Source organism: Apodemus sylvaticus, chromosome 21 (genome assembly GCF_947179515.1).
Source record: "Apodemus sylvaticus chromosome 21, mApoSyl1.1, whole genome shotgun sequence".
In the NCBI taxonomy this organism is placed as follows: domain Eukaryota; kingdom Metazoa; phylum Chordata; class Mammalia; order Rodentia; family Muridae; genus Apodemus; species Apodemus sylvaticus.
In genome coordinates, this window is record NC_067492.1 from 38,008,716 (window position 1) to 38,079,685 (window position 70,970).

General features: G+C 46.9%; 2 protein-coding genes across 3 annotated transcripts; one reads left to right on the plus strand and one right to left on the minus strand.

Annotated features, from left to right (window-relative positions):
• Positions 1 to 30,438: 30,438 nt before the first annotated feature.
• On the minus strand, positions 30,439 to 33,149 carry Irx5 (iroquois homeobox 5). Of its 2 annotated transcripts, none has more exons than XM_052167133.1 (3): positions 32,904 to 33,149; positions 31,393 to 31,798; positions 30,439 to 31,238 (listed from the first exon to the last, which is right to left on the minus strand). In XM_052167133.1, the coding sequence occupies exons 1-3, from the start codon at positions 33,147 to 33,149 to the stop codon at positions 30,439 to 30,441; spliced, it is 1,452 nt and encodes a 483-aa protein (XP_052023093.1). The 2 variants fall into 2 exon arrangements, with proteins under 2 accessions (XP_052023093.1, XP_052023092.1); XM_052167132.1 differs by having other exon boundaries at positions 30,439 to 31,241.
• A 2,056-nt stretch (positions 33,150 to 35,205) lies between these two features.
• Positions 35,206 to 47,083, plus strand: LOC127671576 (uncharacterized). The gene is made up of 5 exons (XM_052166428.1): positions 35,206 to 35,244; positions 35,336 to 35,637; positions 40,369 to 40,432; positions 45,325 to 45,448; positions 46,672 to 47,083. The coding sequence occupies exons 1-5, from the start codon at positions 35,206 to 35,208 to the stop codon at positions 46,929 to 46,931; spliced, it is 789 nt and encodes a 262-aa protein (XP_052022388.1). The 3' UTR covers positions 46,932 to 47,083.
• The last annotated feature ends 23,887 nt before the right edge of the window (positions 47,084 to 70,970 follow it).

Genomic DNA, 70,970 nt, shown 5'->3' on the forward strand with positions numbered 1-70,970 from the left:
CTCAAGGGACAGATTCTTGTACTATAGCTCTGATGGCCTAAAATTTGGTATCCTCCTATCTCAGGCCCTTGAGTGCTGGGATTTTGTGTGTATCACTACACCAAGCTAGGGGTGACAATTGGCAGCACCCCTTTCATGCTCCAAACCACCCAAGGGTGGATGATTAACTGCATGGACGTCCAGTTGCAGACCAAGTAGAGAACACTGTCTTTATTGCCTCTCTCTCTCTCTCTCTCTCTCTCTCTCTCTCTCTCTCTCTCTCTCTCTCTCTCTCTCTCTTTCTCTCTCTCTGATAGAACACATTTTTTCATTCTCCCATTACACTTTGAGGTGAGTCCCACCCTTTTGAGGGGATCTAGGGTGCAGGGTATTGAACCTGGGGCTTTGTACATAGTAAGTTGCTGAGTCACACTGCAGACAGGCATTTAGAATTTCAGCCTTCTAGCAACAGGCAGCCAGAGTAGCCAGCAGCCAGCATATGATGCTGGATCTCTAGCATCCAGGATACTGCTATGCGCACACAGTGTTTGATGGTATCTCCATCTCGTTTAAAGACCTGTCTGACTTGTCTGTGGGAAGTCAATTGGAGAAGGCGGGGGTAGACATCAGTCAGGGGCCCTGCAGAGGGTTCTTCATGAGGGCGAGTTTGGGTGACTTTGACAAGAGGGAAGGACTTAGTGACAACACTGGAGGGGGAAAAGTAGAAGCCAGACACTCAATTGTGGTAGAACCCTAAATGTTCTGGCTGACATTGCCAACCCACTGTCTTTGTCTCTGAAATGAAGAGCTCTGTCTCAAATGGCAGTGCAGAAGTTGTAGCATACTATGCTGGGAATGCACTGTTTCCTGACAGTTGAGATTCATGTGGAATAAACACAATATTAGCTTGGTTGAAACTATCTTCTAAGCAATGACCGCCATCACTTGTTTTCCTTCCAACTCGGTTCCAGAGGCCTTACTTGTCTACCTAGATGCAAAAGCTGTGCATCTGGGCCAAATGAGACTCAGGACTGAGAATTTTTTTCTGAGGTTTAAGACAAACTCCATGCGTCCAGTGGAGTGGCTGGTTTAGCTTAGAGTCCAAGAGAAAATAGTATATAACGCCCCTGTTGGTTGCCTCAGTGAGACTCTGAGCTCACCCTGGAAGTCCTGGGTAGAGAAAGCAGCTTCTAACAGCAATTCTGTGATCAAGCACTAAGCTGAGACAACCCTCACCTCTCTCTTCCAGAGTCTGTACTCAGACAGCCTTTCCCTTATTGAGATAGGAAAAATATTTATGTATGCTGCATTGAGCCCCAGATCCAAGTCCTTCTACACATCATCTTACTGAACATTCTCAGTTATAGGAGGGTGCTCTGTTTACTCTTTGAGAGATGGGAAACCTCTGGGGAAGGTAAGCAATGTGTTCAAGGTCTACCAGTTGGACACAAAGGATAATCTCAGTTTAGCCAACCCCTAAGCAGCAGAGAGAACTGCTTGCTACCAAACTCTTCCCCACCTCCAGCCCTGAAACACAGAACCTGAAAAGGATGGAATGAAATGTCCAGAGCACTGTGCACCATCCCACCAAGCTCCTGTGTCTAAACCACCATAGAGCCCTCCAGTCAACAGTGGCTGGAGGCAGGCAGAAGCAGCCTTCAAATTTGATATCATCCTGGTAGAAGAGCAAATCTGAGGAGGTTACCTGCTTCTGGTCTCTGTGAGCACCTCATCCCAGAAATAGCCACGGCTGAGTGACAGGCAAAGGACCTTCTTGGTCAGAAATGGCTTCCCATCCCCTCAGAATCAAACCTCAAATCCTTTCCATGTCTTTTTACATGAAGCTTTGGAAGAACCAGTTCTGCTGCACACACGGGCTCTGTCTCCTGTCATTATCCTGTGCCTTGGATTTATATGTTCTAACCTCCTCTTTGTGGATCCTTCCCTCGGCAGGCACTTGTTGACCTTCAATCTGGAACATTCTAGAACATTCTTCCTGCACAACTATAACAGGTAAATGTAAATTTAGATGTCATTCTCACAAGGCTCTCCCAGAACAGCCAATAAGGAGTATCCCCTTGCCCTTTATCCTATGTATCTACTTTTCTTTCTTTTTTTAAAAAAAGATTTACTTATTTATTATATGTAAGTACACTGTAGCTGTCTTCAGACACTCCACAAGAGGGAGTCAGATCTTGTTACAGATGGTTGTGAGCCACCATGTGGTTGTTGGGACTTGAACTCAGGACCTTCGGAAGAACAGTCAGTGCTCTTAGCCACTGAGCCATCTCTCCAGCCCAGTATCTACTTTTTCTATAACCCTTACAGACACCTAAAACCATAACATGTATTTACCTGCTTCTTTTTGCCATGAGAATAGGACAGTCTTGGTGAGTTTCACTGATGACTCTGTCCAGCACCAACCACCCTGTATAGCTGATAAATACTCCCTGGATGGACAGATGTCATCAGATAGCAGTTCCTAAACCACAGACTGCCTAGCCTGGAATGATCCTCCAAAGGGAGGCCAAACCTCTAACCTATTACTGGAATAAATTCAAGTCCCGAGGCCAGAATAGATGCATTCTGGGCTGGAGAGCTGGATCATAGTTCTGGCTTAGACTCCGATTTTAAAATAAAATGCTAAACAATTAGAAGACCCATCAACTCAACGGGAGTGGAAAAAAAGAAACACTAGCTTGTCCATCTATCATCATGGGGAGTGAGCAGCCTTAGTCAACTGGTTAGCACTCAAGGAACGATAACAATGAAGAGAAGCCCACTTGCTCTTTGCCAGTCACCAGAGCGGCCACAGCATCTGCTCAGTCCTACTTCCATCCTTGGGAAGTAGTAGCCTAAGAAACAGCAGGAGAGGAGTCAACTGGCAACTGACGCAGATTTGCAGACAAGGCAAAGTGTTCCGCCACCCTCAGAATACCCTATTAAAATCCAAATCCATTGCTACTGTGTAAAAGCAGATATGCTATGAAAATCCAGACCCTTTGCTCTCCCTAAACCAAGAGAAGGCGGGGCCATGCTGAACTCAGGTACCTGCCCCTGCTGGGCCACAATGGTGGGCACTGAGCAGGTCGGCCTGAGCCTGCGTCTACTTGGGTCAGTATCCGGGGAAAGGAATCTCACACTGGTGCACTCAGCTGAGGAAGCCAAACTAATTTTGCTACAAGAACTGATAATGAAATGAGAAGGTGAGGCAGGCCAGGGCTGCAGGGACCCAAGGAAGAAGAGTGCTACCGAGTGCTTAGCTGTGACCGAGGCCGCAGGCAGAGGCAGGTTACAGCCTGCCTCACCTGGGATTGACAGGAGGTCCAGGGCAGACACAAATTCTTCCAGACCTACCACTCACAATAACCAGAGCCAGAATGATACTGGTTTCTCTAGTCTTTCTGCCCCCAGCTTCTCACCGGGAGCTCTCATTGGCTGGACCCACGCGACAGTCAGTCAATAAAGGATTATGGGAAGTGTAGTTCACCTTTACTTCTCAAAGGGAAGGTCAAAAACTGAAATGGGTGTGGCCACAGGTTCTGTGTACTCAGTGGTCTTATGGGACCCATCTTGCTATCTGAGCCAATAGACAGACACACGTGTGACTCACACTGATGACAGAAAACTAGAAGCTCAGCAAGGAAGACCATGTGTATGTGGTTATTTTCAAAGGACCTCCAAGGAGCAGAACACCCAGACCCAGAGAACCCCACAGAGGTGACACGCAAGTAGATATACTGATGGCCCACAGGCATCTGCTTCTGGCTGGAGCCCTGCTTCCCTTTCTACCCTTTATTCTCTGGGTTTTGTCCCTGTGACCCCCCACTCTGTACCCTGACAACCTGAAGTGACCCTTAGGAGACTTGTGTCCAGCGCCTGGCCTGACAGGCTTGCTGTGGTAGAGGTGTGTAACCCAAGACTGGGGATGTGAAAGAGCAGACAAATGTACCTTGAATGGTCCACGGTGTGTCATATATGGTAACACGTGTATAAGCACATGAAAGGACTATTGCTCCTCGTCCAGGTACAGAAGAGGAAGCCTGAATCAGAAAGGTTATTTGGCTAGACATAGGGTAATGGCAAATATAGTCTGCTCCAGGTTCCTTGGGTTTTGCTGCCTCTCTGCTGGCCAAGGGTCTTCTCTAGACTTCCAGAGCACCCAACAAAGGAAGGAGGTACAATGATTCTAGTGTGAAGGAGGGTAGCTGTAGAAACATGGGCCTTTGGGACCCTGAACAACACAGGATGCTGAATGTTTGCTGGTGCTACCTGGACACTGAGAACTTGGGAGAAGATGCTTTCCCTTCCTCCCAGCCCCACCCTTTACCCTGGGTTGAAGTTGTGTGGTAGGGGTTTTCATTAGGGCACACTCCATGGTGCCCGATCTCAGATGTTGATTGTGTAGAAAGTGGGTACCTTGCTATGGGATCAGTGCTGATCCCACTGTCAGCTTTGGGATACAGACAGGGTCAGCTTTGCGGGCCCTGCCCATCTCAGCATGCCTCTGCCCAGCTGGTGACTGAGCGGTTCTATGAGGAGCAAATGGAATAAGACTGGCTTCTTAAAAATAGTACTTAGGAAAATAATTAAATAATTGTCTTTTTGAGCTCTGGCTAAATAAGATGATTCTAGGCCCTCTGCTCTCTAGGATGGGGCCAGCAGAGGTTTGGGGAGGGAAACAGGGCCAGGCATGTGCTCGCTTGCTCTCTCTCCCTCCCTCCGTCCCTCCCTCCTCTTCCCTCTTCTTCACCCTTCCCCTCCCCTTCTCCCCCACAACCTCTATCTTAGTGTGTGACCATCCAACTCAGGTAAAGACTTAAGAGAGACAACAGTAAAACCCAGCATGCAATACAAGGAGGACATGGGAGAAGTAGCAACAGGTTACAATCTAACTTACACGTGCATACATACATGTACACATACATGCACCCGCACATACAAGAGAGCAAACATCACAAAATTGTGATGATGAAGAGCCAAGGACTCTCAGAATGTCAGGCAAAGCCTTAGCCTTACACCTGTATCCTCTATGTGCCCTGGATTCAGCCTGGCCACACCCTATCAGCTGTGGGTGGGAGTGAGGCAAGGGAGGGTTTGTGAGAACCAGACAGAAAGATGTATGCCCCCTCTCAAGAAAGAGCAGCTTCCCTTCGTGGCTGAGGAGCTTGCTTCGAAGCTCTCAGGACGAACCCCCAGAAGAGATGTTCTGCAGACTTTCTTTGCCTTCTGTATTTGAGAGCTAGCGCACTGTGGGAGCCTTCACTGTGTGATGCTCACCCTGCTTGGGTGTGGCCTCCTTCCTCTAGCCCTCTCTCTTTGCCTCTTTCCTAGTTCTCTCCTTCCTTGAAAAAAGACCTGCTGTACATGTACTTCCATTATAGTGTGGGGGGCTGGGGGGTGTAGGACAGGAGATAACCATATTCTTCCATGCATAAGAGTCCATTTTCGTTTATTTTTTGAGGCAGTCTGTTATTGACTTGCAAACTGCCAAGGAGTCTAGACTGGTTGACAGTAAACCCCAGGGATCTACCCATCTCTACGTCCCCAGATGAATTACAGGTGTAAACTACCATGCCTTGGTCTTTTCTTCCTTCCTTCCTTCCTTCCTTCCTTCCTTCCTTCCTTCCTTCATCCATTCATTCCTTCCTGCCTTCCTTCCTTCCTTCCTTCCTTCCTTCCTTCCTTCCTTCATTCCTTTCATATGGATTCTGGGGGATTGAATTCAAATCCTTGATTTTGAAAAATCAACACTTCACTGAGTTATCTCCTTAGCCACCTATTCTAACTTCTGTAAAGATGTCAGTGAAGAAGGCAAATGAGTCTCTGCCCTGGTGGGACCCCATTCTACAGAAAACTGCAGATGGCAAACGACAATCTCACAGCCACACTTTAAACAACAGTAAGGATGGGAAGAAGAGGATGCTCTAAGGCCATCCAGGGCACAGGGGCATTGGTTACCAGGCTGAACACCTGGGGGGCCAGCACCATGAAGGAGACATCCTGTGAGCAAGCAGATACGGGATGTGGAGAGGAGGGGCAGGGCAGAGCGTGTGTAGGCAGACAAGGCAGGACAGATTACTCAGGCTGAGATGAGAGCTCCCCCGAGGGCCAGTGTGAGATCCCTATGTGACCATAGATAGATATAAAGACCAGGCCAAGAGCCCTGGAGGAGGCAGAAGTGAGGGATCAGAAAGAGCAAGCGAGAATGGACAACGTAACAGAAATAGTAGAGTGGGACTGGAGACTGTGGCATCCTGAATATACTTTGAAGACAGAGCTGTCAGGACTGGCTTAAGAATTGGACACAGTGTCATTGTCCTTGGATGCCCACAAGTGCACCCTGAAGGCATTGTATGCGACTATCGACATAAATAAACCAGGGAGCCTCTGCTCCTAGCCGGTGACCTCCACCTGGACAGGAAGGCTGGAGGCAGGCTCCTGGCCGTCTCTCCAGGCAGAGGGGAGTGCACCCTCACAGAGCACTTACCCTGGCTGCCCCTGCAGGGCACTCTGCTAAGAAGTGTGATCAACTCCCTTTTTGCACAGGGCAAAAGAAAAATATGCCAGGATTTCCATTGATCCGTCCTGAATCAATGCTTTTAAAAATCTTACGCACATTTGGCTTAAGAGCCAAAGCATGCATTTTATGTTTTGACATCGTGTCATCGATCGGAGGCGTGTGTCTGTATGCCCCACCTGCCCGAGCCCCCCCACCCACCCGGGCAGCTGGCCTGGTCGCACCATGTCCTTAATGGCCTTGCCCCCACCTGCCCCTTCCAAGCCTGCCCTGGCCCCCAGCACGGCCCTTTCTCGGGTTTTTGAAAGGATCGATAAGGTGTAGAGGCCTCCTGCAGCTGCCTGTCACTCACACACCACCATGCCATAAATTATGCATCTGACTCTCTCTCCTTCCGTCTCTAATTTCTATTGCGTTTGTTGATGGCTCGAAGATGGTTGGCTTTTCTTGGCCTCAGAGGCAGGGAGCTGCCATTGGGCCACAGAAAAGGGTGGATCTGGGGCCGGTAGGCTTGGGATGGGGCCAAAGACACCAACTGTGAATGTCCAAGAGAGATATCTAGGAGCAATGGGCTGGGGCTGAGGGCACTAAGCTGTGGCCTGTGATCTCAGTGGCTTCTCCTTGGGGTAAGTGTTCATCAGAACCCACCCTCAGCTTAGGTGCTAAAAAAGGAGACGCAAAGCAACAACGAGATTGTCTCCTGCTAGGTCTCCTCTGAGGCCCCAAGGTTATCAGGCACTTGGCTGAGATTTGCTGTGGGTGACAAGGACAGTCTTGGCTTGCCACGTAGTTAGGTTACCTCGGTCCGGAGTCCACAGAATACCTCCTGTGAGTGAGGTTTTCAAATGACAGGAACTCTGGAGCCTATAAGAAAGCAAAATATAGCTGAGGCCTACAAGGCAGACAGTGCCTGTGTGTCCCTTGTGCACTGTGTGACAAGACAAGCAGTTTCCTTCCCATAAATGTATCTAAGTGGCTGATCTGTGTATCCCAGTGTGGTCATCTCAGGGATACTCCTGACAATCTTACTGGGTCAGACAAGCTCAGTCCCTACTTACAGACGACCCCACTGAAGTCAGAGACCTGAGAATAGTTGTACCAGGTTGAGAAGCTGGAGGTGAGGAGTAGCTGGAGGTGAGGATGCTGGGCCCAGGCCTCTCAAGGTGCTCCTTCTGTTCTCAGACGCTCTGAAAAAATCTGTCCCCGGGTCTTGACACCCTTCTCAGTTGTCACTTTTCCTTCTGCCAAACTTCTCAGGATCCTCCCCGCCCCCTGTCTAGTCAGACCTCTCCACTGTACTGGCCTCCTGTCACCCTGTCTCCACACGCAGTGGTACCTCCTCTCTGTGGGCATCAAACTGGTAGTCAGTGGTTGGTTTGTTTTCCCTGCAAAAGGCACTGAAATAAAGAAATATCTGGACCAGTGACCCCAAGTATTGTCTCTGCCTTGCACTGTGACCTCAGTCTACTCCTCTGTGAAATGTTTTAGGTGATACACATTTTACTTCCTGAGGGAGACGGGAGAGGACATGGGGAAAAATGGAGGCATTTTCAAGATGGAAGCAGATGATGAGGCCTGGGATAGAATATGTGACTTGGTAGTAGAATTCTGGTAAGTACCAGAATTCGTGAGTTTCTTGGTTCGATACCCACTACCACCATATAAAGTAGAATAGACAATGTCCCAGGAAGTTCTTTGAAATTCTATATGTCCATGAAACCAGCTGGAGAAACTGTTCAAGCTACTGTCTTAAAAGTCCTATTGATGGCTGAGGGAAGGGCTCGGAGGAGAACGTGCTCACTGTACAAGCAGGGCAAGCCAAGTCCAGCTCCCAGCACCCATGGTGCGGGTACCTGTAATTCCAGTGCTGGAAGGATAGGAACAGGCTTACTGCAAGCCAGACTAGCCGATCTTTGAGCTCTGGATTCATCGAGAGATCTTGTCTCAGGGCAAAAGGTGGAGAGGGCAGGCGAGATAGCTCAGCAGTGACGGTGCTTGCCACCAAACCCATGACCTGGGTTTGATCTCTGAAACCCTCGTGGAGGATGGAGAGAACTGACTTCTGCAAGGTTTCCTTAGATGACCGTTCGCACAGAGTAGCTGGGGGTGTGTATACACACACACACACACACACACACACACACAAATCAATCAATCAATCAATCAATCAATCAATCAATTAAAGGTGTTGGAGTGGATTGTGATATACGAAGACACCTAGGATCAACCTCTGGCTTCTTTGTGTACAATAAACAAACAAACAAACAGATAAATTGCAGTGCTTAGTTTTGTTATAAACTAGACACAAACTAGAGGTATCTAGAAAACGGAAACTTCAATTGAGAAAATACCCCCATTAGACTGACCTGTAGGCAAGTTTGTGGGGCATTTTCTTGATGTGGAAGGGGCGAGACCACTATGGGCAGTGCCACCCCTGGACATGTGATCCTGGGTTGTATAAAGCCAGCTGAGCAAGCCATGGGGAGTGTCTTAGTTACTTGTCTATTTCTGTGCTAAGACGCCATGATCAAATTAACTTACAAAAGAAAGTGCTTAATTTGGGCTTATGGCTCCCAAAATTTGCGGTCCATTTTGTGAGTAAAGACCACAGTGACAGCTGGGAAATCACATCTGGATTGGCAAGTAGGAAGCAGAGAGCATGCTGGGAATATTGAGAGTCTATTGAAACTCAAAGACCACCCCAAGTGACACACCTCCTCCAACAAGCTCCACCCTCCCAATGCTCCCCTAAACAGTTCCACCAGCTGAGAACCAACTATGTAATTATCGGAGCCTTTAGGGGCCAATCTCATCCAAATCACCGCATGGAGCGAGCCAGTATGTAGCATTCATTCTGCCATGGTCTCTTCTTCAGTTCCCACCTCCAGGTTCCCCATTACTCCCATTCCTACATCAGCTTCCCTCGGTGGACTATGAGTGAGAACAAACCCTTTTCTCCCCCAAGTAGCTTTTGGCCATGGTGTTTATTACAACAATAGAAGGTAATCTAGGAGATACACGGATAGATGGATGAATAGATGGATGAATGGATGGATAGATAGATGGATGGATGAATGGATGGATAGACAGATGGATGGATGAATGGATGGATGGACGGACAGATGGACAGACAGACAGATGGACATATTCTCCTTATACCCCATAGAATGATCCTCATAAGGCAGGCAGGTGTTCCCATTGTTCTTGGGAGAAACCCAGCTGCCCGCTCAGCTCGATGCTAGGGTAACCTATACTTGCAGGTCTCAGGGTTCCAACAAGAGCTGGGGCAGCTCTTAGAACAATCCCCAGCTCTGACAATCATCCCCGTGTGACCTTTGCTGAGACAAGGCCTGGTCTGCATTGACCCTCAAGGTATCCAGGACTCGGCGCTGGTAATATATATCAGCGTTCCCCATCTCCTAGAAAGGAAACATCACCAGGTTTGAGCTGGAGCCAAAGCACAAGGGACTACTCACCCTCTCTCACTCATGTCATACATGAACTAAGATCTAGAAAGAACTTGCTCTCCTGCCTGGTATGTGGTAGCCACTAAACAGGCAACACTTGTCGCTCACTCTTCCCACTAGTCACTCATTCGAGGCTCTTGAGAGGGTCATTCACATGCGTGAAATACCCGGATTTTGGACCCGGCCATTTGGGCTTTACAGATCAATAGGAGTTCGGTCTTCTAGGATATCAACCTAGCAAGGGAGATCAAGATGACTTTGAACGATGATAATTGCTAACTCTAACATAAGGTAGGTTAACATTACAGTAACACAACAGCAAACCCCCATCAATTAAAAAAAAGAGAAGGGAGAGGGTGGTGTAGAGCTGGTGCAGAGGGTAGGAAGAGAACAAGGTAGTGAGGCTTAGTCACCTACTTTGCTTCAACAAGTCATTCAATCAAAGTAAAAGAAGAGTTTAGACACCTCTATTGGCTGCCCTGCCTGCAGGGGGCAGCAGGTATCCATCCCAGGCAATGTCCCACAGTGGGTATAGGATTAGGTCTACTGACAATGAAAGAATCTGGGAATCCATCTTAAATACCACTTCCTTCTCTCCCTCATCCCCACACAGGACTCTTTCTATTTTTAAAAAACATGGTTCCGATTGGACCAAAAAGGAGCTGCCTTCTTGTATGACACTAGGGAGACTTGACCACAGAAAATAAAACTATTCCCTGGAGGTTTTCCTCGCCACATTGTGGCCTGACCTGGAGGGTTTGTATTAGAGGAGGTGATGTGTGTCCGAACTGAGGGGATTTGGGACCAAATGTACTGCAGGAGGGTCTTCTAAGGCCTAACCTAGAGACTGATAGGCATGTAAGGGAGACTGTAGTTCAGGGGGCTTATTTTACAGATTAGGAAACTGAGGCCTAGGGCGTCATTTTTTTTTCTTGGCCATTAGAGCCCAGGGAACGTGGGTGGAATGAGGACCAATCTGAAGCAGTAGGCCAGAGATAAACCATAGAGGGCGGGCGATGAGGGCCGAGATAGGGTATCTGAGCTTAAGGAAGCTCTGAATCCCTAAGAGGCAACACTCCTGGGCACTGCGCTCCAACCCTATGCAATACCTCCTCAAATCCTCATAGCGCTTTTATCCCCATCCACACGGAGACTCAGAGAGTCAAAGTTACCTGCCCAAGTCCCTGAAACTGATAAGTGGCAAAACAGGTGCCCACACCTGGGGTTATCAGGTCTCAAGAGTCTGCTCTTGACCTCTGCATGGCTTGCAAGAGAGAGGGGAGCAGGGGGATGTTAGAAAGAGTTTCCTTTTTCTGGACAGTTTTTCTGTCCCTTAACTCTTCAGCTCCCCAACTTCTATGGTGGCTTATGGACTGGAAGATAGGGTTTCATATTTAGGAGAAACCCCACCCCCTTTTAAACACAGCTGTCTCGGAGGGTGGAGAGGAGGCCTTTCTAAACAGGAGTTGTTTAACTAATTGCCAATTATCTCTGAATAGGCTACGGTTTCCAGCAGCTGGGAGGGATTTTGGTCCCTATCCACTGCCGCTGTTGCTGGGACTTGGCATGTGGTAAGGAACTCTTGGCCTCTTGCTGCAGACAGGCCCGTGCTTCACCCTTCTCTACGTGTCTTTGCTGATAGGCCGGCGTAGGAGGGTGCTGGCTGTGGATGCAGGAAGCCTGGGTACCTTCTCTTCCTCCCTCCCTGCTCGGAGTAGCAGAGCCTGGTACAGAGAAGGACAGTCTCCTCCCCGGGGGACTTCTACCCATGATGCCCCTCCCTGCCCAGTGCACGGCAGTGTCTCTCTGTGTGTACAAGGTTCTCACTGAAAATGAAGACAATCCCCGATTACCTCTGGCACCAGAAAATACTCAGAAAGCTGAGGCAGGAGGACTACCATTTCCAAGTCAGCCAGGACTAAGCAGTGAGGGCCAAAAGAGAATGAGAGAGAGAGAGAGAGAGAGAGAGAGAGAGAGAGAGAGAGAGAGAGAGAGAGAGAGAGAGAGAGAGAGAGAGAGACTCTAATAGAAAATGCCATAAGACCCCAAGGCAGAGGGGTGAAGTTAATTGTCCCTTCTGGCTATATCTGCCAATTCCCAGGAATAGGCTGAAGGGCAACCCTTTGTAAATGTTAATCTCCTTATGCTAAAGATATTGAACTGCCTTTGATGTTCCCAAACATGTTGACTCCCATCTTGGAGGAGGGTGTGTGGCCTCCACAGGCCAAGCACTTTGCTCTGTCTCTTGCCTCTCTCCAGGGGCAGAATGATGGGGTCCTCACCTCAGCTGAAGAATGAACAAGCCCCGCCTTGAAAGCCAAGCATCAGGTGGGGTGGGGTGCAAGCCATGGTGACACTCGGGGTCGCCTCACTCCATCCTGGAAACCAAACCCAGAGCCGTGTCCTCAGCCAAGACCCACCAAATCCAGGTGAAGACAAACTCCTCCTGCCTCCTGTACTGCACTCCTGTTCGTATTGGTTAAGATGGTGCTAGTTGCGCTAAGGACAATGAGGAACCTGTCCATATAACAGCTCCGACCACAGTGGAAGCTTGTCTGTCTTTGATGTCAAGCAGAAATGGAGCTCCTGACGAGAGCAGTCATCTTCAGGTGATGAATGAGAGAGGCAGACGTGTCCCATCTTGTGGTCTGTTTGGTTTTGTTCTTTTGTTTTGTTTGTTTGTTTGTTTTGTTTTCTTTTACCTTGGTGGTTTCTAAAATGGCAGGACTTGTGTGTGTGGGGGTGCTGGCTGGGAGATAGAACACCATCACTTTACATCTTTTCTTCTTCTTCTTCTTCTTCTTCTTCTTCTTCTTCTTCTTCTTCTTCTTCTTCTTCTTCTTCTTCTTCTTCTCCTTCTCTCCCTCCTCTCCCCTCCTGCTCCTCCTCCCTCTCCCTCTCTCTCTCCCTTCTCCTTCTTCTCTTTGTCTTTCTCTCTGTGTGTGTCTGTCTGTCTCTGTTTCTCCTGCTCTCCCTTCCTCTCACCCTGTCAGCTCTCTCTCCTCTTTTCATGCTAGAGATTGGACTCAGGGTCGCACGTGATGGATGAGAGCTCTCCCACGGAGCTGTATCCTCAGGCTCCATCCCTTCTCACCACCCAGTCACAGGATCCCAGTGAAGAAACTATGAAAAAGGTTGCAGCCCATTCCTGCTGCTAGCCTATATCATAGAAATGGATGTGTGATTCCTTCCCACACACTTAGCCTATATGTCACCTACTGTAGCTGTGAGGACACAGCTACTGACTAGAAGTTCAAGTCTCAAAAGGGTGACTTTGGGTCCTTTTGAACTTGCTTTCCTAATCGGTAGAATGAAGATGGTTGGTCCAGGCCGGGAGGAGACAAAAGCACCTGTGTGTTATGTGCTGTTAAGTGTTTTTCTGTAGCTGTGACCATATCCGTTGCCTTGCTTATCCCCAGGATGAAATCCCTGTGTGAAGAAAGACTTCTTTTGGCTTGACGTTGTGGAGAGTTTCAGTCCATGATGCCTGGTCTGGTCCCTGTGTGTTTAGCAGAACATCATGGCAGTGAGGCTATGGGACTGACAACTATGTGACTTCTCCACTGCCGTGAACCAGAAGCACAAAGTGCACAAGGAAAAGGGGAAGAACGGTCCAGGGACCTGCTCTGCAGTGTCCTCCTTTCAAGAGGGTCCCGTACAGTTTCTACCACCCCTCTAAATGGAACCACTAGCCCAGGACCAATCTTTAATAGATCAGCCTCTTGAGGAAGGGGGCAGATCGTACTCAAACCATTACAATTAAGCTAGAACTTCATAGTGTTTTAGGGAACATGCAATACCATTGGAAATGTATCTAGATTCCAAGTTTCCCTTCAGGATGGGGTTAGGGGGACCAGGCTGGCAGCATTATGTCCACATTCCTATATGGTAACAATTAGCTGGTGCTGTGGTGGTGGTGACAGTCCCGGCAGCTCCCGTCACGCGGTTCCCATCACGAGGATGTGCTTTGAGACCCCCATACTTACCAATGTCCTATAGAGTGCTTACAAAGCTTCAGCGACGATTTATCTTTATATTTTTTGTTTTCAAGGGCACTTAGTCTTTTTCCAGAACTGTGAGCCAGGCTCTCAGATACAGTAAGAGGTACAGATCTGTAGACCACTGGCTTTGGGAGTTCATCAGCTCCAGAACTGGCTCATTAACAGCTAAAGCTGAGGTTCTTTCCATTGCTGGTATCTTTGTCTTAGAAGAACAACGTGCTATTAATACCACGCCACAGACTTCAGAATCTTGCGGAGTTTATATATATATAAGATAACGAATAGGAATTTCTGAAGAGGGTTTTTATTCCCGAACTTGGAACCCTGTGAGTCTCGTAATATGATTGGGAAGTCGGCCTGCTGGGACTAGTACTGGCGAGAAGGAATGACTGACAGCTGTAATTGATTGGCACCAGTGAGGATGCCAAGGGTACAACTTTGCCGGGGCAGGCTGGCTAGCTCCTGCCAATGTCTGCCTGGATATTGCTGGGAAGGCAGGGGATGAGCAATCACAGAAGACTTTTAATGATCTGTTGACAGAAAGAAGTTAAGACGTGATTATAACGGCCAGAGCAAGGAAGCAAGGGAAGGAAGGAAGGGAGAAGAAGAGGGGTGGGGAGGGGGAGGGGAGGGGATAAGGACGAGAAAGATGCAAAAGACAAGAGGCAGGAGGAGGGAGGAATAAAACCAGAACCTTGAGTATGTCTCTAAGGACAGGACAAGGTTTGATGCTGTAACAAATGACCCAGCGTCTCAATGACTTCAAACAAATGTTGGCTTCTCCCTCGTGGTATTCATCCATTAAAGTTAAGCAAGACCTCAGTCCGATATCTTCTGTCTGGAGTTATTGGCACCAGGAACAGCATGACGGGTAAATGGAGCCATGTCTGTCATCGGAAGCGACACTTCTCACTTCCTGACTCATGGAGCCACTTGGGAGGACAACCAGAGTGCCTGGGAAAAGCCTGCATATCTATTTCTCTGATGACCCCTAGCATTCTGGGACTGGGACTCGAAACTTGGGCTACGTAAATGAACAGAAATACTGACTCCCTCAACCAGAAGTCTGGTGGTAGCCCCGGCAGATTTCGGGCAGGCAAATCTTAATGCGTGGAGTCAAAGCCTCTCAGATCTGGTCTCCTTCCAGGTTTCAGCTGTGTTGTCTTCCATTGGCCCTTCATTCTCGACCGTCACAGTCCCAGCATTCAATGTCAGTGGGGTACAGTGGGATGAAAGCTATGGAAGCTTCTATGACTCTCCCATTTTCATAACCGTATTGTAGGCCTGGATTTCCCCAGGGCCAGTCTCTGTACTCAAAGAAAGGAGTCTTGGCTCTGCCTCAGCTACTAGTCTTGCCCTGGACCAGAAACTGAATTAAGAGCATCCAAAGTATACGAACTGAATCCAGGGAGAAATTCAGGACCTAAGATGGAATCTATTTACTGTTTTTGTTGTTGTTGGTGGTGGTGGTTTTGTCTGTTTTGTTTTGTTTTGTGATTCTTAAGAACGCCAAACAAATAAAATGCCCTGTATCCACTGCTCTGACCTGGTGGCTTTCTATGTATTGTTCTGTAGACATGTTTCAGAAGCTGCCTGTAAAAAGCCAGAGTAGCAGTCTGAGCGATATACTTCCTTTCAGTAGGACCAACGGCATGTCACTCATTATGCGCCTATCAGGAACCCATCTCCTGGGGCTATAGAGGGTCATTAAACGACTGAGGCCGGGAAATTATCCTTACATGTGAACCTAAAATATCTTTGAAACAGAAAAAGAGGAACTTCTGCTTCTGGCTCTGCACCACCTCCCCATTTTAACAGCCTAAGGTGCAGAGATGCAGAAGGCAGTTCTTCAATGCACCTCTCCAAAAGGGGTTCCACAGCCTCTGAGCTACAAGGAAAACTGGCAAAGCCAGCCTTTTACAGGGAGGCATGCAATTCTTATAACTAGCTCTGGTATAAGTGATTTATTCTCTGGGGCTGTCACCCTCAAACAAAATGAGGAATCCCTTAGAAAAAAGGGAGTGAGAGACCATTGTTGGGGGAACTAATGCAGGGGGTGGGGCAAGTGTGAGTTCCTGGTAAGTTCTCTCTCAGGTGAGGCCTGGGCCCTCCACTTGAGAGGCCTATGAAAATGTCTCTGATGATCACCTTGAATTCTCACAGCAGCCCTATGTGTCCTCCCTAAGCCAGGGGTGGGGGTGGGGGAATGGGGAGGGGTGAACCTATGCTTCCAGCATTCAGGAGCCTGAGACAGGAGGATCAGGAGTCCTAGGCTAGCCTGGCCTTCAACATCAAGAGCCTGTCACTGAAATAGAAAGCGTCTTTAACGCTATGACTGTGTCTCATTCTGTAGAAAAACGGAGCACTGAGTGTAGGGACACCCAAGGTTGTATTAGTTTCCTTCCCTGTGGCTGTTAACAAACTACCTGACAGAAACAACAAATGATGTGTTTGTTTCAGCCCATGGTTTGAGGCTGAGGAACCAGCCTGGAGGAAAATGAGCATTTAAGCAACCCAATCCCAACACAAGGGTACCAGGAGAAGCCTGGAGACTTGGGCCTATGTCGAACACGTGGTCAAATGAATAAAGGACCTCAAATGACAGCAGCAACCGCTGAGGCCTTTAAAGTGTGGTTTCTGTCACTCTGATGCCCTATGCTCTACTATAACTCCTTGCCTCCTGACTAATAAGGTAAGAATGTGAGAAAGATGTAAGGATGGCCTGCTGACAGAGAATAATAGGGAGGGTAATGCCACAGTCTGGGATGGGAGGTCCCGGGCTGGGAGAAGACAGAAAGAGAGTGCACTCTGGAGTAGGGCTCTGTAAGACACCCAACCCCTTGCACGCCTCGCTCCTCCCACTGATAATCACTGTCTGCTTTCAGAAGCAGGCAAGATTTTAAGCTTAGTAAGTTCCTTATTCTATTCTCTTTGGGGCAGAGAGCCAGGAAAACAGCCAGCCTATCCTTAAGTCCTCAAATTTAAAGGGGCCTGCCACCCTTTCTTGGATCTGTCTCCACGCAGAAATTAACAGCAAACAATTTCCAGACTCTTCCCCTTGCTAGGCATCTTTCAAATAAAACCTTCAGTGGAGCCTTCATTTCTTCATCTGTAAAATGGGGATGATACCAGCAATGGGGTTTGCTGAGGCCCCGCTGCCATCCTTTGCTGCAATAATTGGCACATATGAAGTGCTTAATAAGGTAGCTATTATTACTCCTAACAAGATAATTGTTTAGGTAACATCTTTACTCTTGAACGGTGCAATTAGCAGCTTTCAGTAAAAGAAATGAGTGTTGGAACTCTTGTGTACAGTGTGTTTAACCCTGGGGGCAGACTTGGGACTCATGACTTAGAAATGTCAGAAGATGAAAAGATTTGACAGAATTCAAGAAGTTATAGATAGTCGTTTCCTCCCACTCTGAAGATTGCTAGTGACAGATAGATAGGGAGGCAGACTGACAGGTAGTAAATCTTAAAAACTAAACATATGCCTTCTGTTTGAAGTTCTGAGTGCTCTTAGAAAGGGAAAGAAAAGGCAGTTCTGCAGCCACAAGTCCTTGCTTGTGTGACATGAGTCCATGCTGTCACCTCTGGGAGTTTTCATTATTCAGCTGTTTGAGGCATGAGAGATTGATGTAATTAAAGTTATTGGTAAAGAAAGAATCGGTTACCAAGGGCGGATGAGTCAGCAGGCAGTTTAAGTAATGAAATCATGTTGTAAGGAGTATGTCTTAAAACACATTCCTCAATTTTTTTCTTTAAACTCAAGACATCTTAAACATGGTAGGTCAGCAAAAAGAGACTTGAACTGGCAAACGACAAGGCGGGGAGAGTAGACTACACGATCTGGGACAGTCTCAGCCATTTTGTCACCCTAGGAAGCCATCCCTGTTGGGTAGTCATTATCCCGGCCAACAGCTGTGTTACTGATGCCCAGAAGGGCAGAGGGACTCGCCCCACAGCTGGTGAATGAGTGGTCTATGTGGAGAAGAAGGACCAGGTGGACAAAAAGGTTTTGTGGTTCTTCCTGTCTCATAGGTCCTGGTTCAGGGCCTTTCTGTCTCCACCTTTGGTCATTTTACCAATCATTATTGTGTTTCAAACAACAGAGGTCAGTTGCCAGGGCTTGAAGGTGTATTAGTCTGAGTCCGGAGTGCATTCTGAGTCCAGGACCACATTCTTTGAACACACTGGCCTGACATCAGCAGATTTGACTTTATTTCCATCGATCTGTGCTGAGTACCCAGCAAGGCAAGCTCCAGGCTCTGCCCTGGTGCTGCAATGGCCACTTGGCAAGGAGACCACAGCAAGAAACATGGTTTTGTCCCTGCCAGACACCAAGGCTCAGACTAGAGTGTAGCGGGAAGGACATTGACACAAGTCCCTTGAGAGGATACTGAGGACTTGAGAGACAATTTGAAGACAGTATGAGGGAATATCTCTGTGTCCATTGGAGGCTGAGTGAGGATGTAGAAGATGCTGTGATTGGGAGGGGGTGGCTTATTTGGGGACATTTTAGAGTTGCATGTGGTTGCTTACGCAAAAGAAGGATGCTCAGGAGTTGAGTGTGTGGCTTAGAGTAAGAAGGTTCTGCCTGCTTAATCAGTCATGAAGTAACACCATTGGAAGGCATGACTTCCTTACAGGCTGGGGAATGGAACCCGGTTACCCATGCAGGGAGGAAAAAAAGAGAGAGGAGAAAGGATTGACTTAAGTGATGACAAGTTTGGAGCCCAATGGCCTTCACTTAGGAACACTGATCAGGGTCCCTGTGTCACTCCTGTGTGGCTGCAGGGAGGAGGACATGGAAGCCCTGCTTGTGAGAGGGAAGTACAGGAGCAGGAGGACGCTTGCAGGCAAACCCTCTTGGGAGGAGATGGCAACCGCTCATTCGGGTCCATCCTGGGGTCCTCAGAACCACCAACCCCACCAGTCCACACGTTTTTCTCTCTGAGATGAAGATCTAGCTTCTATCTGCCCCTCCACCCTCCCTCTGTTGTAACAGGCAAAATAGGCCAAGGCCTTTCACCTCTAAAGGATAGTTCCAGACACCAAAATGAAGTGACATCACAGACTAAAAGAATAGGAGGGACTCAAGCTCCTCCTGAGCAGGCCATCTTCTGTCCAGTGTCCTTCTGTCCAGTCCTGGATCCCCAGAAGCTTATTCTGGAATGGGTTTGGAGTACAGAATATCATTAAGAAAGTAGTCCCCCCCCCCCCGGGGGCTGGAGAGATGGCTCAGTGATTAAGAGTGAAGGCTGCTCTTCCAGAGGACCCAGGTCCAACCTGTGTACTTCCATGTGGCTCACAACTGTAACTCCAGTTCCAGGGGATGCGAAGCCCCTTCTGCTCCATGGGCTATAGGAATGCAAATGGTGCACGGAGTATTGTGAACAAAAGAGTCACAGAGAGAGGGGGGAAAGAAAGACAAAGAAGGGAAGAAATGAAGGAAGAAGAACAGAAAGAGAGAGAGAGAGAGAGAGAGAGAGAGAGAGAGAGAGAGAAAGAAAGAAAGAAAGAAAGAAAGAAAGAAAGAAAGAAAGAAAGAAAGAAAGAAAGAAAGAAAGAAAGAAAGAAAGAAAGAAAAAGAAAACGAGACAGAGAGGGAGGGAGGCAGGGAGGGAGGGAGGGAAGGAAGGGAAGGAGGGAAGGGAAGGGAAGAAAGGAAAAAAGAAGGAAGGAAGGAAGGAAGGAAGGAAGGAAGAGAAAACAAGGAGGGAAGGAAGGAAGGAAAAGAAAATGAAGGAGAAAATCTCTCAGGGAGCTGGCAAGAAATGGAGGCAACAGGTCAGGAGGACAGAGAGCGGGTCAGGAGGACAGAGAGCGGGTCGGGAGGACAGAGAGCGGGTCGGGAGGACAGAGAGCGGGTCGGGAGGACAGAAAGCGGGTCAGGAGGACAGGCAGCTGTCCTAGCTCTGCTGCCCATGGGCTGTGAGATGTTAATAAGAAGCTTCATGTCTCAGGTCCTCAGTTTCCACATCTGTCAAAGAAGCTGGTACTCTTTCCCAAAGCGTGGTGACACTATGCCTGGTGGGCTGCTACAGTGGCAGCTCTTCAGAAGGCTGAGGCAGGAGGATCTCTTGAGCCCAGGAGTTCCAGGTCAGCCTGGGTGACAGGGACATCCTTGTCTCAAGCTGGAAGAGAAGCTCGGGGATAGGGCACTTGCCTAGAATCTGAAAAGCCCTGGGCACTGCACATAGACACACACACAAGCACAACATGCACAACATACATGCACAACACACATAGATGCACACATAAATACATGTACACAGACACACAGACATAGATGCATAAAAACCACCCTTACAAACATACACAACTCAGCAAGACAGACAGACATAGAAACACACACAGACGCACACACAGACACACTCAAGAGAGAGAGATACACAGATGCACACACAAACACATACACACACATACAAGTACACACACATACATACAACATCAATAACAGGCGCTCCACATATCATAAGATGATTCCCAAAAGATAACTATGTAACTTCAAGGACAGCATTCAAAGCAGAAGGACAGGAATTTGCAGAGACCCTGAAAGACCCTGGCAGGGAGGGAGCAAGTTCACCTGCATCCCTTTCTGCCATTGTCAGGTGCACCTATCAGAGTACCCATAACAGTGCCCTCAAAATTAGTACATGGTACAAAATTTGAACCAGTGGAGTATATAATCCCACCAGTGAGCAGCCCTGATCTAAAAAGATGGAGGTAGAACTGGAGCTGGCTTTGAGAAGATTTGGGTCAAGCAAAGGCTATCCTCGAACCCTGCAGAACCTTCTCAGATGGCCCTGTAACATGGACCTTTGCCAAAATGAAGAAAAGAGGATGGGAAAGAACAAATAAAAGGGACTCGACAGTGGACTTAGCATCAGCACCCTTCCTCCTGGACTTAGCATCAGCACCCTTCCTACTCTGCTTCCTGATCTTCCCTGGGGTGAGCAGGCAGTGGCCTGCTCTTGGTGTCCTGCCTTTCCCCTCCCTGGTGGACTCTGTCTCTGCAGACCGTGAAGCTTGCAGAAACCCTTGACAGAAAGGAAGAAGGGATGTAAACGGGAAAGTAACTCTATCCACCAACATAAAGCAAGCTTATGAATTGTCTGCCGCACTCTTCATAGGAGCAGAGAGGTGGGAGTTATTCAAATGAGCCCTTTTCTCCAAGCTGCCGTGAGTCAACCCGTGGGACCCATAAATTGGTCCTCAGCTGCCAGTGTCTGTTGCCACACACACGAGAATTTGGGAAGAGCCTCGTCACCACCGGGGTCTGGATTTATTCGATACAAACACAGGGCAAACAAAAACAAACGGCAACAACAAAAACTCTTGCGGTTTGGATCTAAAAAAAGAAAAGTCTTTGAAAGAGCAGAGGGAATGGGTCTGATGTCAAACCCTGTTAGCTGAGAAGGTGTTTGGAACATTCTGGAACCATGAAGGTATTTAGAATCTAGAGCCAAGAGATGCCTGAATCTGCCTGAAAGATGTCAAGACATTGTTCCTAAGGGCCTACAGGTTCCTGTGGGAACAAAGAACTGATAATTTACAGAATAAAACAAATCCCCAAGCCGACGACTATATGTGCGTGTGTATACATATATATGTATATATGTATATATGTGTATATAAACATATATATATATGTATTATGTATATAGCACAGAAGTCAAGAAAGGCAATGAATAAAAGCAGTAAAGCTGAGGTGTCAAAATAAGATATGTAAAACAAATGCCCAAAAGACTGGCGACTCACAGTTTGCCCCAGCTCAAACCTTTGTTTGGTGGGATCCACTCTGTAAGAAGATGGACAAAGGAATATTAATTCTTGCCTTCTGCTATGAGAGAAAATTGTAGGCAGACAGAAGTCACTTCAGACTGGAGAAATGAGCATATCCTGTCAGATAGCAATTATCCAGGACAGACAAGGACCTGGCAGGGAAAGGGCCTCTGTCCCTCCTTGTTGTCGAGTCTCTGAGACACACACACACACACACACACACGGTGCGTTCTGGCTCCCCCTCATCTGTACTTCACACACGAAGTGTTGAGGAAGCAGCCCTCCCTCCGCCAGCAGCATTTGAGGAAGGCTAAGATGTTTCCAGGCCCAGCCTAAAAATATCTCCCTTGACAGCCTGTCACAGTGTCTGCGATTCCGGCATTATGAATTCATTCCTCTCTGTTAGGGCATTTTGTTTCGGAGAGTTCTCTGTTAAAATACAGATATACTGGAGAACTTAGCTTGGACACGGCGGAGTTAGGAGACCTGCATGGGGGCTATGCCTCTGCCTATGACTCCCGGAGCTAGGACATGTCATTGTCTTTTCCCTAACTTCAGATGCTCTCCTGGGGCTGGGGGTGAGTGGGGGTGGTAAACAAAAGGGGAAATCTGATCACAGCCTGGGATCATCTGTGGCTTTGGGAGAGAAAGCATCCACTTTGGAATCAACCATAGACACAGGCATCTTACCCTGAGCACTTAAGAATTCTGGCATTGGCATCCCATCACATCCTTGAGAGCCACCAGCTTGGATGTCATATCAAAGAATATCTGGATTTCTTCTATCTGAGAAGACTGTGCTTTCTCCTTGACTCTAGCTAGTGGTAGAGCTAGCTTGTCCAAGGTGTATTCCTCCCTCAGGATTCTCTATACTGGTCTCCTAACCTGCTCCTGCTTATACTAACACACACATACACACACACACACCAGAAGCTCAGTGCATAAAACCAGGATGCTTATAAATATGAGTCGGATACCCACAACCCTCCACATCACCTGTCTTTTATCAAGAACACTAAACCTACACGTTTTAAACTCTTGTTTAAAACTCCTAGACCTACAAGGCCCTATGTAAATTGCTCTTGGCTTGAGCCCTGGCCTTGTCCCCCAAACATCTCCATGAAATCTGCCCCCACCTCAGAAAGTTTACATTTTCTATTCCTGGTGCTTAGAACTCTTCCTTCCTCCAAATTTCCAAATTTAGGCCAGGCTCCCTAGCATCTTCCTAAGGGATGGGGCAGGGGGGCCTCTCACATGGTCATATCCCAGGGGAGTTTGCTGAGTTGCCTCCACTAAAAGAACCCACTTCTTACCCTCTCTATTTGCCCTATAACCCTCATCACACAAATATAGTGTGGAGTCTTCATGGCTTACGTGTTGAGCTATTGTCTAGGCCTCTGAAGTGAAGAAGCAAGAAGGTTCTGATTTGCTCCTGCAACGGCATTATTAGCCCATCCTAGATACTCAGCAAGCAGTAGGCAGAGGAAGGACAGAGGGTTGATGTAAATCTGCGCTAACAAGAAGACCACTGTGAGAATACCCTGGAGGGCTCAATGCCGAGGTCTTTCCTGCCTTCTCTTGCAACAAGGTGGGTGTCTTGGAAGCAAGGGTGGATTTTCTTTTGGAAGTCTGGGACAGATGGTGTGAATAGGTACAAGGAAGGCAGGCAGTGAGCGTGTTGAATTCTGCGCAAAGACTCCAAGGTAAACGTAGACGCCTTAGAGGCTACGGATTCTTAATTGAGACCAAAGGGAGTAAGTAGCCCAAAGGTCCTAGTAACTGTATTCCAAAAGACAGGTGCCTAGAGACGAAGGGTTGCCTGGCCAAGGGTGCAGAGATTTCCTGGAGCCACCGAGGGCTGCAGTGAAAGACTCAGAAGCAGCTCCTGTCAGCTTACTTTCCTGTCAGCCCAGCAGATCACCGGTGGGTGTGACTGCCTTTCTAGGCTTCCCACAGCTCCTCCTCAGGCTCCAGCTGGGGCTACTGACCAGGGGAAATGAAGAGGAGTGTCACACACGGTATCCCTCCTCTTGGCCTTCGCCCCAGACCAGAGATAGGGAGAGAGTACTACCCTAAAAGCTATCCTGAAGGCCTCCATGTGTCGAATCCCTCCCCCCCTCCCGATGGTGGTGGGAATGAGGGATTTCAGTCTCTTTTCACAGATGAGGACATCAAGTTCAGACTGGTTATTGAGACTGTCCAAGAGCACTTTAGGAGGACAGCGCTAGGCCGCCTCTGCCCACCCAGTAGCTATGATATATCAGGAATAGAGTTCATGCTCAACGCTCCAAAAGCCATCTCAGGCTTCACAGTCACCTGGCAGTCCCAGAGGATTCTTCCTACATCAGCCCCAGCCCTGCCCCAGCCTTGAACATACTGCCTGCAGGGGGCGATGGCGGGCAGCTAGAAGCTGCTCTCCTCTTCCAGAACCCACCTCCACCCCGCCCCCACCCCGGGGATCCCATGCCCATTTCTGAATCTGGGGTCCATGACCGCCCACAGGAAGCATCCTGGGTTCAAGGGAAGCAAAGTATCCAAAGCTGGCCTCGTAGGGGGAAACCTTGTAGGCATTGGAGCCCCGAGGCTGAATCCCAGCTGAATTGAGCGCCGCCGCCAGGCTCCGGGTGTGTAAGCAAGCTCTGAGCCCTTGTTTGATGAGCAGCGGCCAATAAATTCATTAATCATCATTTTATGCCTCATCAAACCCCCTCCAGGCCCCTCCATGGGAGTTACACAAATTAGCCCCTGAAAAGACAGTAATTTCAGTTTAGCGAGGTAAATGCTCCGCGCGCACAGCTTTCGTGACAAGCCTATCCATCAGCTCGCAGAGACCCAGCGTGGCAGCGACAGACACCGGTGCTGCCCAGCCCAGCCCCTCGAGGAACTCCAGCTCTCCGGTCCAGCCCAGTTTCTGGGAGCTGGGTCTATTGGGAGAGCACCTCCATCCAAGAGCCCCCCTCTCCTCTCCTTTACACTCATTATTTTCAGGCTGCTTCATCAACGACCATATATCTGAACAGAAGAGAAACTTTTTCCAGGAAAGCGGAACCTCAAATTTAGAAGCAACCTTGAGGCCCACGAGGATCCGCTGCTTCTAAAGGTCTAAACTACTGTCTCAAGGAGAAAAGGCGCCAGACAGTCCTTTCCTTTGGAATAGTTTCTCTGGTCTGCGAGTCACATAGAAATTACTGTGTCGTGTGAAGTGTGTACAGTATTTGGAGGAGAGGAAGAGTTAATCCAGGGATTCCAGACGATTCTGAAAGCAACCTCGGGCTCCAAAAGAAGGCCCTGTGGGGGAACAGAAAAGGGGATTTCTTCCGTGTTGAGGACCGTTCCTCCTGACTCTGAAGGCCAGAGAGACGATCCGCTTTCCACTCACTCGCATCCACAGCCAGGCATCTTTCTCTCTGAACCCTCCACCTGAGGAGAAAGAGGTGTCTGGGGTGGGGGAATTTTCCATCTAATGTGCTTAGCACAGGGGGTGGGTGAGAAAAGAGGTGTAGAACGATGCGACCCGAATTTGCCAGAGAGACAGCAGCCCCGGGCCTTCTCATCTTTCCAGCCGCCCAAAGAGTCCCCAGGGAACCCCACCAGGCTTGGAGGGCCTGGATAGAGGAGGGCGACGAGGTGGCGCAGGCCTTTCTGTACACCAGGGCTGCGGAAGAGTTGCAGAGCTGAGCGCCTCGGCGCGCCTTCATTAGCTTCCCCTCCACGCGGCGCTGCATGCCTCAGAAAATAAGTTAGCAAACGGGGAGCCGTTTATCTCTTTTATCTTGGGGCCTGATCCAATTAAATAAGTGCACATTTACATTTGCATCCATCAGGCGGGAGCGCTGAGAGCCTGGGGTTTGCTCGGAGCAAATAAAAGCAGATTTCACTGGGAAAGTGACGTCTGGGCGCGCTGGGCTCGTTCGGCGTCAGAAATCAGCGCCGCCGGGCGGGCGAGCGGCTTTGGGGAACCCAGGATTGGGGACTGCAGCCCAAGAGAAGGGAAAGACTCACGGGGAGCCCTGTGGAGCAGGCTGGGTGGAGTTGTAGACCTACCCCAGGGGACTTCTCTTGTTAGGCCACAATCCCGGCCTGCCCACTGTCCATGGCCCAGGTTTGTATTTATAGCGAAAACGAAAAGGAGAGCGGGTCTAACCTGGTCACAGAGGTAGACATTCAGGGCCGGCCTAGGAATCGTGCCAAAGCTTTGGCAAGTGAAAGGGGAGGTCGGTAAGGTCCCCTTGGGGTCAGCTGTCCGCCTTCGATGGCTGAGAGGCAAGAGAGGCTCTGAGGCAGTCCGAGGGCACGCCCTGCCTCCTCCTTGTCCACCCCTTAGCACTTCTGCGCCTTACTGCGCTAGCTGCGGGAGCTCGGCAAGCTTTGCCATTAAAGGTACTGTTGAAACCAGAGAGTCAGAAGTAAAGGCAAAGGGAAATTCGCATTCCCTTATTTTGTAATGTCCACACGGGGCCAAACCGGTGTTAGTGGCCTGGTAGGCTCCTCCCGAATGACAAACCACACATTAAACAGGACGTTGTGGGATTCCTGGCACGCGATCGCACAAGGAAGCAGACATGGGGTACCCCCTGAAACGAATCGGACCACTTGCGCGAAGCCCACCTTCTGCAGGCTACTCAAGCCCCGAACCTGAAGGCTTCTTGGTTGCCCACACTTCTCAATTGTCTGCTGCCTGACTTTTGAAACAGCGAGTGAGCTAGCTGGGACTAGAGTTAAAGCTAATTTAGTCAAGGCCTGTACCCAATTTCCCGGTGCTAACTAGGTCGCGGAGTCCAGAGCTTAGGCAGCATGGCTAGTGGAAGGAGCTTGAGGTCGGTCACCCTGCTGAAGTGCAGAGCCGTGGCCGGGTGGTGAAGGAGGGCCTGGGACGCTTTGGCTCGGCTCCTTCTTGCTGCGAACCCCTTGGCTCCGGGGACCAGTAGGCGGCGCCCTTCCTAACCTGCAGGCCCCGGGGCTCCTCTTGGAAGTTCAATTCTGTTCCTTTCACTTTGGGTGCTTTGAAGTTACCTGCTCCTAGCTTTCTCCAGGTTACCTGCTACTTGCGCGCGGGGTTGGGGGAGGATAGGTGAGGTGGGAGACCTGGTTTGGACCCAAACTACACGCAGGACCACCCCAATCTTTTGAGCCCCAAGATTTGGGTAGAAAAGGGCAATGAATGCTCCGAAGGTGTTTACAGGGTAGCAGTCCTCGCAGAGGCTCTTCACTCGAGCTGGAAAACCACTTTTTCTAGGTCCTAGTATCCGACATCTGGGAGCAGCGCCCCCCTTGCCACCTCTCAAGGCCCTGGCATGCCTCGAGATACCACCGGGCTATTTCTTCTTTGACTACTAAATAAATCCCTTAAACTGATTTGGCCGGCACAAGGGGTTAAGGGATGGAACTCAGCCTCAGGAGACAGACCATAGAGACCCACAAGGAGAAGTTCTAGGACCCGCTGGGATTCGGCTCCTTTTAGTCCTCAAGTGCCAACGTAGGGTTTCTGAAGGGGGGAGGGGTCTCCCCAAAACTGGACTAGCTGGGCGCAGGTGGTTGACACCAGTACAACTCAGCTTCGAGGTAGTTTAGAGATATTTTAGGCTCTGTCTCTCGCGCGTCTTTCCTTCCCAGATCCAAGTCTTCGAACAAAATCCCCCCGACCCCATCAATGACAAGAAGCACCTCGTGCATCCAAGATACATCGTCCCCTAAACTGCCCCAGACGAGAATCAAAATGGAGGTTCTTCGGGGACATGGGACACAACTACTTCTGGGATTAAACATAGGTGTTATTTTCTACACGTCCCAAGCTCGGACCTGTCCAGCAGGCTACCTCCAAATTAGAAAATCTCTAGCAACCAGAAAAACCACTGGCCACCGAAAGCTAGTTCTGCAAGAAAGAAAACCTCGGACTTCTGTGGGAGTGTGCGCAGTAGTTGAGATACGCAAAGAAAACCGCGGACTTCAGATGCCAGGCTCAGGAGAGATGCACGCAGGGGACAGAGACTCAGGAGAACAGCTGTCCAGGCCCTGGGCTAGCATTGCCTAGCCCGGAGCCTGCAGCCCCTGCATGCGGAGAAAGGGCGCGCACTCTGCGGCGGGCGCTGCTCGCGTTCCCAGGCAGCCCGGAGGGCATGCGGCTGTAGCCCCAGCCCTCTGCCGCAGACCCGGGGCATGCAGCGCCACGTCATTTGCATATTCCCCAGGAACACAAGGAGGCCTGTAATTTTCTTTTTAAAAATCGTTGGGCAGAGTTAGGACCAGTGCTTCCAAAACCCCGCCGCGTTGATGTGGTCTCTAAACTTTCCCTTAAGAAAAACGGACTGCTTATTCTTCAAACTTTTCAGAAAAGAAGATGGCTCCTGGGGCTGCGTAAACACGAGGGGTGGGGGGTGGGGGGGTGGGGAGCCGATTGTGAACTAGGCTGGGGAGAGGGGGCGCGAAGGGGAAAGGGGGGCAGGGCAAGTCATCTCTGGAATGCAATTGTTTTTTAAAAATCATTTATAATTAAAGAGACAAAATAAAATACGATCGTTTCATGTATATTTAATCGTTCACACTACCAGCTTTAGAACCATTTTCCCTGTGAGAATTTTCTAAGTTAAACTCAGATTTAAAAACAACAAACAAACAAACAAACAAAACCAAAAAAAAAAAAAAAAACCCTTAAAGCCTCTGGCTAACACAGCTTTTAAACGCGTTTCAATTCGAATAAGCGAAATGAATCCTGTTGCAGGTTTAAAAGCAACAGGCGCGGTGTGTGTTTGGGGTGTGCTTAAAACCCGAGTAGGGCAAAAGTAAGGAAGAGAAATGCAAATATGTACATTCTGCTTTGGCCTAATTATGCTACCATTGTGTGCAAACAGTTCTGTCCCTACATACAGTCAGTCAAATCAATTCCCCTCGCTGTAATTGTTTTTCTGTACCGCACCCCCCCCCCCTCCATTACCAGGGAAAATTTCCCATGAAGTAAAAGGGACGGCGACTCCGTATCTCAGGTGCAAAATGGAGATGCCAACGGGGTAACTAAGCCTGAACCTAGGGGTTGGTGGGTGGTGGCGCTGGCGCTGGGTACTGTCCCTTGGTCATTTAGTACCGAGATGTATCTCACGTTTGCACTGAGCTGAAATAAAGCGGACTAAAACGAGAAAGAAAAAAAAAAATAAACCCTCAAAAACACTTTTGTAGCAATCGAAGCTGGGAAAAGCGCTAAAGCGACGACAAGCCTCATCAAGTCCACAATGGCCTCTTTATCTACGCAAATGGCCTGGAGCTTTTGAAGCCACTTATCCAAAACGGGGCCCATGGGGGAGGGGCCTCCGACTCCCACTGGGGACTCCTTTCACTGCCCCTAGCGACTAGGATGCTCCCTCCACCTCCCACCCCCTTCTGCCCACTCTCAGATCTCCGACTCTGGAAAAAAAAAAATACAGGCTCGAAATTCAGGACAAGTGTGACACCTACCTGTGAAAGGGGGGAACCGTCGCGTTGCGGGTTTGCGGTCCCTGCTAGGAGGCTGCGCCTCCATCCACAAGGCCGCAGGCCACCCTCACGGTCGCAGATAGAACAGTCACTGATTTAATCAAATCCAAAGAAGAGATCAATGCCCACTTTTGAAGGGGTAGAGGAGATGCTGCCTTGGGGAAGCCTTCCCACTTGGCATCCCCTAACGCTCCTTGCCCGCATTAGCTAACAGCACCTTTGAAATAGTAATAAGGGCTAAATCCGGCATAAAATCGAACTCATTAGCAAAGTTCACCAGCTGATTGCTTTGCATAAAACACGACACTGATTGGAAGTAATTAGGTTAAGCGATGGCTCTTGGGTGGTGCGCGACTCTGCCTTGGTTTGTCATCTTTCTTTCCCTTCTGGAACACACTTGGGTCACACACTTGGGTCTCTTCTTGTTCCTCCAGGGTCCAATCGCCCCCTCAAGCACACGGAAAGGATGATCCAAATCCTCGGTCCCAGACTGGGCCGCTCCTTCCGGGTTTGTGATCAAATTACCGTCCTGTCCCCTGCCCCAACACACTGTCCGTGACTCCACCTTTCATTCCCACTTTGAAAAAAGTTACAGTGGCACCTTTTGACCAAGGCAATTGACAATTTATTGAGGTTTCTGAGAAGTAATGAATGGCTCTAGTTATGTTAAAATCTCCTTTAATTAAATATTTTGCATTTTACAAAGACCACTGCAGTTTCTCTTACTTTTTAAATCTAAGCGTATAACCTGTTTCCTTTCTGTAATAATACTTTAGCTCATACCCAGAAAAAATCAATAGGTGTAAAAAATTAAATTAAACTTGTATTTTTAAACTATGAAACAGTTTGGGGGAACACAAATGTATATATTTATATTACAAAAAACATTAAATGCCTGTACAGGTGTCTTGATTTCATAATTTACTTCAAAGATACTGAATTATCAATTTAAATACAAAAATGCTACATTAAATATACAGAATAAGATTTAATACAAATCCTCTTAAGTTTTTTTTTTCTTTTCAGTTGGCTAAAACATTTTTTTTTTCGAGTGTGGAGATGTATACATTTTTATGCCATCCATCCCCATAAACTATAAACTTCTGAATAAGGGGTAGTTTATTATTATTTTTCTCATTCTCTTTCTTGGTGATGGAAAAATAACTGCCAAGGCCATGGTTTTAATAAATTAGGAAAGTCCGGAGATACCATACCAGAGTTAAATGTCGGACATACCTTTCTTCAATTCATAGGGGGAGTCTTTGCACAGGTCTAGCTGAGACTGGCTCCGCAACATTTTCGGGTCTTTAGCCAAAACGTCCGCACGATTCAACACCGTCTGGTTTAATCCATTGAAATGAGAGCCAGGACCCGCTGTAGGGCCTGGCCCTGGCCCCGGGTGGCCGTGAAGATGTCCGAAGGAGCCATAGTTCGTGTAGCCCGGATAGAATGGCGCCGTGTAATAGAGAGGCCGGGACAGTACGGTCCCGCCCGGAAAGGGACACTGCGCCGAGGGTGAGCGTGCGGGCGCCGGGGCAGGAGACGCGCGGCTGCCTCCAAGGGTTTGCCCGCCCATGGGCCCAGGGCATGGTGGGCACGGAGAGCCCTCGCTCCCTCCGCCCCCGTCCTTGACCTTGTCCGAGGATGTTGCTATCTCTGCCAGAGACCACAGTTTGGGCTTGGCTAGCACGGCCGGAGGCGGTGGGGGAGGTGGCGGTGGCGAGTGGATGACCGAGGATCCGCCCGAGCCTGGGGGCAGCTCTCCCGCGGACGGGTGCGGGCCGGGAGCCGGCGCACCCGCGGGGTAGTGAGGACCCGCGTCCTCCGCCAGACGCGCGGTTGCGGGCCCAGCTGGGGAAGGCTCGCCCGCGCGCGGGGGCCTGGGCAGCTCATCGTGGCGGCCTTCGGAGGGCGACTCCTTAAAATCCGAGTCGCTGAGGCTGCCTTCCGTCTCTTTGCCCGCGGGGCTGAGCGGCCCCTGCAGCCGTTCGCAGCCCGCAGTCGCCTTCTGCTCTGCTCCTCCTGAGGACGAAACCCAGGCTGTCAGAGGCGTGGAGGCCACGCGGCCCGGCCCGGGTTCCTGCCAGCAGAGGCAGGGACCCGTGCGCGCCCCCTCCAGGCCCCCTTTGCCTTTCGAGTCCCGCTCAACACACCCTTTCCCGCATCCACCAACCTGCTTCGGGGCCCTCGAGGTCGCCCTTGTCCTCGGGCTTCTGTGGCTCATCCTCGTCGTTCTTCTCCAGATCAATGTTCTCCTCCTCCTCCTCGTCCTCGCTGCGGTTCCTTGGCGTCCACGTCATCTTGTTCTCCTTCTTGAGACGCCGGCGCGCGTTGGCGAACCAGGTGGACACCTGGGTGAGGGTCATCTTGGTGATGATGGCCAGCATGATCTTCTCGCCCTTGGTGGGGTAGGGGTTCTTGCGGTGCTCGTTGAGCCACGCCTTGAGGGTGGCTGTAGCGTCCCGAGTGGCGTTCTTCCGGTACGCGGGGTCCCCGTAAGGATAGGAGCCCAGAGGTGCGGCGTAAGGGTGATATCCCAAGGAACCCGCCATACCGGGAGTGTGGTCGTAGGGAGAGCCCTGTGGGGAACAGGCAGAAATGAGGTGAGTAAGGGTGTGGGCTACATAGCCACCCAAAAGGCTGAAACCCACTTTCTCTCTGTCCCTGGTTCTGCGTGCCAGCGCGGCCCGCACTCCAGCTTCCCCTGAAGCAGGCAGAGCTGCCTGGTTTAAACAGAAGAGTGACCACCTTCCCCCTCCTCAGAAGGCAACAGGGCCCTCCAGTTTTTTAATCTGGCCCTTCAGGGTCCCTGAGGCTGTTCAGGGCTTGGCACACCACCTTGGAGGCCACCATCTGCTGGGGGACCTCGGTGCCCAGGTCTCAGATCTGGCCTCTGCGGAAGGGCCCACGGTTCTCTTAGAGGCCTGAGCAGCCTCAGAAGCGACTCAGAGCTCTGCTCCAGAGCGGCCGCATGTTGGGCGCAAGGGATACAACAAGGGAAGTAAAGGCTTTCTTTAATCTTCAAAGAAACGCTGTGGACAAGCTGAGCCTTAGCCTGCACTCCGACGGTCTTAAAATGCTATCCCTAACCGAAGCCGTTGCGCTTTTCCAGAAAGCACACCCTGCCGTAAAAACCCGGATCCACCGCACCTCGCTGGACGGTTCAGAAATTTAATACTTCCAAATCGGATTGCGAAGATAGGATTACGGATTTGCAACATTTTGGGGGATTAATTAAAGGCGAGGCCAAACACATTTACATAGATTTAGCATGCTACTACTGTTCAGAATTCAGGTCTGCTTCTTTTGAACTACTTTTCCAAAATGGCAAAACCAAAAGAAAGAAAGAGGAAAAAGAAGAAATTTGCAGGTTGTCTCAGAGCTTTGGGTCAAATGCTGTTCTTTATAGTAAAGACCAATCCGGCCTCCCCCGCGCCCCAAACCCTTCCCTTCACCTCGGCGATCCTAGCAAGACGCGGCTTTCGCCAGAGCCACTCCGGAGCCCGCGGCTCGAGTGAAGCCGAACAAGACAATTGCTCAACTCTGCAAGGGCCGCGAAGCTTGGCGGGCGAGTAAGGTGGCGCCTAGGCCCGTGTCTACCGCAGCCGGGCTCTGCAGGCCTGGCCTCGGCTGCCCGCTCGCCCGCTCGCCCGCCCGCCCGCCTCGGACCCAGCTCACACTCACCACGTACGAGAAGGCGGCGGCGGCCGCAGCCGCGGGGTCGGCGCCGTACTGGAGGTGCGAGTTGTAGCCCGGAGAGGGAGCCGTGAAGGCAGTGGAGCCAGCGTAGGGCGAGAATGCGGAGCCCGAAGAAGAGCGGCCGAGCTCATCCGTGCGGGGCCCCGAAATGACGCTGGTGCTGTATGCGGGGCACGAGTAGAGCGCCAGCGAGGCGGACGGCTGGTACAAGTAGCCCTGCGGGTAGGACATGGCCACACACGGGCATGGGGCGCGCCGCGCCGCGGCGGCCGACGAGCCGGGCGGCGCCCTGCGAGGGCGAGCGAGCGGGCACCTGGCCTCTGGCTGCCCCGGGCCGCAGCTCTTCGAGCCCCGGCTCCCGGGCTCCGGCCCGCGGCGCCTCCTGGTTGGCTTCCCGCGCGCCTCCGGCTGCGACCGCCGCGCCCGCTCCTCTGCGCGCCCCGCTTGCCCGGGCTAGGCTTTCTCTCCCCCCACCCCCCCTCCCTCGCTCTTTGCACCGGGGGGCTCTGCTTTTGGCTTTGCAAAGGTCCTGCCAAGATGCTAAGTTGGAAATTGAGGATTCTGACGCCTTGTGCGCGCGCGAAGCTCCTCCTTCCCGGGGTGTAGTCGGTGGGGGGACTGGCAGGAGCCTCTGGCCGGCGGCAGCCAACCCGGCCGCCAGGCGAGTCTCGCCCTCTCCCTGTTCCTCCCCGGCTCCTCTCCCGCTCACTGGCGCTCCCCTCGCCCCTCCCTAGCGCCCGCCTCTCCTCCGCCACCCCCCTCTCCTCCTCTGCCCGGCCTCCCCCTCCTCCCTCCCCGACTCTTCCTCTCCTTCTCTCTTTCTCAGACTCTCCAGCGCCGGCCCCAGGATGACAATCACATCCCAAGCGCGCCGATCGCTTCCAACTTTCCTCTCGTCTTGCTAACTCTGGGCGGAGCGGCAATCTCGACGCACAACTGGCCTTAGTCGTGGCTCGGGCCGCTCGGCAACACAAAGGGAAAGATGCAGGGGGCTGCGCTCCCGAGAACGCTCTGCGCCCTCCTCACCAGTGCGAACAGCGAAGTTGGCGGACGTCTTGTTCTCCCAAAAGCTGGGCTGGGAGGTGGTTCTTCTTCCTCCACGCTCCACGGTGGCTTCTCCCTCCTGCCGGAGGTTTCTAGGTTGAGCTGGAGACCTGGAATTCAGATCCCAGGGAGAGTCGACGGATGCCGGCGCTCAGGGCACAGCGAGGCCGAGATGACCGCCTTTCTGCGCCAGGCGCTGCAGTAGGTGGGCAAGAGCCAGGCCCAAGCTGGAGGGCCCTTGCTGGGCCTTCCTTCCACCAGCCTCTGCCAGACGGCCAGAGGAGGCGAGAGAGGAGACTCTGGGGTCTCTGTCTGGGGGTGTGGCTTTTCTCTGGAGCGAGGAAGGCAGTGGGCAAGAAGTGCCCGACAGAGAAGCTGTTCTACCCAAGTAGATCCCCCCAGACGCCCCCGGCCTCCTTGCTATCCCAAGTAGCGTCGCCTGCTTCTTATGGCTAACTAGGGGCAGCTCGCCCCATCAGGTCTGTGGGTCCTCGTCAGGGTGTGGGATCTCGGTCCCTTTTGTTCCACTAAGTCGCCTTCCCCCTCGCTCGCCCCTGCCCCAGTTCCACTGCAAACACTGGGCAGAACAGTGTCCAACCCAACCGCTGTTTGTTCAGCGAGGCGCTGGCCTGGCAAACACACACCAAAGAGTCACAGGCAGAGTTCTCGGAACCACCCCCGAAACCCCCCACGGCCACACAGTGAGAAAGCAAAACAGACCCTCGCCCCTGATCTCCACCTCCCGCCGCAAATTACAGACGCACTGAAGCTATGGGACAGACAGGGGCGCTGGTGAACCAGGACCGCCGGCGGCAGAGTGCACACATAAAGCATTTTGTGGCCTTTCACAACCCAGCCACGCGCAGGCCGGAGCGTAACTCTACACAAAGTTTCCTGTAATGATTCTCACTGGCCCGCTAGCAGTTTGCTTAGCTAGGGCCGTGGTACACACTAACCCCACTCGGACCGCACAGGGACCCGCACCGCAGCGCGCCTTCACGCACGCGCGCAGACTGCCCCTCACTTAGCACTCTGGATACAGGTTCCGCCCCCAAGGGGTTGGACCCCCGCGGACTACATTCTCCAAGAACCTCTAGGCTCACCCCGCCCTTCCCCTACGCAGCTTCGCCTCTGATTGGGCGTTGGCCTCCACTAGCCCCACCTCTGGATGACGTAGTCCGCTTCCCTCGGAGTTTCAGTGCCGAAGGGGCGTGGCTGGGAGGGTCTTTGGCTGCGTATTGTCATGGAGACCAGAAGCGGTCGGCCGCTGAAGCGGGCGGCTGTGGGCTAGACTGAGCGGCACGCGGAACCGGAGCCACGGGGAGCGTGCGGCGGCCTGGGGCTGCCTCTCGGGCTGACCATTCCGGTTTCAGGGTAGGCCGGGGTTCTACAGGGAGCGTCCCCGCCCCGACGCGCGGGTCCCCGCCTCCCGCGGCCGCACCGCCCCTCGGCTCCGCCCGCTCAGCCGGGCTAACGGTCGGCGCGACCTGCCACGAGGGAGCGTCCGCGACCCGCGCAGAGCCGCGCACCAAGCCGATGGCGTGGACGCAGCTCGGCCCCGCGGTCTGCGTGCAGGCAGGCGCGCGTGGGCGTGTCTCCTTGGCCCACGAGTGTCCCCGGCTTCAGTGTCTCGGCTCTGGTCCAGGACGAAGACTTCTGAAAGCGAGCCAAGGAGGTTTGTGTCACCGAGAGCCCAAGTCTGTCACGCAGACATCCTCATTACATAATCCTGCCACTTGGGCAACTTGGCTGTCTCTGTCTCCCCCTCCCCATCTTGTTCCCCACTCTATATTTTTCTCCTCTCTTCTTTTTGGTGTGAAGGACTAGAAAGAATCCTGCAAGATATTGAAACATTTAGCATTTATGGTTTTGTTTCCGTGGTTGTCACCTCTGCTCTATATCAAATTTAAGGCTCATTTCTTAAGGATGTCTCTATTTTCTGCTTTATTTGCACACTGATGGCTCTGCTGCTCTGCTGGCCTCGGCCGCCTGCTTCTGATACAGAATCGTGTTAATAAGTGAGGAAAGGCTAAAGCTGGTCATTAGCAGGCAGACGGAATTCAGATAGTATCTGGCGTTTTTTCTCACTGTTTACAAGAAAGCTTTTATATTTTTGCTTGGTAAACACATTCTTGCTGGCAAACACAAGGTTTTAACTTTTTATCTTGATACTAGGGGAGAATCGACCCCCCACCACACACACACACACACATTTTTCCTTTCTGTTCAATTTGGGAAATTGTTCACTTATTAGCTGTAGTTCTGGGGCTCTTGTCGCTGAAGCTCTTTTATACACCAGCAGAGGTAGGACCTCTATTCCCCCATGCCAAGTAACCAAGACTTTTATTTCCCCTTACTACTGCATTTGTATATTTCTAAACATGTCGAACTAGGGATAGGTTACTCTGATTGTTTTTAATATAGGCTTGTTAAGCTGCATTTTAAAAACTTGCCAAGGGTTTATTGGTTTGTCGTGTCTGCACGGATCCAGTTATGCCTAGCTCTTAAAACATAGAGCTTTAAAATAAGACCCACGATTGTGTTGCCAGGATCTGGCATGGACTCGCTCTTCAAGTTCTGGACAAGTAGGGCTGTCATTGTTTCTATCAAGTGCAAAGGAGGTGACGCCTGTTTATTTAGTGTAATAGCTGTTTACAGTTAAAACTTTAAAGACTTACAAAAGTAGATCTGCTGGATTTTAAAGATCTCATCGTTCTTGTGGCAGAGACACAACACCAGCATCGGGAGAGGCAACAGATTGCTTCTGTCCTGTCGCTTTGCTGTTTTCGAGTGTACTTAAAGGATTATGATTGATAAGGCTGTCTTGCTGGAGAATGTTGACACAGGTGTGCATCGTTATCTTAATTAAGATCCAGAGAAAATGTTGTCTATAAATGGCGACACAAGAAGAGGGCATAATTTTGTACAGTTTTGCTTTTGGAGACTTTAATTGCTCTTGAAGCCTGTCTTTGAGCTTCCAGATTTTGTGAGCAGTTTGGCAACAGAAGTTTTAGAGAGGAATGATGGTTTAATGTTAAGTGTTCTGGCATGTTCTGATACTACTTGTGGCTTTTTGGCAATACTCTGTGTCGGCTTTCTTTGTGCTCTGTCTTTGTGGAATAATGGCTCTCAATTTCTAAAGAAAAGCATAAAATAGAGGGCTGTATTGTTAGGCAGACAGTCATTAATGGTCAGAATCAATCTGTTGAGGAAGACGTGTCTAGTGTGCAAGAAACAGAGAAATACTGAAAAGGTAAATAGATGAGAAATGTATCCCTCAGAAGGTCTGAGGAAGGGAACAGTCTTCCCCAGAGCCTTTGGTGATGCAAAATAATTCTCTTTTCATATTATCAACTGCATAGCTACAGTGTTTATGGAATGCTGCCTTTTTGTTTGTAGAAATGAGGAAAACTTTCACTCCTTCCAGAATACTGTATTGTAGATTTTAACTGGTAGGCAAACGATGATACTGTATTTAGTACCCAGGCTATAACCTGGGCACTCATTAAAATAATATCACCGTCCTCCACTTGGTTGGTGTGAAAACAACAACAAAGGGGGACGCTGGTGGCCACTTACCCTTGGCTTGCCCTGCACTTCGGACCGTTTAACATAAGTGCTACATTAAAATTTTCCCTCCTCTCTGTAGCTCGACATTTCCTGGAAGCTGGCTGTCAATCAGCATTTGTGTAAGATGTGTCCGTGCTTTCCTTTACCATTAAACCCCAGGGTAGAAAGAGGAAATGAAAGTGGAGGGACCCTGGGCATCTGATGGGAAAGGCCAGGTGGAGAGTCACGGCTGATTCTGGACTTCAAGGATAATTAGCTGGTTAGAATTACACGGGGAGCTAAAATCAAAGGAAGACTTACTTAGCCTTGCCTGCTGAAACTGAAACAAGAGCGTTCATTTTGAGATAATTGCTTTATTTATTCCCCCTACCTCCCCCCATCAAAATGTTTTCTCTGGCAGCTACAGTCCCCATCTTTTATGTTATTGTGCAAGGGTTATTTTTAAATTAGATATATTGTGTTTAAAGAGATAGACTATTAATACAAATGAATTCTTCCATTTTAATTAATAGTACAATTATGAATGTTTGTATGTTCTGTATATCTTAAGAAAAATGATAATGTTCTTTAAGTTGATGAACTGGAAATGAATGAAATGCTGTAATCCTTTGTGAATTGACTGTGTTGTTTAAAGTAGATTATGAGCACAGTGTCATAATTGGAATAATGTTTTAATTCTGAATAGCTTCACCTGCTTTGAGAGGTAGTATGTCTGTCATTATTTATTTCTCTTCAGTTTCTACACTGCATTAGCTTCTGGTTTTAGCATCGTTTTGGTGGAGAATAGTTTTTCTGAACAGAACAGTGGCTGACACATCTCTATGAACATGTAAAATCTAGTGGTGATTTTTTTCCTTGTTCAATAATGAGTAGTTTGCTTCCCCAGCTCTCCTCTGAAGTGCAATACTGACGACTTATTTCTGTATAAATTGGCTGTTTCATAGCTCTAGTATATCTCCGCAACAATTTAGCTTGCAAATCAACTTAGATGATTCAAAATTGAAACCCAGTATATGGTAATACAGTTTGGGTGTAAGTCTTTATTAGTGAGGATGCACTTAACATTTGTTCAAGAGGGAGAATATCATTTTCTCCTGCAGCTGTCATTTGCGTAATCCATTTTTCTAGCCTTTTCTCTGGCTAATGATATTCCGTACCTTGATACAGCTCCTATTTGTTTATTTACCGTAATATGGAGTGATACCTTGAAGAAAATTACATTAGACATTCATACCTAATATCCCCAAAGTATTGCTAGTATTCTAGGTTCTCTTATACAGAATCATTTCGATTTCCTGTACAGGTGATAACTACAACGTTTCTATAACATATTTAGGTATTTCAGCTAAGTTTACTTCCAAACTCTGGGGTTGTTTCCCATATGGACTGAGATTTTTTTCTTGCACTTCCCAGGACTTATCTGAATGTTCTGGGTGCACCTGTGTGTGAAGCTTCCGAACAGTACCAAGGCAGCTTTCCCACAGTGCAGATCAGGAAGAGGGGTGAGGCATGGGCAGGGGGCAGTGCCACCTGAGGGAGGGCTTTGATTATGCTATTAGTGCACTAAATAGGAATTCAGTAAATTTAAAAATTGTCAATTTGTGAATAACTGAATAATTTATCATTTGTCTTGGGATTGCATTGAATAATTTATTTGAATGATATCATTGGATAGTGAGATTTATAAACCGGGTTTTACAATTAAAATCAAGACCAAGTTTGTGATATTTAATAGAAATTAAATTGCTGTTTAAAGGAAATAATAGTTTAAAACAAATCACATTTTGAAATTATTTTTTATGATCTAGTTCTTTTAAGAATAACTTTAGCACCAACCATAAGTATCAAGCTCTTAATGATTGAAAGTATACAGGTATATGCGAAGCTTGTCATTGTTATTCAAATTAGGACTTTTGGGTACTGGTGATTGAGAAAGAATTACTTTGCAGAATATTTGTGCTTTCTAAGGGATAGAGCAACGACCCTTAGTGAATTGCAACATTTATTAGCAATAAAGTTGGTAGCTGATCCACCCACCCATCCCAAATAACAAGCTAATTTTACTGAAGGCAGCCTAGTTAGTCTAGCCTTTGCCAGAACAAATTCTTTTCTGTAAATTGTTGTTATAGGCATTCGTGTGGTCTAGGCTGTAGTGTGAAATGCTATTTGTTTGTAAATAATAGACTTGTGTTCCTGGTACTGATTAGAACTCTGGGCTGAAGCATCTTAGCAAGCTAGAAGCACAACACACGTAAGGAAAATGTTAGGCAGGCAGAAATCAGGCACCTCATTGTTTACCAAAGCTCAGGGTCTGATTTGCTTTTAAATCATGATAGAGTTGTTGAATTTAAGCATAAGAGGACTGAAGTTTGGTTTTCTTTTTTTCTCCTAAGGATAATTATTGGGATTATACATAGATACAGATATATATGCATATAGATATACACACACATATATTATAAATAAGAAATATCTAAACATTCGGGTTTGTCAAGTTTCACCTCTATTGTGAGCTGGATTTACAATTAAGATTCAGATTTTATTAAAGGTATTCAAATGCTTCTGACTCTTCCTCTTATATGAAGTAGATGTGGGGTGGGGGCACTGTTGAACATATCAAGAGCTATCATTTCTGTAGTAATAGGTTATGGCTGATGAAATGAGAAGGTTGTATTAAATGTTCTCTAGTGGAAATAGCCAAGGAGTATGCCTTTTAAGAAATGCATCATCCAGGAATAAAATCAATTGAGGTATCAGTAATTAAGTTGTAATTCCATGAAGGAAGGAAGTGGTGAGAGCGAGAGATGAAGCTAACTGTGGCCGTTTTCTCTTTAAGAATCACAGTTCGTCATGGAGCCCCTGACTGCCTGGTGGAAGGCTGTGAGTCAGAAGACAGCCAGGTAATATTATCTCTTGTCAAGAGCACTTTCCTCTGTAATCCTGAACCTTATCATACATGAGAACTCTGTCCAGTAGATGAGTTTCTTTAATTTTGAGCCATGGGAACCATCCTGGGGTTTTTTTTGGTTTTTGGTTTTTGGTTTTTTGTTTTGTTTTTTGTTTTTTGTTTTTGTTTTTTTTTTTTTTTTCCTGCTCACTCTGTGAGCCTGCTTCTCCCAGAGCCACGGGCTGTGTTTAGAGAGCTGAGAAATAGCATTTCGGCCTACTCAGCGCCCTTAAAATAGCTTCTTTCTGCGAATTAGATCTGTGATGGCGTCCTGCACGGCTCGAGCAGATGCCATTTCAGTTTCAGACTGACATGCACCCAGCCTGCTCTCCCCTGTCCTCACTCACCTCCTCTTCCTTTGTTGCATTAACCTAGGGATGGATTCTCCAGGCTGGCTGACCACCAGCAGCCCCACCCCGCCCCGCCCAGGGCTTGGCCCTGGGATACAGAGACCCCAGCAACAGCCTGCCTGGGGCAAGCTGGCCATGGTTTCTTTGCCTGGTTTCAGCCTGAGCTCTGTTGGCCCTGCCAGGCCCATCTTCTCCCTTCCCACCGTACTAGGTTAGCTACTGTGTTCTCTGCAGCTGTTGCTGGGGCTCACACAGAAGAAAAGGCTCTGCTATATTCTGGATGGCATCTCTGATAATTTACCCATGTGCATTTTTGTCTTGAAACCTACTTCTGGCATTGAAATCTAAGATTCCTGAAAAACACCATTGTGCTCCTTCAGGAGCGTCTTCAGGAGAGGCCTGTCTTCTGGCCGTGTGCTACCATGTTGACCAAGAAAGTTCAGTTATAAATCAGTCCATTTACAAGATCAATTACTTTGTCTGGGAATGTTGACACAGACCTCAATAGTTTAATAATATTTATATCTGTTTGCTTTTCTTTTTAAGAAAAGCAACATTTTCCCTGTCATTACAAATTTTTACCCCCTGACCTATATCTAGTAAGGAACATTAATAAAACAGAAAAGGGCTTCATGGTGTCTAATTATATAATTAGGAAAATGGTAAGAATGTGGTAGCTCAAATTGATTTCTTCTGTTAAAGGTACAAGAGCACATTTATAATCACAAACCTTCAGAAAAGACGGTGGGTAGTCTGTAAGTCCAGTGATGTTGGAGGGAGTCCTGGAACAGAGGGAGGAATATTAGTTTTAAATTCTTTTCTCCATGTCTATTCACAGGGTGTCAGCAGCTGGGAAACCATTACAATGTAGTCAGAAAATGCCCATAGCAGAGCACTTATCTGGAAGGCAGTTTACATTGGCACAAGGAATCAGTATTGTGACCATGACCAACCTCACACCTGGCATGGTCGGGTTATTACTCCTGCTTTTAATACAGTATTTGACAGTGCAGCTTGTGTCTAGATACAGAGTGTTTTACAGCTGACAAGGTCTTACTGGACATTTAGAACATTACAACATTACAAAGTTGACTATGTTTATTAATAGAACAAAAATGTATAATTCAACATTTGGGTATCTGAGACCTTTCAGCTTATCTTTTTTCAGATCATACGAGTATGATCTTGATTTGTATGACACTATTTTTTGTCATTGTTGTAGGGATAGAATTTTAAAATATTCTGGAACCCACGTGTCTTGTTAATTCCAAATTTTATTCTCTGTAATTTTTTTAAATAAAAGGCACAAGTGTTTTAGAGTACACTTGGAGTCGTAGGCTAACTCCCTACCCATCAGGACATGGAAAAGCAGCCTTGATTAATTTCAAGCTATGAAAGGGGCAAGTAAAACTGTTCACAGCGGAAATTTACTAATGCACCAACCATTTAAATTAAATGTTTGTTAACATAATACTGATGGCATTTTCTCCTCCCCCACCTTGTGGTTTTGTCCAACTGGATGTTACAGTGGCAGTTGCACTGACTGTTAAGTCTTTAAATGATGAGACCATTATGTGAAGTGATTTTGAAATGAGAGACTCCAGCCAAGAATTACATCTGCTCCCATCTCCTTCAAATCATACTTGATGGCAGTACAGATTATGATTGATTTGTTTGTGACAGATTGCAGGAAACAGTCATTGATTTTTCAATATTTTACCTTAAAATTATTTACAGTTGTAACCATAGGGAGGTATTTCCATGGGCTGTCAGCCTCTGAAAGACTAAGATAATATTCCCTGCTCTCTGACAAGACAAATTACCTGTAATGAGTGCAGTAGCTGAAGGGTATACTTTTATTTTAAAATATGTCAATAACCCCAGTGACTAAACGAATATTGATTTAGCATAATGAAGCTTGAGTAATGTGAAAATGAGCTTTTTCAAGGGGCATGGTAAAGACTTTCTTTTTAGCTGCTTGTAAGAAGCTTTTCATTCCTCACAGCTAGCTAGGGAAATGCAGTTTTTATAAGCACCCCACCAGGAATGATGGGGTCACTTGTGAGGTCTGGAGTCTCAATGCTGGGCCCTTGGTTTTAAGGGTCTCCTCATGTCTTATTTTGAGTGTTCATTTTAGTCATAGATTTACTAGGTTTGTGTGATGTTATCTTGAACTGGCCTAATATTTTTACAGTTTCTACATTAAAACGAAGATACACACAACGCCATCGATAGATGATACTGGGTTCTATTGAGACGTGTCACGTGGCTGTTGTTAATGTGCAGTGTTTTATGTATGTCAGGGCCACCTCTGCCTTGACACCAGATCCCTTTCTCTGCAAGTGAAGATTAATCCCGAGTACTGGGTTTTAGACATCACTGCAGATTTTCATCGGATTTTGTTCCCTTCTTTCATGTAATCCTCGACTTTTTATGGACTAAGATCTCAATACATAAAGTCTTTTGAACAAGAAATAGACTTGGGTATTTATACATGGAGTGTATAAAGATTCTGGTCCGACTTGTATCCCATGTCTCACTGGTAAGGAGAAAGCGTGGTGAGTCAGGCTAGTGACGTTTACCAGGAAAAGACATATTCAAAAACAATAACACAATGATATTTCATGGGAACCTAACTCGATTTATGACAACTGAGTCATAAAATCAATATGTAAAATCCTTTTAGAAATTAAAAACCGAGTTGATTTAAGGGAAGTCTGCCGACTGTGCTTGCCCCCTGATGACATGACCCTGGAAATGTGGGGAAAAAACCTGAAAATGCAACTAATATCTAAATGGTGAAAACAAGGAGCTTGAGAACAGAGAACCATTGTTTCACTGTTCCCTAAGAACTGCGGAAGGTGTGGCATGGGTGGCCTGTCTCTTCTCTTTGTTGTATTCTGCATGAAGTGGGTTTGCCAAAGGGTGTCGATACGTAGCCCTGCCTCTAAGGGTTCACCTCCACACCATCACCTCCTCACCACAGGGAATTTAAAATAAAGAAATGGGAGGAAAGTGCCACCAGAACCAGTAGCCTAGAATCTTCAGCCAGTTACATTGCACTGATAGTTTTTAAGTAAGTCTAATAACCACAGAATTATATCTTTTAAGGGAAAACAAATACAGTTCTCCTTCCATAGATTTTTAAGTAAAGTATCTTTCATCAGAGCAATCTGTGTTAAGCAAAACCATCTGTGTTTTTGTTTAGTTTATCTGGGGTAAGCATCAGTGGTGCCTAGCATCCCTTCTCTTCATTTGTAGCTCTTCATTTTACAGTACATGTAGAATCATGTAGCCTTAATTTAAGTAGTTAAAGTCAAGGCTTTTTGGAGAAAATTCTTCCCTTGAATATTAGACTTATCTCTATCTCTTTTCATTCCTTAAAAAAAAAAAAAAACCCTGTCTCAGTTCTCCTTTAGTGAAAAACTATTTGCAGAAAACAGTTTAGTTTTAAAATTATTCATGTGATTACATAGAACTAGTTGAAAGTTATAAATGAAGAAAGACCGCTACCTTCAAAAATTTTATTTGTTATCTATTAAGACAGTTTACTCTGACATGGTTCATACCAATCTACTTGATTTTTTTCCATAATTCACTTTACTGTGTTTCACCTGACCTTCCATGATAATTGAATATAGGAACAAATTATAGCATATATAGAGCATATAATTCTATTTTCCATATGACCTTCACCACTTGTGGAACTATACCACCCCTTCTAGGGGAGGTTCAGTCCCTTATTCAGCCTGTAGCCTTGGTGTTTGCAAAGGCTGCATTGCATTCACCCTGCATATTTTTGTTACTGAAACATCTTAAGGAAGCAGTTAGAGGGAACACTTCACCCCATGACCAAGTTATTAAAATGCTTTCACAGGTAGCGTGTTCCCTTGGTGTCCACACTTCATTAGTAATGTGTCTTCTCTCACACATGAAGCAACATGGCCAAGTGAAGTTGCATCCAGTAATGTACAAGATATTAAGGACTGACAATGATCATGACAAATAATTACTATTTTTAGACTCAGCTACAGTTCCCAGGTTTCCTGAGATCTGTTTCTGTCTAGATGCAAAGGACACGGAGGTCATGGGCACTTGCTCAGGTGATGCTGGTCTGGAGGTAGCTGTCTATGAATTACAGTATTCTCCCAGTGCCAGTCCACAGTTACCACAAACATGAGGTGCTTCTATGTCGCTAGCTTTATTGAAAATGCTTAATATTACAATGCAGTTAAATATTTGCTGCTTTAATCAAAGAATAGTAAAGTGAAATAAATTTTATGTGTTAATTCTTTTTTCTAAAATAAAATGTCTTTATTTGATTGAATATTGATGATTAAAAAGAATTCTAAAAATTCTTTTGCTTTCATGATTCCTGTAGTAATCAGATACCATTAGGTAGGCCTAAATTCACTTTCTAACCTGTCTCTATTATAGTTATAGGAGAAAAAAATGACAGGCATCCACATATTCTCTTTGATTCTCTATATTACAGCCTCCCAATAGAAGATTTCTTCCTGAACAAATCTATCAGTGCAGGTCAGATTCTGGAAGAAAATCACCTCCTCTCCTGGCAGAGCCTTCACCGTGTGGGGGAACATCAGATTTGTGTAAAGAAGGTTGGTATCCCTTCTCCCTTTGAGTAGCTATAATGTATTTCCTTGCCAGCTGGGAATTGTCATCATAGGAGTCTTTGTAGCATCCATTAAAAAGGGAAGGATTAGTCTGCAGAGGGTGCCTCTAATGTGGTGGCAGGAACTGGAAGGTGTGTCTATCTAGAGATGCTCATAGACGAGGAACCAGTGCAGAAATTGCTTTGGGTTTTGTCTCCCTGGCCCAGTTTGTACTTCATCCACCTCCATAGTTGTTACAAAGACTCCAAACCCTGGGGTCATTTCTGAAGCTTAGATTTCAGTATAGCAAAGCAAAACCAGTAACTAGAATGTTTCCCTTCTTGGGTTTTTTGTTCTTTCCCTCCCTTCCTCCCTCTTATTTTCTCCCTCCCCTTCCCTCTCCCCTCTCCCTCCTCCCCTCTTCTCTGTCTCCCTCTCTCCGTGTATATGTGGGTTGTTTTTGCTATTGTTTTTGTTTTGCTTTTCTGTATAGTCCTGGCTGTTCTGGAACTTTCTATGTAGAATAGTCTGGCCTCAAACCTAGACATCTGCCTGCCTTTGGCTCTTAAGTGCTAGAATTAAAGTCTGTGTCACCATACCTGGGCCCTCTTCTTAATTTTCTTTAATTAAACTTCACATTTTGAAATAATTATACATTCAAAGAAAGTTGTACAAAATAATAGAAATGTCCTTGAACCCTTTCCACAGTTTTTCCCAGAAGTTATATTTATTTTGCTGTGTATTTAATGTCACAGCCTAGATATTGATGTTGAAAAATCTAAATAGGAACATTTCCATCACCACAAAGACCTCATCTCGCCCCTTTGTGGCCATGCCTCTGCCTCCTTCTCCCCCTCCCCACAGCCCCACATCTACAGTTTAACCCCTTATGGTTGTGACTTCATAGTTATTTCTGGGCTTTGACTGTGATAGATAAAGCTGTTGTACCCAGTCATGTTTCAGTTTTTATGTGAATATAAGTTTATTTTCCTGGGATAAAATAGCTATTAGTGAAATTGTGGACTACACTATAATTCTCTAGGTGATTATTTTTCAAGGAGATTATCTAAATTTTCATGGAGTTCTTATATCAACTGCATTGGTTAATGATTTGAAAACATAGAGGCTATCATAAATTATTTGTAGTTAAATAGAAAAACACATTGTTTCAGAATCTCAGTTTTGCTCATTCATCCTTAATGCTTTTTAGATTTCCTATCTCTTTTCAGGTATGCACACTGTTGAGAAGGTGCTGTGCAGGCCACGGGTCACCCAGGAAAATTTGGGGCAGTTTTCTAGGTTCAACAAAGACTGGTCATCAAAGTTGCACCGTGACATCTGGACACCTAGATCCCGCTTCAGCCATTCCACCTCAGCTCAGAATTCGCCACTTGGTGTCAGGTTGGTGGGGCTGCAGGGCCTGCTCTTTAAATTCAACTATGCACTTAGAGAAAGAGAGAACCAAAGGAGTAAAAGTAATCCTTTTTAGGCACACAGTCCCCGAGAAATGTAGCTACTTTACATAATGCTTAATGGAAGAAAAAGCTCCAATTCCTACCCAGCCCTTGTGGGAATTATTCTGAGTTATATTTTACTTACTGAGACATGATAATGTCTTGCAAAGCCATATATTTTGGGAAGACTCGTGGAAAGGAATTTCAAGGAGTAATTGATATTCTCATTTCTTTACATAAAATACAATTCTTTACAAAATGCATCATGATGTGACAAGACAGTTCATTTTGGTTTGTTTTGTGAGACAGGGTTTGTGTGTGTGTGAGTGTGTGTGTGTGTGTGTGTGTATGTGTGTGTGTGTGATCCTGGCTGTCCTGTAACTCGCTCTGAAGACCAGGCACCTCAGTACTCTCCATCGCCTGGGCATAGGTGTCTGACTTTGACCGCCCTCCTCTGTCTCCTCCAGGAGCCACTTCTCCCTCAGTCCTCATTGCAACTCAAGGCATCTCTCCTGCCCAGTTAACCCACGCATGATGTCACTGTTTGAACAGTGTCATCTATCATCTTAGACCAGCCGTGTCATCCTCACTTCCTCCTCAGTGTTCTTCCTTCTTTAAAATCCGTAAATCCAAGTTGTTTTGTTCATTCAACCTAAGCATGTCTCTATGTTCTTAATAGTCTCTGTAATATTTATTTACTTCTTTGTTTGTTAGTTTTGCAGGCGTGATCTCACTGTGTGCTGGCTGTCCTGGAACTCATAGAGTACCACCTACCTCTGTCTCCTAAGGGTTGTGATTCTTGCCCAAGCTGTTACAGTTTCTGTTTGTTTGTTTGTTTGTTTTTTCTTTTTTCCATGTGATTCAGTTTGGGCAGTTTGTATCTCCTTTCTCCGAGAGTCTTTTCCTCAGTCTGGTACATACAATGAAAACATGTTTCTCTTGGATCTCTGGGATCTGTGTTTTGTTCCTTTTTGAGTTTTTCTTTCTGCTTACATTTCTCATCTGTCCTCATACACCCTCTTCTTTATCCACTAGAGTTGTTTGTCTGCTCAGTGTCTTAGCTGACCTGTGTTGCTATAACAGGGTGACAGGATGAGTAATTAGAAGGAAGGGGATTTATTTCCATAGTTCTGAAGGCTGGTGAAGGCCTTTCTGTGTGTCCTCGAACGACAGGGGGTGAGAAGAGGAACCCTCTCCTTCAAGCTCTTTTTATAGCACCATTAATCCACTCACGACATCATCTCATTCAGATCCACCTCCAAATGCTCTTATGTTGAGGACTGAGTTTCCAACACAAGAGCTTTGGAGGTGACAGGATCTCTTAGGCCATGGCAGTTCCCCTTGTCTTAAAGGTCTGCCTTGTTGTCTGCATTTGGTCCCAGCTCACGCTGCTCAAAGTATGCATTTGCTCCTTACTGGGCCTTGTAATTTCCTTGTGGTGGCTGGGGCAAGGAGCTGGGTAAGAGGACCTGCAGCCTTCAGGGATGCGCTGTGGAGAGGAGGAGAAGCACGCTCAGTGTAGTGGGCCTGGGTGGCCAGAGCTGGATGCTGGGGGAGCCCAGAGGAGCCTGACTGTGGCTCAGCTGGGTTCTCACAGGTGGAACCTTGCAGGTTAGACTAGGTTGAGAAATTCTTCTACTGGGTGGATCTTGTTAGTAAGAACAGAATGAAATAGACTGTTCTGGCATATCTCACGGTGCTTATTTTCCCTTCCTCTGCCAGAAACTCAAGGAAGATTATTCTGCAGTATTGGCTCTGGAGAGACACCCCAAAAGCATAAAGCTCCGGTTGCTGGGTGCTCACACTTCTTCCCAGCCACAGTTGACTGCAAGCTTCCACCATGGCCAGTCCCAGGCTGGGCCTGTCTCCTCCCAGCTCTTGTCCCACAGGGCTCCTGTGACAATAGCCATTCTCCGATCTGTCTGGCTCTCTCCAACTTTGGAGGTAGCATCTTTCTCTGGGACCTCAGACTCAAGAGAAGTCATTGAGTTTTCAAATTGGTTGACTTCTCAGGAGCACCTCCAAGTTCTTTATATGTAAGGCTCAAAACTACAAAGCTTCTTTAGAAAATATATTAATTTGTCACAAAAGACAAAAAGCAGAAATAAAGCAGTTAGAGATGCATAATTGGGCATTATTCCCTACCCCAGTTTATGATTCTATGAGGTGTGAAAATCTCTCCACAGTTTCTGAAGTTTGAATTTGAAATGTTTCCCAAAGGTCTCTTATAAAAGCTGGGCCCTCAAGATGGTACTCTTGGGAGATCACAGAACCTGTGAAGATTACGGCCTTAAGCAAGCTTGTAGGTAATCAGTGGTGTGACCTCAAAGGATATTTTGGGATTCTCATCTCTTCTTCTGCTTACAGTGTCAGAAGTGTGACTCCATTGTGCCCTCCTGCTATGAACATGTGGTCTTGTTATAGACCCAAGGCAGTGAGCCAACTGATCAGGGCTTAACCTCCAAAATTATGAGCACAAATAAGCATTTCCTCCTCATAGTTCCTTTCTCTTGGGTCTTGTTACAGTGGCAGGAGTCTTAACAGCAAGTTCAAACTTCAGAGCAAAGCAGTGGACTCTAGCAATATTTCCATTCTGAAGACAGGATCATGAGAGCAGGAGAAAGACAAGTAAATGAAGATTTGATGGCAGAGAACTCATCCTTACAGTTGCCTCAAAGGTACAAGGGAAGGCAAAGCTCTCTGGATGCCTGGGGAAGGAGAGTCGGGGTCTTCAGAACGGCCTGGTTTTGAGAGCACAGGGACCCTATATTCCTGTCACCTATGCCAAGGATCTTCAGGCCAGCCACTCCCTTGTCCCATTAAATCCAACCAAAGCAACACACTATTACCCAGTAGCCTTCAGAGTCGGTGTGTAGTATACTTCAGACCCTTGTTTTCAGGGGTTTTATGTTTTAATCTCTAGATGTCTCCCAAGGAAGCTGACAATACCCTGATAGCTCTCCTCTGCTCAAGGACAGCTTATTAAGCATCTACTGTGGGGAACATGACACTGAACCAAAACAGTGCAGAATGTTAACTGAGCACACGGATGCATGGGCTGGGTTTGCTTTCCCAGACCTCTTCTCACCTGAAGTGTAGTGTGTACAAGGTTACATTCAGCTTTTTTTTTTTGAAATTCCATTGTAAATACATTTATCCTCCTTTTCAAAGAGGGCTAGCTTATGAGTTTATGCTAAGGCTATGTATATGCACAGTTATGCCTGAGCTATCGAATATTGACTTCATTACTGGCCTGTTTGATTTGTCATTTTATGGCATATGTATTTTCAGCAGAAAATGCTTACACTGAGCTATATTTATTTAAACCACAGTATATTAACTATAAAACTATCTAAGTGTGCCCAAACTACTGTGATCTGCAGCCCTCAGGGAAAGGGGTTTTCAGGATAGCCCGTCTTAAGCGTTAGCAGTGGCTGATGATGTTGGAAATCTCGCTAAGGGACCTCTGAGATTATGAGCAGAATCTCACCCAGTGTCGACACTAACCCAGGGTTCCCAGTACAGGCTGGACTGCTTGGAGGACTTGGTGTCCATTTATTTTAGTTCTTTCTGACATTCCTTGAACTGATTCTGCGCCCTCCATTGCTTCGAGCAGTAGTTCTCCTGGTCCTGCTGTAGGTTCCCTATGCCCTAAACTTTGTAGATTTGTAATAGAACTGGCCTCTAATGTGAAGTGGTCCCTTGCAAGCACCACCTTAAGGACCAGCATGCAGTTCTGTGAGTTTTGTTTTGTTTTTACCACTCAAGTGACAGGATGGGGTCATGCTCTGACTACTCCTTTCTTGTCTTTGGTGTCCCCTATTTCCCTCCAGGACCCATTCTAGTCAGAGGACGGAGTCTGGGATTTAAGGATTAAACACCCTCAAGAATAGAAAAGGCAAGCTCGGAGCAGGCCACATCTACAGGTTGGCTTAAGCTGCCTTTATGGTGACAGCATCTGTCTTCTCAGCCCTCCTTCTCTGTCAGTCTTTGTGGAGCTGCGTACAGAGCAAAGCACCTGTGCATGCTAGGCAAGTGCTACCTGGGAGAGCAGCCTCAGATCTCTTCCTTCACTTCCCAGTCCCAAACAGACCTTCTTTGGGCTTGTCCTCTTGGGGACTAAAGCTAAAGCTTTAATTCTTAGAAAGCTCCTGAAAGACCCACAGTGACTCTAATTCTTCTCTCTGCTGTGTGTTGTTAGGTGCAGTATACACTCCGTCCATGACACCAGCACTGTGGGTGTGCCAGCAGGTGACCCTTAGGCTGGAAACCTCAGGACTCATAGTCCCTTTTCACATGCTCTGGAGTCTTCAGTGACTTGTGTCCTCAAGTCTTCAGAGCATTCAGGAATGAAGCTGTTCATTTCTCTGAACTGAGGGACTGGAGAAGCCGGAGCCTCAGGAGATTGGCCCCACATCATACCACAGTTAGTTCCTTCAGGTGGACCTAGAGCCTCTGTTTCCAAGGCCTTGGGGTTTGCTTTCTATTCCAAAGTAAGAGTGTAGGCTGAATAGCAGGTAAGACCTAGTTACGGCTGTGTGGGTAGGGGCTACCAAAGCCTCTGCTCGTGGTCTGCTATGCAGGGTCACACTGAGGGGGAGGAAGGAGAGGAAACATGATCCAAGGAGCATGTGATCCCGAGGGCAGATGTGGCTGGACAGTGAAGAGGACACTTGTGGGATCTAGTGACTGACTCTAACTGGCTGGTCAGGCAAGTAATCAGGTTAGTACCAAATACTCTGCTCTAGTGAGGACGGTAGATGCAGTGCTTTTATTTGTTTAGTTGGTTTGGGCCATATATTTGTTTATGTGTTATTATTTGGAGAGAGCATCTCCTGGTGTAGCCCAGGCTGGCCTTTGTTTTGAGAACCTGCTACCTTCATTTTCCAAGTGCTGGGTCATGGGTGGACACCCTCACACCAGCCTTACCATGCTATTAGTTAATAAAATTATTGGTTTTCAAAGAGAGGAACGTGAGCATTTGGGAATGAAGTCCAGTCCATTTATTTCTTTTCCTTGATGCTGGAGATTGAACCTAGGGTTTATACATAGTAGGCAGATAATCATTAAGCTCCTGGTATAGTTCTCAATTCAAAAACAGTACTGGGTCACTTATAGTAAAAGTGAAAATTCTCTTTTCAGTTTAAAAATATAGTTTTGAGAGTCTGTAAAACAGAAGTGCCTTTGGCAAGTAATTACTTGTACATGTGGATTTGATTGTGTGTGTGTGTGTGTGTGTGTGTGTGTTCTAGAGTGCGTGTATGTGTGTGTGCATGCCATGGGCAGAATGTGGAACAGTTCTCAGGACTCAGTTCTCTCCTCCCACCATGTGGGCCCCAGGAATTGAGCCCAGGTCATTTGGCTTGGCCGCAAGAGCCTTTATCCACTGGACCATCTCAGCAGGCCCTTGTTTACAGAGTCAGGGGTTTATCATGTTAAGAATATTTAATGATATCCAACAGCGAATAAAGAATTGTTAATGACAGAATATATCAAACCAGTGGTCTATTAAGATGTTATATTTTGTATGGATTAATACTTCAATAAACCTCCAAAAACTTGTATTTTTCTTTTCTCTATGGCCATGTGTATTTTCCAGTGATCTTGACATTAGTTCTTGAGAAGTCAACTCAACCTCACAATTGTAAAAGTCCTCATTATCCAGTTTAGTCTAAGAGAGATCAGCAATTTAGGCTGATCTATTTATATTAACTGGCTGGTACTTCCATGCTAATCCTGTAATTAAGATTCATTTCTCAAAGATGTTACTATAATCTTAGAAATATTAAAGATTTAAACCCTAAAGATTGGTATGGAAATGATTAAATTTTCTCTATTATTTCTTCTCTCTCTCCCAGAGTGATTAATTTCACTTTCAGTGCCTTCCTTCCCGAGTGGAGTGCTTCTGTAGAGCCTCCTAATTCAGTGAAACCTGTTTAGGGGGTCATCCCTGCTAGACAGACAGCTGCGAGAGGGCATCCGCTTCCCAGCATGGATTTCAGATTATGGCCAATCAAGAGCCGGGGCTATGGAACACCTGTCGGCGGGCGACACTGGCTATGAGGAGACTAGCTCTTTAATCGAATTTCATTGTACTTCAGAAAAAGGTTTATTTTCAATGTGGCGTCTGCTTTTATGATTCATCCCTCTCAGCTGAGACATCAATTGGGGGCTTATTTATGGTGTTGTTCTAGAGTGAAACCAGAAGCTGCAAGGCCGTGCTTCAAAAGGCAGCCTTTCCCAGACGGCCAGTTTGCCGCTTTCTCTTGTGGGAAAAAAAAATAGAAAAGAAATCTAAAACTTTAGTTTTGAAGTTCTGTGTGTGAATATAATTAGTGATAGGGATTCTGTTGAACCCACTTTCAGAATGTTGAAGCCAGGAGAGTTCGTGTTCGTGGTGAAGTCTGGGGAACTTTCCTTGCGGAAATCCGTTCCGCTTAGCTGTGAGGAGCGCAACCATCATTGATACTGATGGGTTCCGAAAGGCCGTGCTCGGCTTTCAACTTGGCCCTAATTGGAGGACCCGCTAAGCCCATAATACCAGGTACTTTCTCACAGCTGCAGCCCGTGGAGTGTAACTATCAGAAGACAAACTTCACTGTGCAAACTGTAATTTAATGGTATAACTGTGTGCAGCCCAGAATATCAGTTAATTTTCAAAACATTTTATTCTACAGCAATTAGCTCAGGTCCTGGAGGGCAAAATGACAAGAGGTTACTCGTTCACTATGTATTTAATTAATTGAAAAATGCTCCAATTGCCTTTACAGTTGTTATTAGAGAGTAGAATCAGTGTTGCCAGCGCTCAACCATAATTGGAACCCCAGGGAATTAAATATTTAGCATTAGTAATGTAACAGCACTTAGGACACAAATTTCTATTTTCGTAATGAAAGCTATACACTGTGAGTGCGGCTGCTGAAAGGACAGCTGTGACAGGCAAGGCGGCCTGGGACGTTTCAATAAGACACCTCATCGGACAGCAAGTCTCACCACGCTACGCGCGCGTTCGTAAGAGACCCGCAAGTTTAATTCCCACGAGGAACTCACAGCCCAAGTCTTTAGCGTCCTAATTGCATGCAGGATGAATGGTTGGGCAAATGTCTTGCTGTAAATGGCTGAAATTCATCCTCCTTTCTAAATCACCACATATAAGTTCGTGCCTTTGTCAATTTAAAAATACTGGACTGTCAGAGACTAAGGACTTGTTTGTTTTTCATTTAATTATATTTTAAGCACATATGCTTTCAGTGCTACAATGAGAAAAGTTGGATATTGGACTCTAATGAGCTGCAGTGCTAGACACTGGAGACCCTGAGGGATTCACTCCGTAAATTAGCTGGATAAAAAGTACTTGGTTAGGATATAGTTGATGGCTGAGCTGTTCGTAGAACCAGTTAGAGCACTGTCTCACACTCTGTTTCATTCTAAACAGACCCTGTAGAGACTTTAACAGCTGCCTGTTAAAGCTGTCAAAATGTATTATATTACTCCACTAATAAATAGTATTAAAGGGTATTTGACTTCACCTCTCGTTTTCCGAGGGGATCAGGATGATAAACACAACTGGCTTAGGCTGGCCTTATTTTAATTTGTTTACGTCAGCTAAGTAATATTGAAGGGCCATGTTTTAAATTTGCAAGCATTACCTTCCTGGTGAGCCAGAACTTCCAAAATATGATCTACAGTGGAAACAAGGAATGAGACACTTATTGTAGAATGTCAGACATAGAAAGATGTCTGGTTTTGACATTCCTAGGCCACATTTCAGAGAACTTGAACGCCCAAACGTGAGCTGACACTTGGGAGGGGCAGTTCCTTTGCCTTCATCATTCCCAGGAAAATAAAAGTCACAAGAAATAATGTCACAACTTTCCTCCAATTTTCTGTCATTCCTGTGTCTGTTCTTGACTATTCTAGCTGATCGTGATTTTATATCAATTTTTAAGCATTTTTTCAAAACACTACGTGTTTACTTTTTAAACTAAAAAAGATTTGATTTCATAAGCCTTCCTTAACACTCACCCAGTCCCGTTTCCCTGGTTGGTGGTCTCCCTTGACTACAAACTTTTTGGCTCTTTGTTTGTTTGTTTGTTTGTTTGTTGCAGGTGCATGGGACATGCATGTGTACGCCTATATCAGTATGACGGCCGCAGGTTGACAGTTGACATTAAATGTATCACTTCCCACTATATTTATTGAGGCAGGTCTCGTTGGTTGAATCCAAAGCTCAATGATCGTCTAGTGTACCTAGCCAGCTTGCTCTGGGCACATGTGGGTCTATGTTTATAGGTCATACTATAGAGTACATTTAACAAAGATAATCTTACAGAGTCCTGCTTTTTCTCCTGCATTGGTGCCCCAGATCACACACATAGGTTTTTTTTCATTGTTACACTTACTCATGGGGAGTCATGTGCCAAACTGTGTGTGAGTGCTCACTTGCACGCAAGTGTGCTTGCATATATGAGCCTGTAGATGTGTGTGCATGCCCACACTACACATGCTGGTCAGAAGAAAACATGCAGGAGTTGGTTCTCTTTGTTATGGAGATCAAAGGGCAACAAGCCTCTTCACCGGATGAGCCACCTCACTGCCTGTTGATTAGTAGTTTTGAACAGGGAGTTCATATTGTGCAAGTGCAAAATGTATTTATCTGTTGGCTGCCAATGTCATTCAAAGTACTTCCGTTTTGCCAGAGCAAATGATGCTGTGCTGACCATCGTTGTGAGTGTGAATGAGTGTGGGTGAGCACAGAGCTCTGTGGGTGTCTCCCAGAAGAGTGGGCCATCGTGGAGTTCACCACTGCTCTGCCGGATGTCATTCAGAATGCCCTTAGTAACTCACTGAGAGTTAAGATATATTATTAGCTCTGTTTTATGTAAGGAAACTGAGGCACAAAGGGATTACACTGCCCAGGGCCACCAGAGTGTGCTATTAGCTATTGTCTCTTGTGCCCACACAGATGGACACCCCCAGCACCTTCCTTGCATGTGGCTTGGGTTGTTGTTTCCCCGCACTGTCGCTGTCACCTTTCCTCTGAGAACTAAGCTGTGCATGTCTATTCTCGGTTTGTTGTGGTATCGTGGCCCTCTCAGGCTGCATGGAGATCTGATTGTGGCTGTCTTGTCTTCTTGTTTTTGGGGAGCTGGGGTTTGAACGTCCTGTGCTAGGCAAGCGCTCTCTCCCTGAGCTACAGCCCCACCGCCTTTGTTCTCTTTTGCAACAGAACCTCATGCAGTTGGGCAAGACTGAACTCACTCAGCCTCCCAGGAAGACTTGACCTGGACCCCCTCCTGCCTCAGCCTCCACACAGCTGGGATGACAGACCTTCAGTGTGGGTGTCCCTGATAAAGACACTCATTTTTTTCCCTCAGTCTCTCTCCAGTGTTTTCATTTTATGTTAATATTACATAGATTTGCTTTGTGGACTGGTATATAAGGAAGGCGTTTACTACCCAGGGATGTAAATACATTTTCCTATACAGCTTTCCATTCTATTAATTTCCTTCTTAGACTCAGGTGAGATATGCAGTGTATGTGGACTGGATAAAAGCCAAATCTTTGACTTGCAATGTCTTCTGAAGCTTCCTCTTGTGGGCTCTTCTCTTCCTCCTCTGCAGGCTGAATGTGCCCTCCGTGTTCAGCTCTAACACCATGGCCCCTCCCGTGTTCAGCTCATCTCTCCACAGCCAGTTCTTAGATATTCCATTTGTAAACGGCCTCACCTTATAACATTCTAAGGTTTTGTTACAAGAGTAAGTTAAGTCTCTTAATTAAAATGATGTCTGCCATGCACATCTAATTTTATCATCCTCATTCAGACATGGGGAGTGCATCCCAAGCTGGGACAGGAGAGTTCCAGATCAGCCTGACACCTCCCTCACAAGTGTGGGAACGGCCAGTCACAAGGGGAGCTAAGGTTGCGGCTGCACTGGGACTCAGCCAAGGCTGACTGTGACCCAGGGGATCCTAGAGTCATCACGAGCACTGTTAAATGTGGAAAAGGGAGGCGAGGGAGGCAGTTTGAGAAGGTTGCAGGCTGAGAAAGGCGGCAGAGCCCTCTGGCTTTGCACCTGAGAGGCAAGGCCTCAAGCCAAGGACTGCAGGAAGCCACGGCTAATGAAGAGGACAGGACTGACTGTAGGCCCTGTACAATCCTGGAGAAAGCGAAACTTGGCCCATACCCTGCTTCTCCCTGATCTGTAAGAATGAAGTGTGCCGGGCAGTGATTTGTTACCACAGCAATAGAAAACTAATACGAGCTAGACAGATGGTTCACACTGAGACAGGAGGATTGCCAGGAACATGAGTGAAACATATCAAAAACAAAACAAAATTTAAAAACATCTCAGAAAGCCAATGCTTAGAAGAAGGCTGCAGAGGTGAAGGCGAGACCCTTGTTCTTGCCTGTCGTCTCCGGATGCTTCAGGCTAACTCCTGTGAGCTTTCAACACCACCAATGCCCATGGGTCTGCTTGCTGCTTAGGAAAATCCCCTTTCCTATTTCAAAAGAAATTTTATTTCCTAACATTTACTTTTCTTAGACAAGCCTTAAAACCAACTTGCAAACAATATTTTAAAGTTGGCTGAGGGTTTGTTTGGGGGATGTAGTCAGTATATAGTTTCCATGGGGGCATGAAAATAACCTAATTCTCACTAAGTGTGAGAATTACTATCCTGGGTTAGGCATAGTCCATGAATGAATGAATGAATGAATGAATGAATATGAATTCCACTTTTGGAGCATAGAAGAGGATAAATATTTGGTAGTAAATTTTTTTTTTATTTTTTAAAATCCACTTAAGATTTTCAACTTATCTTTGTAAAACTCTACATAGAACTTTTACTTAGAAATATCCTCAATGCCTGTGTCTGTGTCCAATTTATTTATTTAATATATGAGTGCTTTGCCTGCATGCATGTCTGTGCACCATGTGTGAGCAGTACCCTTGGAGGTCAGAAGAGGGCGGCAGACCCTCTAGAACTGGAGTCACAGACAGTTGTGAGCCACCATGAGGGAGTGAGAAATGGAACCAGGTCCTCTGGAAGAGCTGAGCAGTCTCTCCAGCTCTGTGTCCACTTTCTTAATCCAAATACAGTTTATTTTAGTTTCTACATTTCTTTGTCACACTTACCAGAGTTTTATTGGCTTTTTAGTTTAAAAATATTTTAGGGGCTGAAGTGATGGCTCAGTGGTTAAGAACACAAGCTGCTCTTACAGAGGACCACGTAACTGCTTCCAACTTATCTATGACTTCCACTTCAGGGGATCCAGTGCCCTCTTCTGACCCTCCCAGGCACCGGGTGTGATTGTTATGTACATAACATGCAGCTCCAATGCTTGTGCACATAAATAAACAGTAAGTGGTTTGTAAAAGAATATTAGTGTTCCCAGTGCTGTCTGAGCCTCTCCACTGTACCTTCTGCTCTGCTTTGGTTTGTAAGATTAGCCTGGCCTGGGTGCGCTGACTGAATGCCTAGTTCTTTCTTCACCTCTCTTGACGTTTTATAGCTAGCTTAGGCTGTGGATTATCCGCTAAGCTCAGCCTTGCTTTCATAGGTCAGCCTTCCGGCCACAACCTCCGCACACAGGACTTAGAGGTGTCATTCCTGCCAGATGATGTTCAGCTCTTTATCTGCTGCCTGCTACCTCCATCATTTGCTTTTACTTGGTATTTAATAAACCCACTCATTTGGAACCAAAAGCAAGCTTACTGTGTGTGCACTATTCTCAGTGGAGAAGACACACACAATCATAAGGAATACACAATGGGCCTATGGATGGCCCAGTGGGTGCAAGGCCTTGCTGAGTGAAATTGACAACCAGAATTTGATCCACAGTGAAAGGAGCAAACATCTGGGGGTGGATGAAGTCCCCAGTGCATGTGTGTTGTCAGGCTCAGGGAAATGGCCGTGTGCAGAAGGCATTGAGCACAGCTTTCTCAGGGATATCCACAACCTGGACCCAGAGACAGCTCCCCAACAGGCCTCCTACTGAGAAGAGCCCCTCCTCCTGAGTTTGCAGGGTGCTTGGTAGGTGCATTGGAACTAGTACAGCCCACTCCTTCCCAGGTTCTTTGTCCGTGTGTCTGTCTTCATTTGCCATCACAGTGGGGTTTCCTGGAGCACTGTGCAGGATGCAGCAAGAACCACTTCCCAGAAGATGGTCTCTGACTTCCACTCACAAGCTGTGACACAAGCCTGCGCTCACACAATGGGCTTAAAAGGGAATGTTCAACATCATTAGGATAATTAACTTACTCTGTTTCATGGAGCCCCGGCACTCAGTTTCACAGGAGGACAGTTTTTCTCCCACCATGTTGTCTTGGCAGATGCTCCTCTGATTGTCACATCTTGACTCTTTGTCACCTTTGATTGTGGGAGGAACACAGTGCTGTGGGTCCTGGCTGGGAACTGCCCTGGGATTCTTTCTCTCCTGTGTTAGAAGAGTGGCATTATTTCTCCCAGTGCCCCAGGCCCTAGGCAGTGAATTGTCCCCAGGGCCTTTCTCCAGTTAGGGAAGCACACTTGTAGCTTCGACCTACTGTGCCTGGAGTATGGGCTTGACACCTGTCATGCCTATAGGGTGCAAACTGAGGCGTTCACTGTCAGGGCTAAACCAAGTCTGGCCCAGCCTTGACAGTGAATGACTTCCTGACTTCTGTGTTTTATCTAGGCACATTGTCTGGCCCCACCCTGCTAACAGTCACTGTCTAGGTGTCTTGTCAGATCTGAGTCTTTTCACCTCCAAGTTAACTTCATTCCGTTGAGAAGGAAGACCTTCATTCTCGTTACAGCAATTTATTTATATACCTGCTTGGGTTGTAGTTTACCTTAGTGTTTCAGTTACTTTAAAAAATATTTTAAATTCATTGTTAGTTGTGATGGCAGCAGTGATGTGTGTGTGTGTGTGTGTGTGTGTGAAGGTACTTGCATTTCCTGGCATGTGTGGAGGTGAGAGGATAGTTTCTAGGAGTTAGTTCTTGCCTTCCACTGTGGATTCTGGAATGTAAAGTCAGTCAAGCACTTCTACCTGCAGAGCCATTTTGCTGACCCTTCCTTTGTCTCTATTTTTATTTTCATCAAAGAAATAATGATGAATTTCGTTGATATCGAGTGCCACTGAGAGATTTATAAAGGAAATGTATCATTGTCTTACAATTTCTTTCAATAGATATGCATTTTAAGGATTATAGTTAAGGAACACAGACTTCTTAAGGAAATCTTTCAATATGAAGGAAGGACTGAAACAAACAGGAATCTGTATCAATGAAACAAGAATAGATTCTCATGAAGCAAGAATAAAATAGATGGCGCTCTCGGGAAAAGGAAGCATAAGGAGGTAATCAAATATGAAAACAAGGACTTAAACTTGTTACTTAACTTACTTAAGCATAAATTATACTGGGTCAGACATGGTGCCACAAGCCTGCAAAGTCAGCACTGCAGAAGTTGGAGCAGGGGGATCACAAATTTGAGGCCAGCCTGAGCTACTGAGACTCTGTCTCAAAGAAACCAAACTCCAACATGCATTATCCCACCTGCCCTGTCAGCCCGTGCTCCTTAACTACCTGCAACTGGAACCTCTCCTTTAATTTCCCCTGTTTGGATAGTTCTCTGGACGTAGGAGTTTTAGGAGCACGACTGCTACATGCAGATCGATGCTCGGTGTGTCCTAGTGCCAGCCCTGGCCCCTGGCCCACCCCGTACCTGGCCTTTGAGTCCAGTATCACCATTTTCATTGAGCTCAGTTTTATCATTCTGTCTGCAGGATTCAGGTTAAGCTTCACACTAGAGGCAGTTCATCAGTTCTGTACACCTTCCTTTTGCCCAATGATTATTTCCTTTAACATTATTTGTGGGGCCTAGAACGATGATTCAGCTGTTAGGAGCACTGGTTGCTCTTCCAGAGGACCCAGGTTCAATTCCCAGCACCCATGTGGTGGCTTAATGTCTGTTACTCCAGTTTCAGGGAATCCAGCACCCTCTTCTGGCCTTTAGAGGTACTGCATGCACTTTCTACACAAACTTACATGCAGGCAAACATACATACCCATAAAAAAATTTTTGAAAATACTTTTGATACCTTGATCTTGATGTCTTGACATTATCCAGTAGTATCCGTGTTGTCTTTTTCTTTTTGAATTTTTCTGTAATAAGTTTGCAGAGATTAGGAGGAAAGATTAAGTGTATGCAATGCTCAGTTACTTTTCAACTTGGGGTCTCTTCCATTTCTGTGCACCCTCCCCTCCAAGAGATTTAACATCTGCTCTGTCTATGCCTCTGCTCTTGCTCACAACACTGTCCTGGAAGTGCTCGATCATTTCGTCTGTCATTTAAACTGGATATCCCCTGTCTTGATGCAAAATGTACACCATGCCTACTTGTCCCTATACAACTAATATATCTATCCAAGCCACTAAAACATTTCTCACAAGATCTGTCTTGAACGTTTTAAACCTATGCAAACCACAGTAGTGAACGAAGTCTTGTCTGTTCTTCCTGATGCAAACCACAGTAGTGAATGAAGTCTTGTCTGTTCTTCCTGACTCAGGAACTGTCCACATTCTGTTGCACTTGCTTTCCTTCACTCATGGGGATCTCGGGATGTTCTGTTCCCCAATCAATCGGGTGCATTTTACAGTGATACACATCTCTGACCGCCTATACCTATATTCACATCTCAGTGGTGACCTCAGGTTCCTTTGTAAAGGTCCAGTCAAAACTCATCCCTTTGGGTTATTTTCCTGTCTCTTTGATCTCATGAATGTAGAAGAGTCTTCTTGTTTTGTTCCCAAAGCACAGTTGTTGGTGATGGGTCTATACCTGTTGTAGAATTTCCTTCCAGTTGATGTTTCCTTCCGGTCAACACAGCTAATACAGTTCTCCTCAGTTCATCTTCTCAGAGGGCACAAGATGTTTCTTGGTTTCAACCATTTGGATAACCATTTAATGTCAGCAAGCTTTGCCACTGTAAAGTTACCTCTTCATAAGAAGACAGGATCTCTTTGTAAAGAATATGAGACCTGAGGCTGGGGGATGGCTGAGAAGGGAAAAGCACCTCTATACAAGGGTGAGGACAGGAGTTTGTTCCTCCAAATCCATGTAGAAAGCTTGATGCTGTGTCGTGAATCCCAGCACTCCTACAGGAAGACAGGAGGCAGAGGCAGGAGATCATCTGGAAGCCGCCCACCCAGATACTCAGAGCTGCCGACAAAGGAGCAAAGGAGTGGAAGGTGAGAACCAACTCCAAAAAGTTGCCCTCTGACCTTTACAAGTGTATACATCCACATACATACAATAAAATCAATTGCTCAATAAACGTTTTCAAAGAACATGAAATCTGTAGGTATAAGTACATTTGTTTGTGTAGTGGTTATTACTCTCTCAGATAGATAGATAGATAGATAGATAGATAGATATGTTTTTTTGTGTGTGTATATATGTATATATACACACAATATATATGCCTGCATGTGTTCTTGTACTTATGGGAATCAAACCCAGGATGTTATGCATGCTCGTCCAACATTACCACTCAGTCCCCCACAAAAATAATTTAGTCCATCTCACTCTGAAGAAAAGCAAAGGTATTTTAATGTGTGTGACACATTAATTGGTTATAATATACATCCTAACTCAGTCCTACTGGAGAACAGGGAAGGATGAACAACAGCTTTCATATCTCACTGGTGCCACCACTAACCAAATGACTCAGTGCTTGGCGAATGGTCTTCCTTGGGGTCCTTATATTGTCAACATGGTGAAAATTTGCACACTTATCTTGACCATTTTCCAGCAAATACAAACAGCAGCTTGAGGCAAAGAGGGTGGGGTCATTTCCTAATTTGCACCACTGGCTTTAGGTGTGGGAAGTATATCACTTAGGTAAGAGGCAGTGCTTAAGACAATATCTGAGGGATACAGGAGCTACGTAAATAAGGCTAGGAGATGGGACTGTTTGGATCTGGGCAGTAGGAACGCCAGAGATCTCAGGAAGGGATCTAGTGAAGAAGCCTCGGTCTGCAGACACAGGTGGAGACCTGTTCAGAACATGGAAGATCAGGTCACAGTCTAATGGCAAGATACAATATATGTTCTTAGGAAAATGAGCTATAGCAGATAAAGATCAGCTTCCAGGGCTCTGAAACTCTAGCAGAGGCATGTTAGAGTGCTTGTGTGGGGTGAGCCAGTGATGGGGGAGCCTTGGTGAGACCCTGTGAACACTCAGGAAGCAAGAGCAGGGGCGGAGCTCAGAGGAAATGCCTATCTAGTATTGAAACCATAGAGATGGTTGTCTCTCTCCCTGAGTCTCTGAGCATTCTCTCCCTGGTGGTGAGACACCAAAGGCCCAACCCCCATCTTGTCTCTGAACAGGTTTCACCAGGTCATGTCTACCTGGGACAGACACCAAGGAAGAAGAGGGACAATGTATGGGGGGCATGCGTGGACTGGACAGTTGTGCACATGGGTGCTGTAGGTAGGCTGCCTGCAAGCCCTGGCAGAGTCATGGCACCTCTAGCTCATTCCTTCTAAGGTTTGTGTGCCTCCTGTTCCTTATTCTGGCGTGTGTGGGCCCAGGGGCAGCATCTAGGTCTAGCCCTTGGGAAAGTGCTGATCCCAGGATGCTATGTAAGCAGCAGTGTCGATGCTCAGTACGCAGTCCCTGTGGGAAGGATAGGGCAGGCCCTAATGACTAACCCAGGAATAAAGATTTGGACAGACGAACCCCAGGAAAGAGAACCATCAGCAGCAGAAATGAGACCCTTGGCTTTTCATTAGGTTGTCTGTCTTCATGCAATGGAGCTAATTCTTAATTGCCTTGCTGCAAGCAATGTACAAACTTCAAAACCCTGTGCCTATTAATAGTTTGAATCCCAAGGCTAGACTGTAAATCAGTGGGAGAGCACTCACCTAGCACGTAAGAGGCCCTGGGTTCAGTCTTTAATGCTGCCAAACAAGGAAGCAAAGCAAGCTTGAATTGCAAGCTTAAGGACTGCCTATGGACAAAGAAGGTTGACTCAATGTATTCACCAATAATGTCATATTGGTTATTTACTATGTGCCTGACATCTGCTACCTGGATAGCATGTACTATGGTATTAAATTCCCTTAAGGATATATCTTACAGTTTCAACAGTATCTGTTGCTATGAAGAGATACCATGACCAAGTCATTCTTATACAAGACAACATTTAACCGGGGCTGGCTCACAGGTTCAGAGGTTTAGTCCATTATCATCATGGCTGGAAGCATGGTGGCACACAGGCAGACATGGTGCTGGAGAGGTAGTTTGAGAGTTCTACATCTTTATTACCCAACTGCACGAGGCCACTGTCAAGGGACTGGTACCTCCGAGGCAGGAACACTCCACAAGGTCATCCGTCTGACTCACCTCCTGTCAGCACTGAGCAGGGGTGGAAGCCCACTGTTTGCAGCCACCAAGCAATTGCTACTGGCACTGAGTGCTGTCACTTTGGAGTGGGCTTGTCACACGCAGCCATAGGACTAGGTCTACTGTAGTGCTTATCAAGGTGCACGGGAGCCTGAGGCTGGCTGGCGTCACTGACACATGTACAGTCATCCCCTTGTCTCCAGGACAAAGGAATAATGTGAACAACAGGCTCTATATGTCCTTCTGATGGAGAATGAATCTCCTAGTCCAGTGGTCAGCTTTGCAAATGATCTTTGCGTTCCTGACACCATCCTTTATGTTCATAGAACAACATAAATAAAAACGGGAACACCTGACTCTAGAATCTTCAGTGTCGTACACAATTTCAACCGAGGCCATAAGACAGTTCTTCACTGCCCTCCTTTCAGTCTGTTCCTGCTATCCGAAAGGGTTTGAGGGTAGAAGGAAAAGAAAATTGAAGGAAGGTGATCCACATCCGGGGGAACTTGTCACTGCTGCCTGTGGCCCTGTGCTGAGTAGTTGGGCATGCTGTCTTTGCTGCAGCTAAGTCATCCTTTCCTATAATGGAGTGTATGACTTCCAGCTCTTCCTGGGCTGCAGAGGAGAGGAAACGGTAATGGACAGGGTCACCCCTTATGCTGTCCGTGTTCATCTTTGATCCTTGCCCTTTCTGGTTCCTAGAAGCATAAAGGAGCTGAAGGACAGAGAGACTTGAGGGGCTTCTCCAGATAAGACCGCGGAAACCCCAACATTCAAATGGCAGGTTACACTGGCCTGGAAGTGGCAACTTGATGCCTCACTGTTGTTTCAAGTTGGGATGTATGGATAATGGTGACGCTGAGTGGGCGCCAGAGCTCCTGTTCTTCAGAGGAGTTCATCCCTTTGCTGCTGAGAAGAAAGCAGCTGCTCTGAGTCTTTTCCACAGCAGGACAGGACCCTGGTGGTGGGCAAGGCTGCCGTGCAAAGGTGCTGCCTACACGGCACCTGGAAACACACCATCTGTAGCCTTCAGAGCGCTCCGCTGGGGAGCACCCAGGAGACTGGTATAAATACACACTATGTGGACACCCCAGTTCCTGAAGTCCTATTTGTGACTAGCTTGTCTCATTTGTTTGTTTGTTTTTCTGTCTGTTGCTAGTTTCCAAAAATGGAAACAGCTTTTAAAGTCTTCTAGACAGTTTTCTATGTTGAGAACAAGCCAATATAATTTAGTTCTAGATGACATTTTACATTTTAGATGACAATTTAAAGGTACACTACTGACTCTTCATTAACATTTCTCACTTTTTAAACACTATAAAAAAGGTTACTTGCATGCTAGGCCTGGGGCGGGGTACAGGTTGTATCCCAGCAACTCTGGAGGTTAAGACAGGAAGATCACAAGTTCAAGGCCTGATCAGACTACAGAGTGAGCTCCAGGCCAACTTAGGTCCCTTGGTAAAATATTGTTTCAAAATAGGACTGTGAAAAGAGTGCTGGAGGCCTAGCTCAGTGACACAGTGACGGCCGGGCATCTGTGTGGCCCTGGGTTCAATCCCCAGTGTGACAAATGAAAGGTGGCTCTATATAACAGCTTCATCCAGCCAGCCTCGTAGGACTGTGACCACTAGGCCTATGAGAAGTGAAAGACTGACTTCTTTTGCGTGGTCTGACCATGATCCTTCTGAAGGAGCAGTGCTCTCTACTTGGGTGCTTTTCTCGATGCTATGAGATATCTGACAGAAGCAACCACAGGGAGGATTTGTTTTGAGTCATAGTTGGAGCTGACACCACCTGTGGTGACAGAGAAGGCATGGCAGCAGGAACAGAGGACACTCACGGTTTCCAAAACCAAGAAGCAGAGAATGGTGAATGGTGCTGTTCAGCTTTCTCTTCTTCCATCCTTCAAAGTAGGGCATCTTACCCCAATTAACCCACTCTGGACATTGTCACAGCTGAATCCAGAGGTTTGGCTCTGTGATGCTAAATTCCCTCAAGTTGACAATCCAGATTGACCAGCACAGCCGGCTGGAACCCTGAGGTCCCATTTCTGTCTTCCTGCTGCAGGGGCATGAGTGGAGACTTGGGTGGGGCTGTTGATAGTGATCTTGGTGAGGAAAGGGATGGGCTCTCCCAGTGCCCCTTCCTTGGCCTGAGTCCAGTTCCCTGGTGCTGTTCCTCTATTTCCACCCTTTGTTTGTCCCTGGGGTTAACTATGATTACAATTGTGCTTGTGGTTTCTTCATGGAAGCCACAGTTTGGCTCCTTGAGGGCTCGCCCCCACTATCTCAGACTCTTCAATATCTTTCTGGAGACACTTTGACTTGTCACTCTGAAGGCGATGCTAGTGACTCTTCACTCAGAACTCCTTTCTGTTTCTAACAGTTCCTAGCATAGAAGCAAACTGAGTTTGGGTATAGCAGACCCGTAGATTCCCCTCAAATCTAGGGTCCATCCCCTAGGTCATGTACTTCTGTATTCCATATTCAATTACACATTAATGTATTCAAACATTAAGCAGCATTTATAGGTGGTAAAGCTACTGAGCACCAGTGTGTGAGCCTCAGACTTACTGCTGTATGGCATCTCAAAGCCTGCCCACCCTGGTGACTTGCCGCCTTCTGATTAACTTGGGTTCTGTGTATTAGTGAGTTGAGATCTTATAGTAACCTAGATTGTGACCAGCAAATGGGCTTTGATGGCATAGTAGTTTTTCCTTCTGTTCTCAAATAACAAGCTTAAATGTCATAAGAAATATACATATACAGAAAATTAGTGCATTCAGCACGTCTAACAGGGTGTTGAATTACATCCAATATTCGAGTTGTCAGAGCTTAGCTGGACTTGAAATTAGAAGCTAAGGGTTGGAAGCTCCTTAGCCTGCGCCCCACATCCAGACTGGTGACTGTGCAGTTCATTCACTAGTAGCCTCCCATCCTGAAACTGTCCATAACCCATGGCACTGCACTTTCCCAAGCCTAGCCTTGTAAACTTTCTCAACACAAACGTCAACTCATGTGACTGGACTCTTAAGAAAAACTTATGTGGGGGCTCCACCTCAAGTAGCTTCATCCAAGAAATTTTCAATGTCCTCCTCTTTCCTCAGTCACACAGACTCATGTCCGTGTCTCCACTGTGTGTGTGTGTGTGTGTGTGTGTGTGTGTCGTAACTTTGGGCATTACTGTCAACATGGTCGATGTTGCTATCCACAAACTGGACTTAAAGCATATGCTGTAGGAATCACAAGACAAGAAAGAGTCTGGACACATGAAAATTCACCTTCCTGACACAATGAACTGTTATAGACACTGACCTTCAGTCAACATGTAGACCTTATTAGTCCAGAGCATTGAGTGCATTCAGTCTTCAACTGATGTTTCACAGTCTACTTACTGGAAAAGAAACACCCTTCAAACCAGTTTCCAAATATTCCTGGTCACCATGAAATGGAGGAACAACCTTGCAGTCACTTGTGGTTCTGAGGCCCAAATCAGGCAAGCACAATGCTGTGGAAGGAAGCAAGACATCCTTAGGACATGTTGCTTATCAGCCAAACTTAAGGTTCTCTAGTACGTTTTTATTCTCAACCAGAGCCCATGGTGAGACCATTAACTGAACACTAACTATTGCTGGTTGCTATGCCATTAATTTAGTGTGTCCTGTATGGATTCATTTGTGAGGGCTTCCATTAAGAAAAAAAAAAAAAAAACATGAGCGAAGCAATCTCAGCCACAGGCATTGATCTCTCATAGTTGTGGAGGGAAAGCCAAGACCTTGTTGGTCTCTCTGGAGGTCTGACCCCTGGGCTTGCAGATTGCTTTATTCCTAGTGTCCTGCAGTATGTTCCTTAAGAACATCAATGGTTTAGACTAGGACCAATTGTAAGGATCTTTCTTGAGCCTAACAATCTTCTGAAAGACCTGGTCTTCAGACTGTCACCTCTTGAAATATTGTGTGACTTCAACACCTGAGAGGGATACATGGTTCAGCTCCCAGTCATGTAATAATGAGTTTATCACTATTTCAGGGAGAGAGAGAGAGAGAGAGAGAGAGAGAGAGAGAGAGAGAGAGAGAGAGAGAGAGAGAGAGAGAGAGAGAGAGAGAGACTCACATAAGTCCTTAAAACCATGGCTACGTGTGGTAGGTACCCAATATTTATTAATTGGTCACTAGTGTGTGTGTGTGTGTGTGTGTGTGTTATCATTGTGAAAGGATACAATTTTAGAATACAACCAATGACTCTTAGTATTCCATGTTAGCGTCTGTAAGTGGCATCAACTGACTCTTTGGGCCGACATATTATCACAGTTATAAAGGTTATCATTTTCAGCATGCTGTGTCATTTTACACTGGCAACTTGTCAGAGGCCAGTGTAGTATGTCGAAAGGGTTTAATTCCTTGGCTGAGTGTCATAACTGTGGCACAGTACTGCGAGTCAGACCCACAGTGCCCGAGTGTAACATAAGCTGGGCATGCAAGTGGCTTTCTCTTAGATTTGGGCGACATGATAGCTGTTGTGGCTGCCATTTTTTTTCTCAAATGCCTAAAAGACCATAAGAAATGATAATTACACTCTTCAAACCAGTTTCCAAATGTTCCTGGTCACCATGGAATGGAGGAACGGTCATGCAGTCTTGTGGGTCTGAGGCCCAAATCGGGCAAGCGGAATGCTGTGGAAGGAAGTCTTAGAGCCCCACAGAGCTGTGCAGGCACTCGCTGACGAAAGGAGCTCCAACACTCTTGCTTTTCTGTTCTGTTTTATTTAACTGTTTTTATTGAATATCCTTATCTTCTTTTTTCTTTTATTTAAATTTATGAAAATTCTTGTTTTCATTCACCATATTTTGACTTCCTTTCTTCTCCTCCCACACCGTCCCACCTCCCTACAAATGCAACTTTAATGTTTTTATCTTCTCTTTAAAACAAACAAAAACAATAGTAACAACAGCAAAAACAGTAAGACACATACACAATCAAAAATCAAAATAAACAAGCAAGAGACTGATAAGGAAAAAAAAAGAGCCACAAAACAAAAAGTCTACAAGGATATCACTGAGTTCCTTTTGTGTTGGCTAAGGACTCCAGGGCATGGGGCTCTGTGTACCAAGGAAGGGGTGGGCATGTGACTGTGCAGGACTTGGCCTTTGGGGCCACTTTACCATTTTGACTTCTCTCAGGCCGGGATAAGGATGGCAGTCTCTGGGGCTGCCAGGGAGGCTGAGGCACTGGGCACTCTGCCTGACTGTAGCCGAGTTCTCAGTTCTAAATCATCAGGTAAAGGCAGATCTGTATCCCTGTCTGCTGCTGGGAGCATAGCCTGCCTGTGGCTCCCCACTTTGTGATGTTGGGGAGCAAACTCGGGCTGGAACAGCCATAAGGTTCCACCATCCAGCTGTACCCCATCCTTTTACTGTGTGTGTGTGTGTGTGTGTGTGTGTTTTGCCCTGAGGTGTGGTTAATGTACTCAGGCATATTCCACATGGGGAAATTGATTTTTCCTTTGCTCTAGCCTATCATTTACAGGCAGTTTCTTGGTTAGAGATGGGAGCTGGTGTCTACTCCCCGCTCTCAGGGATTGAACTTGCCATGGTGGCTATCTTACTTCCTGGTACATTGTGATTTCTAGGGCATCAGATTCTATCAGTGCCTTGTGGCCTAGTAAGTAAGTGTTCAGCTGGACAACTGGGTCGGTTGGGGGAGAGGCCGACAATGCTGCGTAGACAGCCCTAGCCAAGTATGGGAATGATAGGGAGAAGCCAAGTGTGGGTGGGGCAGCTAAAACTCCCTCTCCATCTTGACTGGTTCTACTTATTCATTCATTCATTCATTCATTGGCTATGCTGGGGATGAAACCCAAGGCCCAGTGTACATTAGACAAACTTTCTACTATAGCGTTATACTCCCAACCCTCAGTCTTTCTTGCCTGTCTTCCATCTTTTCCCCAGGAGTTAAAGATTAATCATAGCCTGTTTAACAACATATCCCATCTGACCCTCACCGTCCACAGAGCTGGGACCTACTTAACCAACTTAAAGGTGAAAGTGGCTTCATCCTGTGGTAGTTATACAAACCAGAATCAAGCCACTTAGCGGAATGCTGCATAAAGAAGGAACCAACTGATACTTCTGTGGTCGTTAACATCGAATGGTAGCGTTCCTGCTCATGTGAGCACTGGAATTTGCTGACTTCCCTTGGCTCCTGGTGAGCATACCAGGGACATGTTAGGACAGGCCTCTGTTCAAGAGATGCCAGAGAGAGGCGATCAGGCCTTTCTGTGTCAGGTCTCAGCACCCAATGACACCCTGAGGCTCTCCAAGTATTGTGTTTCAGGGGATGAAATGTCACCATGGCCCAAGGCATACTGATGGAAACACTAACTTACACCTTAGGCCCACAGACCCTGAGGCACACTTAGCAAGCCCCTAAAGACGCTGGTTCTAATGTCAACTTGCCATAATTTAGAACCACCTGAGTAGGGGTCCATACTTGTCTTATTTGATGTGGGAAGACCTACCCTGAATGTGGATGGCTACTGAATTCCAGTAGCAGGGTTTGTTTGTTTGTTTGTTTGTTTGTTTGTTTTAAAGACTTATTTATTTATTATATATAAGTACACTGTAGCTGTCTTCAGACACCAGAAGAGGGCACTGGATCCCATTACAGATGGTTGTGAGC

What these genes read in the sequence shown, in the direction of transcription:
- Irx5 (XM_052167132.1), bottom strand. Translation starts at nt 33,149, where the DNA reads ATGTCCTACCCGCAGGGCTACTTGTACCAGCCGTCCGCCTCGCTGGCG. An exon ending in CCGCCGCCTTCTCGTACGTG is followed by an intron (nt 31,799 to 32,903) that starts GTGAGTGTGAGC and finishes TGTTCCCCACAG; the next exon opens with GGCTCTCCCTACGACCACAC. An exon ending in CCTCGAGGGCCCCGAAGCAG is followed by an intron (nt 31,242 to 31,392) that starts GTTGGTGGATGC and finishes TTTCGTCCTCAG; the next exon opens with GAGGAGCAGAGCAGAAGGCG.
- LOC127671576 (XM_052166428.1), top strand. Translation starts at nt 35,206, where the DNA reads ATGGAGACCAGAAGCGGTCGGCCGCTGAAGCGGGCGGCT. An exon ending in GGCCGCTGAAGCGGGCGGCT is followed by an intron (nt 35,245 to 35,335) that starts GTGGGCTAGACT and finishes TTCCGGTTTCAG; the next exon opens with GGTAGGCCGGGGTTCTACAG. An exon ending in TCTGAAAGCGAGCCAAGGAG is followed by an intron (nt 35,638 to 40,368) that starts GTTTGTGTCACC and finishes TTTCTCTTTAAG; the next exon opens with AATCACAGTTCGTCATGGAG.